We start from the raw sequence: 72,089 nt of genomic DNA, 5'->3' as shown, positions 1-72,089 counted from the left end.
CTGAGGCCTGAACGTTTATCAAACTTTTAATTGAGTTTTTTAATTTTTTTTATTTTAATTGAATTCTTGAACTTGTATTTATTTTTTAATTAGGTCCCTATATTAGGGATCAATTTTTTCATTAAAAAAAAAACAAATACAAGTTCAGGGATATAATTGAAAAAAAAAACAAAAAATCTAATTAAAAATGATCAAATGGTTCAAAAACTTACAAGTTAATTTAACCAATAAATTATCATTATTAATAGTCTTTTCAAATTAAATTTCCTCATTACTGCCATCTATTCCAGCCTTTATCCTTAGGGTTTTAAACTCAAATTCATTTCAGGATTCAGAATAACCATACAACGAATAGCATATTATTGTTTGGAAGCGTAATTCTTTTCCGACTATATAACATGTCTGTCCAACGTAAATCTTATTTTTCCAACTAAATAATTATATATTATGAATTGAAAAAGAGTTATTCGTGCAATTATCAAACAATAGTCCTCTTGTTCAAATCATTTAAATACTATATATGTATAAGAAAATTCACATTTTAATAGGAGCAAATCGCAGAAAGAATGTTCAGGGACATCCGATAAAATAGGCATAGGAATGAAAATATAACAAAGGAAAAAAATCAGAGTAGAATATGCACGCAGAAAGAGTGTTGTAGTTTCAGTCACACCAATATTGCAAATTTTAATATCAAACTTATCTTTCAATTGGAAAAAAAAAATAGTACGATAAGAATATATGAATCTATCATAAGCTGATAATATATGATGAAAAGGTTTGTGCTATAAAATAACATTTTTAAAATCAAGACAAATCATTCATATGCATAGATAAAATAATAACGTATTCAATAAGAGTAAATCAAATAAAATAAGAAACTAGAGTATGCATATGCACCTGATTAATCTTGAAACGCGAATATGTTACGTTAGAATCCATGTGTAATGGTGAACTTGGTGGGTTTCCTCTTTCATGAACTAGCTCTAGTTGCTTCTTCGTGTCTTTGGTTGCTGGTTGAGGCAGAGAAAAATAGAGAATGGAAGTAACGTGCTTCCACTGCCACTGAATAACTGCCACCATAATAATAGTTGACGAATTAACTTGTTTAATTTCACTCCTAATGACGTGTTAATGGGAAGACGTACAGAACATAAATCATTCTTTTAAATATTGATTGCTTTTAAATAATGGGTTGAAAAGAGTGATACAATTATTCTTATTTAATTTTGTTTTCCCTTTTCTCTATGGCAGTTGGTACTTGGAACATTTTATGTGCCATCTGACGCTGATTGATATTTTCTCTTTAACTCGACATCTAAAAATGTACTTCCTATATACGAATTTTAATGTCATATGATGATGCAATTAGTTAGGATATAATTTCTTAACAGGAAAAACGATTCAAGCTGTTGTTGAAGTTATCTAAATTTCTGATGTTGCACTACTAAAAAAAGTTCTTTTTACGACAGCAGTTTTACGACGGTCGTTTATAACCGATTTAGAAATATGACATTTTTGTAATTATTATGATTAAAAATATATTTTACGACGTACATTCTAAGACGGTTATTGAAAATCGTCTTAGAATGTTGTACGAATTAAATTTTACACCGGTTTATTGAACAACCGTCGTAATTTGAAAATAAAAAAATAAAAAATTATATAAAGATTAGGAGAAATCTAAAAAGACAAATTATGTTTTTATTTTGGAAAAGATAAAAAGGAGAAATCTGAAGAGACTCTTTCTCTCTCCACTCTCCATCATCTCTGCAATCTCTCGCCGCTTCCTACCGTCCCCACCGTCGTGACCACGACCATGACCACCGTGGTGACCACGACCACGACCACCACTGCGACCTGGTGGCTCGAAGAAGCTGATCATCGAGGAGAGGCCGTGCTTTATACAGTGTCGTGCAATTTTGATTTTGAAGCCGAGATTTTGCTTCATCTGAGGAAGGAAGAGAACCCACACAACAACAATATTGAGGTTTCTACACGTCAGTATGCCTTTTTCCTCACTTCAATGTTGGCACCGCAGAGGTTTCTCTACACTCTCTCACACGTTCTCCCCCTCTATTCCTCTCTCTCCACCTTCAAATCTAGAACCTTCATTTTCCTTCCCTAAGTCCACTCTTACCACACCCTAACACCCTCGGTCTTGCTCTCGCCAATGCCTCACTGGTTTTTATTCAATTGATTAGTCCCGATGCAAATTCCACTGCTACTCTTTCTTGTATTCTCGGAATTGTGTTTAACAACTACTGCATTACGATTCGAAATTCTTGTTAACCACTTTAGCTAGTGTAGTACCTCAGGCTGAAAGTCTAAAACAATTTATATTCTATGATTTTGTGCTTCTGTTGATTTTTTTTTTTTGTTCAAATGTTATCACTTAATTTACTGTGCCTAGAAAATTATTTTAATCCCCGTTTTAGATTTTGAGCTTGATTGTCTGATAGTTTTGGATTTTGGATAGGCCCATTCATGCAGCAGCAGCAGGATACCTACCAGTGCCAGATTTGCAAGTTTCGTTGCCACACAACAATCCTCTTCTAGTTTGGGTGGTTTATTTGGATGGCTCACTGGAGACCGATCCAATTCTTTACCATCTCTGGATTTCCCGCTTTTGGGCGTTATACTTCCCCCTTCATTGCCTAATTTTGTTGTGCCCGGAAAAACTATTATTACTACACTCCCAAATGGACTCAAAGTGGCCTCTGAAACATCACCGGTATGAATGAATTGTTTCTTATGTTTGCAAAAAGTTTAAAATTTAAATATTATTATAATGACCACATTTTTTTATTGTGTCAGGAACCCTCTTTTCCTTGATTGAGAGGTTAACGAGCAGCTTCTGAAAGTGAAGGCTGAGATTGATGAAGCTTCCAAAAATCCCCAAGACTTGCTTTTGGAAGCAATTCATTCTGCTGGTTTTTCTGGTGCCTTGGCAAATCCTCTTTTAGCTTCAGAATCAGCTCTAAATAGACTAAATGGTACAATTCTGGAGAAGTTTGTTACCGTAAGTCTTCAAAATTAATCTTTATATATTACTTAATTACTTAATACGTGTTCATTTGTCTCTCAAAATTTGAAGATTTTTTATAAGATGTTCTTTACCTTTCTTATAAGACTTGAACTTTTATGAAACATCAAGAGAACTATACAGCACCTCGGATAGTACTTGTAGCATCTGGTGTTGAACATAAGGAATTATTATTTGTTGCAGAACCTCTCTTGTCTGATCTACCCAGTGTTCCACTTCTAGAGGAGCCAAAATCAGTGTATACTGGTGGTGATTATAGATGTCAAAGTGAATCAGGGGTATGCAATAGAAAAATATAGCTTCTGTTCACACATCAGGTTTTTACTTTTTGGGATGAAATTTGTCAAGTCTAACATTCCTTGAATGACCAGAGGACCCATTTTGCTCTAGCAGTTGAACTTCCTGGTGGCTGGCATAAGTTGAAGGATGCTATGGTTTTGACTATTCTTCAGGTTTTGATAATGTCTTACATTTTCTTGCTTTTCTGCACTTGAAATCACCTTTCTTTCTGATACTAAGTTACATACAAGACTGCACTACATGACAACTACTATTTGTGATGGTCAATATTTTATGTATAATTGTTGTGCTTAATTTTCTCTATTGCATAATCTTTATTTTATGTGCTCCTCCCCCCCCCCCCCCCCCCCCACCAAACTGTATTCAATTGATTGTTCCTAAATTGTATCACCTTAACATTCTTGGTTTTATCACATGCAGATCTCAATGTTCTGAATGAATAGTTCTTACTATTTCAGGTAAGAGTCATATGCTTATCTTTATTGTAACATTATAGGTAGGGTTTATATGCTTACACGATTGACATACATTTAACTATTATGCAGTGTGAATCAATTTGACCGAATGAAGCCGATGAGCTTTCTATTTGAATGAATGCAGGAAAGAGCATTGCTCTGTGTATGCCTTTCACTCTTTTTAGTTTTATAATTTTATTTATTGGATAATATTATTCATTCCTAAGGAAAAAGAAATCCACTATTTATTAATACCCTTTTTGTATTTTATCTTTTTGTATCAACATAAACTTCTGCGCTTTGCTTTTTAGGTAGGTAGGGTAAACTTTTGTGCCTCTAGGTAATTATGTTTCACATGAATCTCGTTACCATAATATGAATTCTAGGTAATTATCTTTCACATGGAAATCAATGATAACTTGTTCTAAAGTGGACATATATATATATATATATATATATATATATATATATATATATATATATATATATATAATATTTTATCTACTTTAATTACTTAAGCTAGGGAGTAGACACTAGTTAGTTTAGACTAAATTATAATTTTGATTTTTTTATAATATGTGAGCTTGATTATTTTATTTTTATAATTTTGATTTTCTTATTTTAAAAATTTTATGTTCACTTGCAACACCTTTTCTCACTCCCTTTCAAATACTTGTTACAAGCTAGCCATTTATAGGTATCATTAGCAATTTTCAATTTTCATCAATTGCTTATTCTTTTGTAGCCAAGAGCTTGTAGCTACAGTGGAAGATGAGAAATGCATGAGATCAAGAAACATTGCTAATTCTCATGTCCCCCTTGGAATTATTCTTTTGTAGCCAAGAGCTTGTAGCTGCAGTGAAAGCCACATAATATTATTTAAGGGGAATTATCATAGTTTCATTCAATGATCAGAGTCAAATTATTTGCAGGATGATTCTTGCTCAGATGACTCTGCCAGGTATAAAAAGAATCATAGTTCTCATTCAAAGATTAATAAATTTATCATACATTAAAATTTATAATTAAATTATATTATAAAATTATTTTATTAATAACTTGTATTATAATTACTTTAAAAATACATTTAATATGATTTATAAATAGTTTATAAAATAAATTATTTTACATTATGTTCTTAAATGATTAGTACATATTTATAAATAGATTAGTACATTATGTTCTTAAATTAGTTTATAGTATAAATTATTTTACGTTATCACCAATGTATTCCAATTCCAAATGTATTGAACAAATTAAATTCGAGGATATTAATATTCTAAATACATATTTAGGCATATATGACGTGTACGTATCAGTTTGAGGCAAGCATGTGGTATTATATTTTAAACTAATATCTCGTTTTTTAAAATTTAGAATTAAATATAATTTTGGTTTTCTATTTTTTAAAATTTATAATTTTAGTCATCTTATTTTATAATAAAAATATTTAATATTCATATTTTTAGTCATCTTATTAAATTTGAGGATATTAATATTCATATTTTTTCTAAAAGGTTTCTCATTATAGTTTGCTTGCAGATACAATCAGAACAATTGAGGGTTACTCTAATATAATTGTGATGCGGCAACATCCAACTCAGGTATGTCTAAAATAGCCATCAATGCAGGGTTACTCTCATGAGAGAGTTTTATCAACAAAATAGTTATTTTTAGAGAGAATATCTAATTTTTTTTTCAGTTTTTCTTTATATTTTGAGTCATTCAATTTTGTTTTAGTCAACTAGAGGTAAACCATTATTATTTTAATTGCTCCATGAAATTAGTTCAAGGAAATATAATTAGTACTATAGGAGTATACTTACTCGGTTTACTTGATCTTTTATTTTTTTAGCTTAACTACTGTAGTAGTTAGTTAGTTTAAAGGTCAAAATAGATCTAAGCTGGCCAGTACATATTTTTAGAACAAACCTATAATACTAGAATTAGTTTGTAAAAGTGACTCAAACGGATCAATCAACCATGTAAAGTTAGTAGGATGTAAATAATTAGTTACAAAAATATGAAGGACAAATTAAGTATTATTATTAATTTTTAATTATTTTGCAGTTGGGTAACCCTGAAACATCTAATGCTGAGGACTGGATGGGTCTGGTTGATTATGCTTGGAGTCATGCTATGATATTTGATGAACACTTAAACACTTTAAGGTGACCTTCTAAATTGAGATATTAGGTGTTGATTGGTATTCTCTCTAGTCTCTACAAAAAATTATGATATATAAAAAATCCATAAATAAAGTTATAAAATTCTTAATTTTATCCCATTTTTTCCATTCTAATAAGTTATAAATATTAGCATTAATCAGATTAAAATTCTGATTTTTATTGTACATGTTGATGTGTTGTATAGTGTTTCAACCATTACTTATTATATACATGCCATGAACCTTAGAAATTGTACAATGGTCCTATGAGTATTATGTAATTAAATGATTTTATAATTGTTAAAATTGTGTGTTGTAATTAAAACAAGAGCTTTTAAAGCATAAAAGAACACATTGTAGAAAGCCAAACTCAAAATAGTCATTCCAAGACGATTATTGGAATATCTTAGTTTCTCAAACTTACTACGACGGTTCATATTTAACCGATTTAGAATGTTAGACTTTCTAAGACGGTTATTGAATAGCCGTCTTAGATTTTACATGTTGGGAATGACATTTTAAGACGGTTGTTGACATAACCGTCGTAAAAACTAATACTTACTAAGACGGGTGTCCTACAAAAATCACCTTTGAAAAGAGAACATTCTAAGACGGTTATTCAATAACCGTTTTAGAAAATACAATTATCTACGACGGTTTAACAACCGTCTTTATAAGCATAGTACCATATTACGACACTGCGTTCTAAGACGGTTCAAAACCGTCTTAAAATGTTGTCTAGAACTGACTTAAAAAAGACTTTGTAGTAGTGATGCACGCTAACAACATTGCGTAACCTATAAAGGTATATATATACCCTGCTATAACACATCATTCTATTTATTTATTTATTTTATGCAAAAAAATTTAAGTCATTGGAATTGCTCTAACCATATAGAGGGATAAGGTACATCGAAGATGTGAGGGTGAAGTAGAGCTCTCTAATTTTTCCTTTTGATTTCTGCTTTATAGGTTGAGATAACAAAGGGGGTGTAATTTGTTGAATTAACCTTGCAAAAAAATTAACAAAAACCAAGATATGTAATAAAAATGACAAGATAAGATACATGACTCGATTCATCACCTCTTCTTAACCCCTTAACTAACTCAGTAACTCAAAGGATTTTGAGGGCAAGATGGGTTGGGTTGATTCATCAATTGACATACTTAACCTATTTTCCTAATTAAAACACTATTTTTTTATGAAGCTAATCCACTAAGGCATGTCCAAATAAAGTTTGTTTTTATATTATTAAAAAATAATATATATATATATATATATATATATATATATATATATATATATATATATATATTATAAAAATAAATTAATTAATATTTATTAAAAAATATTTTTTGGCCATTTTACTTGTGTACTGATTAAGGCGAGTTGCAATTGGTTGAAACATACTAGTCCGACTTACCACTCTTAACTTTATAATCTCTCAAGGATGGATGAATATTAGAAACTCTTTGATATTGTGTTCAATTCTTACAAATAAAAAATACTTTCAAGTTTTAAAGTTGTTAATTTTGACTTCTCACCCTAGGTGTTCCTCAAATCTTAATTATTATTTTTTACTATTCACATTTCTCAACTATCATATTATAAGTCTCTAGTTTACGTATTGAATATCCAATTGCATTTAATATCGAACACGTAAATCAATTGGTGTATGATTGTTTTAACTTAATCGGTAGTCTCAAGTTTAAGTCCTAGATATGCAGTTACATTAAGCGCTCAAACAAAAAATTTGTTATCCATAGGAATCATATCCGAATCAATTATATTGTCTTTTATAAAAAATACACATGATCTTTTCTAAAAAGATACACCATGTGTGTGCTCTCTACAATTAAATGAGACAATATATGATTTTATTTCTTATCTCAAAGTTACTTATGGATACAAATTTTAGGGTCAACAAGATAAATTTCTTGATGAGTGATTTGTAAATAGTTTTTGTTAGTGGTTTTTAACCCTTAGAGAATCTCTAATGGATGCAATTTAAGCAATACATTTTGAGTTTTTTTTTTTATTTTATGTCAATTGATCCTTATAATTCTACATCATAGTTAAGCAACACATACACATGTTGCTTCAATGGTATAATTTTATGTAACTCTTAAATTATTCAACTTAAATCATTCTTAAAATAGTAAGAAAATATATTTTTTACTCATAAGCAACCGTTGTTTAGATAAACAACTTAACATATGATACGCGAATTACTTCTAATGGTAAAAAAAAATTGAAACAATAATATTTAAAAATAAACAACTCATTAAGCAACAAGCATTGAAGATGCTCTTAAAACATATTTTTATCCTAATCAGTTGTTGAGATCTAACTAACCTAATTTTTTGTTGACAAGAAAAGGAAAGCATTGTTTATTTTGTGCTGAAAAATAAAGCGTTGTTTTTTTATTCTTGAGTCTAAATTTTTTTTTTTTTTTAAGAAAAAAGGTCAAGTCACATACAGGCCCACGCTAGTACATCAACAATGTTTTGGGTTAATGGGTATATTATAGTTTATTAAACTCATTGGGCTGATTTATTGCTATTTGTACTTCTAAAGTCTGGCAAGACCGATGTTAGGACTAAGACCATTTGACTTTTAGTATGTCTATGTTTTTAGTACAACAATCACACGTATGTATAAACTTATAGTGTTTTTTTTAATTAAGAATCAAATATTTATCAGAATTAAAAAACCCCACAATTATATTTAAAACTAATCTAAAGTGAACGTATGTCAAATTGTAGAAATCAAAGATTGGACTGGATTAGTGAAGGTTCTTAAAATTATAGACAAGTACTAAAAAAATAAGATTTTTTTAATATTTTTATTCAATTACAAATTGTCAGATATGATAAGTTTATTGACTTTTATAATAATTTCTTTCAAAGTCATATTAATAATATTTTTTTAATAGTTTTACATTGAATGCCTATTAAAAGAAAAAGAAAAGGGAAATCAGTAAAATGGTAAGTTTATGAAAGAAAAAAAAGTTCACACTAGGAGAGACCACCAATCCAACTTTTATTGGCCACAAAGTCAGTCTTTCTCATCCTCTTTTATAAGTACAAAGTGAATTTTATCTTATCTTATAAGTTTCTAAAGGGTAAAGAATTCCCCCTAGTTATTTGAGGCATTGTTCCCTTTAGAAAGCAAGTTTTTTGAAATACATTATACACCCAACATTAATCACACAACTCTAGTGGCTAACCATGGCTTTCTAATCAAAGATCTAGTCACTTATTCGATTCTTAATGTGCCACAGTGGAAACATTGCAAGATCCCCGTGACCAATATGAGTGGGAAGCTAATGCTGTGAATGTAGCAAATGGGTCAACCAGATATCACTTAAAAAGGAATCAAACACTTTGTTCTGAAGATCTTAGCTGTAAAGGAGCATTGATCCGCACCTCAAAAGCACGGTGGATGTACATGTAGAAAAGATGTGACAATGTTCGACCAATGTGTCACAAATGGGGGTAAGAATCCACTTACATGTATTCATGATGCATTAGCACAAAAGGCTTCCATTTAACTAGCGAATAGTAAAAACAAAATATTGAGTCAATTAATAAAAAAATAAACTCATTTGATAAGGATGTGGACTCGATTCATCTTATTAATATGAAAATCTTATTACTAAATAATCTATAAACACTTTTATAAATACTAATTGAATCTTAAGATTTATTCTAATTTTCTGATAAATTATCTGAATCTAAATCATCTAAACTTTTAGGCGTATTAAATAAAAACACTAGCTAATAATAACTAGTAAGCAATTTATGGATCAAAGGCTATAAAAGGAAGGGTCCACAAATACTTTTTTACATAATTGGGAAAAAAATCAAGGAAATATCAAAACCATTAATGTGCTGTTTAGAATGCCTACGCAGATGAGCCCAACTTAGCTTTTGTGCTCTCAGTTATTTTGACCAATATTGAGAACCCAATTAATTGATATTGGATGTGTCCAGTCATCAATGAATGACACTCGTGTTAGGACCAAAACTAACTAGGCAATGCACACGTTGAAAGATGATTCGTGACTTGTATGAGCGTATATATAGCTTTAGCAGGATGGTAAAGGAAACTGTCCACTTTAAGCACCATAAAGAAGAGAGTACTATGTATAGTTTGGAGAGTCAATGCTAATTATTGAACAAACATTAGAGAAAATTAGATTTCATTTACAATCTCTTGTCAAGCTTAATACCATAATCATATGGTAACATAGCAATCTCTTGGAAACTATAGAATTGTAGAAAGGCCTTAGAAGAAGATCAAATTAGTTCATAATTTCATTTAATTTACACTAAATGATCAATATTTGTTTCAGGCTTTCAATTTGTATCTTACGGTCATTTTAGTCCCTAAAACTGATAAAAACTCAAATAAGTGTCTCAAAATTTTGAAGATTTCATAAGTTTTTATAATAGGACCAAAATAAGAAGAAAAAAAAAGTTATTTTCATAGACCTAAATGGAACTGTAAAAAAAATTGATAGACTTATTTAAGTTTTCTGTAGTTTTAAGAATTAAAGTGAAAATGAGATATTGTATAAATTTAGAAATGAAATTAACCATTTAGTGCATTTTTAGATTAAAGTTTACAAACATGAGTTTGAAATAAAAGTATGTTGATAACTTAGTTTGATAAAAAGAAATTACTATAATGTAATTATGTTTGGATATTTTTGGTTCAAAAGTATGTTGGTAGAATTAAATTTATTTGGATAAAATTAACTAAAAGTATTTTTATCTGATATTGCTATTGGATAAATATTTCAAACGAAAAATAAATTTTCAAAAGGAATCCCAAGTTGCTTCTAGATGAAACTCAGTTTGGAGTGAAATGTTGGTTATTAAATGGCTTTTGTAGGCAACCAAACATGAAGCATAATACATTTGAGGGTTCAAAAACACGTTTTAACCCAACAAACAACATACTCTTACTCTTTCATTTATTTACATTCCAAAGTAGTAATTTGATGTCCACTCTTCACATTGCCACAAACCCATTCTTAATTACTTTAATACAGTAGTAAATTTTAATTTGTCTTTTACAATGAGTTGAATTGACTATGATACAAATATCTATAATATAGAGCCTTAGCTTCTTATAAATGGTGATTACTATTCGGAATAAATATGTATGTCCAAGATCCAATTCATCATGTTATCAATTTTAATAAATAATTGTTCTTTATTTTATTATCATATTTATTGTTTTATTAAATTGTTAGTTTTGCAAGTCCTTGATTAAAATTATAGGTTTGTTATCGTGTTAGAGATTATGATAATAAAAAACAAGTTATTTATAATTTTAATCTAAATTATTATTGATCGTAGGATTATAGTGAATAGAACATCAATAATATGAATAGATCAATATATATATATATATATATAATAGTCTATATTAGATAAATATTAATAGATTTCGTTTATTAATTTACATATATAAATTATGTATACGTGGAAATTGACTCAAAGAAGAAATAAATCAAGTCATTATAAGTTAACTCAAAAGAGTTTGATAGTAATATCATCCTCTAGAGTTAACCCAGAGAGCTGTAAAAATGGAAAAAAATTATTATACTAATCTTCTAATGGTTGTTGAGAGTAAAACGCTACTTTATGTTATCAGGACTTTAAAGAATATTATTGTATGTCTATCTTGATTAATATATTAATTTGATTAATATAGTATTGAACCCATGGATCACATTCAAATGAGTGTTCTAATATTTGTTAAGGAATTTATTTTAATATTTGATGATCAATTAAATTAGAAAATTTAATATGATCAAATGAGTAATTAATTTTCTAAGTGAAATATTATTATAATTTTTGCTAATATTAAAAATATAAATAATTTGAAATATTTGGTGAAAGAAAATAAACAAACGGGAGGATTTTATGTTTGAACTTTGGTTTGAAAAGTTGTTACATATAAATTGGATTTGGTCAATTATTGTTTCTAATTTCAAATGATTAAATGGTTAACAATAGAAAATATTTTAAAATGACTTAAAAAAAGATAATTATTTCGGTTTTATTACAAATTTGTATATCTGTGGTGGAAATACACTTAAAATCTTCATACTATTGGATAAAAAAATTCATAATTCAAAAGCTCATTAATAAATACATATTTAATAATATCGTACATTTAAATATAATTTAAATGTAAAATAAATGTTTTAGTCCGCTGTATATTTTAAACACTTTTTTCCTTGGGCTACTTCATGCAAAAAACAAGGGACGGATATTTTAACTCTTTCTTTAATTTCTTCTGATTCGAAAGAGTCTGTGGAGTTGGCCGTTGGGCATTTCAATCGTTGTCGCTTTTCTCCTTTTATTATTCAGTTTGGCGTGCTGAGAGAAAAAATATATATTGTACGGCAATGTGATGGTGACCCCTTTTTATATGTGCGTGCATGATTTCCTTTTTCTGTTTCCATTTGGTCCAGTATTTATTTTTACTTTTAAGGATAAATAACCAAATCCGATTTTCAAAGAGTGAGTTATTTATCAAACATAAAAAATACCAATTTAGTTTTTAAATATATAAAATGTATAATAAATTAATTATATTGTTAAATATATCACAATATATTGTTATGTATGTTTAAAAATTAATTTAATAATAAGTTATACTTTCTATGATCAATATAATACTAAGTTATAAAATTAAGTAGTAATTTGACATTAAATTATCAAAGATTAATTTTTTATATATTTAAAAACTAAATTTAAATTTTTATATTTTAAAAATTAATTTATCAATATCTCATATTTATATGGATCAATTTGATTATTTACCTTATTTTTATTTTTATCTTCAATTCCTCAACGCATTTTAATTTGATAAAACAATTTTTTTTATTAAATTTTATTTATCTTTTAGTTAAATTTCAAATTAATTAGTTTTTTTAAAAAAAAAATAGGATCATCAATCTCGTAGATAGATCTCTCTGATTTTTATTTGTAGTGTACTGTGATGTGATATGTCCCAAATTTGGACGTGGTTGTGAAGCCAAGCTATAATAATAATTAATAGTAGTAGGGCATAAAAAAATTTTGTAACACATGGTGGGACTCCTGAAATTATGTCAGAGTCTGGGTATTTTGAGGGGTCTGATTCTGATGTGTCAGTCTCTACTTAGCACATGCTTCCGTTAATGCCCAACAACATATGTACCATTACCCATCTTATATTGCCTTTGACACTATTCCTACTCCTAGTTCTGCCACTTTCCAAACACCTAATTGGAACTATCCAAGCAATTAATGGATTCTACCTCCATAATGGAGGTAAGGCATCATCATGCCAAAAAGGGGGCCACTTAGAAAATGCTAAAATACACGAGCATTCAAGTCGGAAGATTATCACTCATTTAGAATTATATCCTTTTTTCTTTTTTCAAATGATGCATTTTCATTCATTCATATATGACAAATACTAATTAGTATTTTTAACACATTTGTTAAAAAAAAATAATAAAATGTACAAAAATTATAATGTCATGACTATTTTTATGTTCTCCTTTTATTTTTAAAGGAAATTTCTGTGCTCTCCTAATTAATATATTATAGATTAATAGATAAGAAATTGTTTAAACACATGTTTGAGTGTGCGTTCCATTGGTGCAAAATCGATTTATTTCCAAGTTTTAACGCAATTGTTTCTTCTTTTTTTTCACATTGAATACGTGTGTCTTTGAATGTTTGGACGCGAAATTAAATACCCTCTAAATTTAGTACGTGAATTTAAGTTTGAATTATGATATATAATTATATCAAATATTTAAATAAAAACTTTATTGTTTATAATAAAATTATTTATTTCAAATAAGATTGTCTAATAAATAATTCAATGAGATTTATTTTTTAGTATAGAATAATCGTAAATATGCATTCTACGAAAAATTCTCATCGTTAAGTCAATTTTAATAAGTTTTAATTCTTATGTGACAGTTAGAGTACGATCACCTTCAATAAAAAAAAAATACTCGTGATCTTGTAAAAGCAATCATATATACTAATGGTGAAGAATTTAAACATTTTATCTTATTGTAAATAATAAATCACTAAAATTACGAGTTAAGTATATTTTATTTAATTTAGTTGCTTGATTAGTTTAATCTTGACAAAACATGAATTCGCAAACTCTCATTATTTTTGTATTAAGATGTAGGGGAGAAAGTGAAGCATATACTTTTGAATGAGTGGTGTGACGAATTTCTGGTTATGTGAATAAATAATAATACTAATAGTGTCTTTTATGCCTTCTGCACAAACGTGGATTTTATTCCGAAAAAACATGAGGGTGGTGGTGGACTCAAGAAAAAGAATCAAAAGGCAATTGAACAGGAAAGTAGAAAAAAAAGATGAAAGGAAGAGGATATATGACACTCCAATCATTCCATTCCAATTGAGAACAGAAGTACAGCTTAAACCATGAACACCTTTCTTTTCTTTTGGCGACAGACAAGTCACCAGAGAAGATTATGTATTGGGAAAAGATAAAAGATAAAGTTAGCAAATACTACTGACAAAGAGGACTCTCTTTGGATCTCTGGTTTATCAATAAACATGTGGGTCACTCAACCCATGTTTGTTAAGCAATAATGCTAATAATAATATCAATCATAAATGTTTTGACAATTTAAAAAATGTATTGGGAAAGGTATCAGAATCAGACTAGCTATCAGTATCTTCACCCGAGGTCACCTTCAGTTTACTAAATTGAAGTGCCTGTGGGCTTTGGCATTTCAATTTTGTTGAATTTTATCAACACTCAAAGAAGAAAATATGAAATGGGTCATAAATAATTACAAATTGTTGATGTGAACAAAATACAGTATATTTTTCATCCTACGTAGTTTTTAGTTAATAATTTAATACTCTATATTAATAACTTCTGTCTATAACGTTGAATAAAATTAACATAATGTTGAAATTATTCATACTTCAAAGTTTAATTATGAAATTATGAAAGTAAATTAAGATGCGGATTAAAATATTACGAGAAAGTAAAATTATGAAATTGCAAATCAAATTTTAAGGTTTACAGTGATAGAAAATATTCTTAAGGACTTCTTTGTAAATTTATGATGAGCATAGAAATTTACGACACTCCGTAATGGTACCTTGTGGCTGAAATTTCGATCTATTGGGTTTTGACGAGTATTGCTGAATTTCTCAACTGCACCATACGTGGTGAACTATTTAGGAAATTATCTTCGTGGGTCTACGTAAATAAAGCAAGTCTCACGTGAGACTTGTGAACAAAGCTAAGAGGCAAGAATGAACAATGCTTCGTAGAGCAAGTAAATTTGACAATCAATGCCCCAACAAAAAAATTATGAAAAAAAAATATTAATGTTGATTTACACGTAGAAGTAACTAATATGGCATTAAATTTTTCAACTTATTTACTTTCGGTTTGTTTATTTACTATTTAATTCAATTAAAATAAGCAATAACTTTTATATTTAACTACTAGTGCTTTATATTTTTGAAGTGGGTGCCACCCTAATAACAATAATTATATATCTTATTTAATAAAAATGAACGTTCAAAAATATTATTTAAACATTATTAAAGTGATTAAAGATAAATGATTAATGTGAGATTGAATTTTTCAGAGTTTACCTTCGAAACTCTAAATTAATTAAGATTAAGAAGAAAAAAAATTTAAACATTCATTTTTATTAAATAAATATAAAGTAAACTTTAAAGAATTTTTGTAACATAAATTAAAGGATTATTTAAACAAATAAAAAAATTTGGTAAAAATAAATAAATGATTTTCTAGCAAAATTTTAATTTTAATTATTTATTAATAAATTCATTATTCTAATGACTGCAAAAGTTTATGCTTAACTTGATATGCTTATGCTTACTACCTTGACAAGCTCTTGTTCTATTGGATATTTGGATGTAAGAAAAAGGAGAATAAAGCTTAATATTATTGGGAAGGTGGTACAAGCAAGCAATACATGATGCTTTTGTGAGTGTGGGGAGAAAGAATTGTACTAGTACTAGCAAGAGGAAGGGATGAAGTAAAAGCACAGAAAAAACAAAACAAAACAAGGTAGTAACAAGAAAGAGGAGGTGGTAGTAACTAGGAAGCATCATCCACCTAATGGTGACACAAGAAACAAAATGATGATGCCCGGTTGGTTATTAGACATTGGAAACTTTATGTACCCGTGTTATGATGGCTTCTATTACTACTACTACATAATACAGAGTCTGCAGCAGCACCCAACAAACAACACTACATGCACAGCACTGGGACTTATCTTGGTTTTTCCTTTTCACTCTGTTTTTTGCTTTCACTTTATGGGGATATCTTAGGTCCGTTTCCAACTTTTTCTGACTTTTTCGTACTACCCCATTCAACCAACATAATGAAAGCAAACAAAAGAAAAAACACTTATCACCACATTCATAGCCGTTTCCAGAATTGATGCATGTGGTTGTGGCCATATACACACCCCCTACTCTGTGTTATGACCTATGACCTGTTTCCCTTGGCCTTTTCTGTTCACACACACTGCACATTTCATTTCATACCCATCACAAACAAAACAACTTTCCCAGTAGTGGGATTCCTCTAGTCTTTCTCCTCCAACAATTCATTCACTCAATAGTTGGGGACGCACACCTCTTGCTTCCTGCTTTTTTTCTCCCATTTAATTAAAATTTCCAAATACTAGTAGTTTTCAATAGAAAAAACAAAACCCCCCCACAAAAAATAATAATTTCTATGAACAACATTCACATTTGATAAAAAAATTATTTAAATTTTGTGAATGCCATTAATTTTTATTAATAAAATGAAACTTCCTTTCCATTTATCTCGCACCATGAATCAGTTTTTTCCTTACAAATAAACACCATTTTTTTATAACCAAAATGATAATATTCAAAATAAACAACGTTCACTTTGAATCAGAATATCAAAATTTCTTTGAATGCCATTAATTTTATCAATAAAACCTCCTTTCCAGTTATTCCAATAAAAAATCAATAGGTATCCTAATTTCCAACACCATCACCATGAATCATTTTTCCTTACACTGATTCAAGCAATAACAAATTCCAGCAACTCTAGATATCAAAACAAAAACAAAAAAATCCAGCAAGGCAGCAACTAAAGAATTACTATACATGAACAAAACCAGAGATCGAGAGAGAGAGAAAAAAAATCTGTATCAACAAAAGAATTCTACATTCTACTATTTCTTTGTCCTCCTTACACTGTCCTTCGGACAAAAAAGAAAGTAAACTGTAACTATTTTTTTCCGGTGGTGTAAAATGGAGTAGTAGTATATGGAAAACGTTAAGAAAAGAAAAGAAGAAGAAGAAAAAAACTCCTCCTAAGAGTAATTAACATGAACACTGGCATTAATGCCAGATTGACAAAGAGGGCAATTGTGTACGGTGGACCCACACATTGTGCACAAACACAGATGCCTACATGGCAACAACAGCACTATCGATTCTCTTACCCCACACTGATTGCACATCCTCTTCCCCAAAACGCCGTCGTTTCGCTCGTATCCGCCGCAAACCTCCTCCTCCTCGCGGTGGGGGTGGTTGTTGTTGTTGTTGCTCGCGCAACTCGATTCCGCCGCTTCGACGGCGTGGTGGTTGTGGTTATGGTGATCTTCGCTAACGTGCGCCAGAACTTGTTCTAGATTGTTCCGAAGATTATTCGCGGTGGCTTCGTTTGTTTGCGCTAGTTCTTTCCAAATCTGATTCTCCACGCAGATGCTCTTCACTCGTTCTTGCAGAACCCAATTCAGCTTCCCCACGCGCTGAATCTCTTCGTCTTTCTCCTTCAGTTTCTTCGCCACGGCTTCTTGAATCGCCGTTATCAACATTCTCGATTGCCTCACTCGCTGCTCCGCCATCTCCATTCTCACTTTCTCCGTCTAAAAAAATGAACAAAAATATTTTAATTTTAAATCACACGATTTTTTTTTATTTTTTTTTTTAGGTTTGGAACAAACTTACGTGTTGTACGATGAAGCGGTCGATCTCGGATTGCTGGTTCTGGAAATGGAAGAGAAGCTCTTGATCGAGAATGGACGGTGGTGGTGATGATGATGATGATGATGATAGTTTGTTCTTCTGCGGAAGTGGTAGAAGCGCGTTTGGTACAGTGGTGATGGAGTCTCTGGAGCGTTTTCTCGTCGGAGCGGTGGTGGTGACGTGGCAGGTGAGGCCACTATCGGATTGGTGGAGAAAAGGTAACGCCGTTGACTGAAGAAGAGGCGTAGCAGCAGCAGCAGCAGCTTCCGTTTGCTGTGCGGTGTAGAAGCCAAGATTCGGTTTCATCATTTCTCTGTTGAAACGGATTTTCAGATTAAACGGTTCGAGAAATGTTGAAAACTTAAAACGAAGAAAGAAAAAGGGAAAATGGTTTTTTGTTGATTGATTGTGTTACCTGGCGGTTAGTAACTGCGAGGGGAAGAGATTCATGTTGTGCGGAGGAGCCTCAACTGCCATGATGAGAGATTTGTTGTTTGTTTGGTTGTTACTCTCTTGTGAGTGTGTGTGAGTTTGTTGCGGTTTTCAGAGTTTTTCGTTTTCTCGCAATGCAAATGAATGAAAGCCAGAGTGTGAAGAGAAAGAGGGAGAGAAATATAGAGAATAACGAAGCATGCAAATGAGGTTGCCCGTTTATTTATTTGAGGCTTTGGCTCTTGTGCCATTCCTAGAGTGAGAGAGAGAGATAACGACAAAGTCAAACTCAAAAACCAATTTTCTAGTCTTCTCGACACACCAAAATCTAAGCATATTATTTAATTCAATTCAATTAATTAATTGCTTTTCACTTTTTCATTTATTGCAAAGACCATTTAATTGGATTTTAATATTAAATATAATTCTGCATAATAATAAAAGACACTCTAACGCATGTGGGGATGGGGAATCCTTTCTTGAGTTTTAACTTTCAACCTTTTCTTCTTTCTCTCTCGTCTTGGAATTTGTTTTGTTGTATATATTTGAATTTTAATTAACGCTAAAAGGTAACTTAAAAAGAATTATATAAAAAATATAAATAAAACTAAACATAATCTTATATTTAAAGACAAGAAGAATAATAATTTTAGGATAATGCTATGGCCTTGGTCACCCGAAGAGGCATATGTATGGCACAATTAAGTGGATTGAGGAATCGTATTATACAATCCACTTTTATGAAACCATATTATCTTGACTTTTAGCGGCAGTTAAAGTTATCTATCAATTGATGAATTTGATTTTGGATCTTTATTTCTATCTTTATTATTATTTCCTTGGGTTCAAGGTAAGTAATTTTGGCTGTTTTTTAGTGGTGCGAATGTGAATGACGTGGCGGTGTGAAGAACTCACCATGTGAATAAGCACGTACGAGTAGACATGTTTAAAATCAAAACACATTAAGTGTAAAATCAAAGAATAGTTCCAAAAAAAAAATATCGCATAAAAACTTGTGGTTATTGATTTGATTTTTTTATTCAAACTGCAGAGATTGATTTTCAGTCTGACACACGATTTGATTGTCAAGTTTCACACACAAGAATAGAACTAAATCAAATTGCATCGTGAATATTTTGTTGTTGGGTATTTACTTTTTCAATTTTCATGAAGAAAGTATTATGAATATTATTTTATTATTTTTTTAAGTTCGATAATTGCAACTTGAAATAAGTATTATGTGTTAATTTTATTTTTAAATTGAATGTTTGTTATTATAAAAGTTAAAAATAATTATCATTTTACTTTTAAGTTTAATGATTGAAACTTTTGTTTTCTATTTATACATTAATTTTATTATCCAAGTTCTGTTTAATTATTAACAAATTTTTTAAATATTTTTTAATATTTATTACCGGAGTTTTTAAATCATAACAAACTGAATCAAATAATAAAAAATTAATTTAATTTTTCATAAATAATTTAAGTTGAAACAAACTATGCTACACTTAATGTTTTTAATCTGATTTTGATTAAATTTAAATTAAAATCATAATAAACCACACTAGGACTACTCACATGGCCTTCCTTCTTCACTACCCCCAATCTATAATATCTATGTAGGAACAGATTTGTATGATCACCTGAGAGTGATAAACTGGGTACAATAATCTCAATTCGCATGCTAGCGGTCAACATTCAAACATCAATGCTTTTTGACCAATTTTCTTACTTTCTCACCTCATCCAACATAAAGAAAAGAAATAAATTAAAGACTTTTTTTAAGTTTATCGTGAAAATGAGTAGCAGCAAGATATTTGAATAGACCACCATATTATTGGTCAACATTGTTACCATCACTGATGTGTGTGGAGTAACAAACATTCTTATAAATTTATTAAACTTTTAATTAGTAAGTTTTGTATCATACAATAAAAAATTATTTAATATTTTTAAAAGGAAACTAGTCTTTATTAAGCAATGGTACAATACTTCATTGCAATATTAATTACATGAAAAAGATGTGCTATATTAAACAAGTCAATTCAGTATTTTTTTTATATTTGAAAAAAGGATTAGTATTCAACTACTATTAATTAGTAGCAAATATTTTTAATGCTATTTTTTGTAACTTGTATTTATTGTTATTTACAATCATATGAAAAATAGAATTTAATATTAATATTTTTTTACAAGTTTGTCTAATTATATTATTATATACGATAATTTTTTATAATAATTACTTATGAAATCACATTTAAATATAGGTTTTTTTAATTGAAATATGAAAACTAAAGACTAAATTGTAATTTTGGTTCTTCTAATTTTTTAAATTCATGATTTTGGTCCACTTGATTTTTAATTGTAACATTTGGTCTTCTAATTTTATAGATTGTTGATTTTGGTCTTCAGATAAATTAACCTAATAATTGTGATTATTAGAGACATTAAATGAATTATAAATTAAATAAGATTTATTAATCATTAAATTTTTAATAAAAGACTATTAAACCTAATGTAATAATATGGTGATGTGGTTGGTGGAGTTGTGGGTGTGCACAAGAGAGGTGGGCGAGATGTGTTTGTGGAAAAGAGAAGGAGCATGCTGTGAAAATTAGAATTATTAATCATTTTTTATTGTTTTTTAATAAATAATGATTTTAATTAATTTATAATTAACTTTTCAAACTGAATTAAATCATGTCCCATTCCGAACATCCCTATAAATTATTATTGTAATTAATATCTTATTGTTGGATATCTATTTTCTAAATTTTCATGATTGAAAGAAAGTATTTTGAATATTGTTTTACTATTTTTTTAGTTCAATAATTATACCTTGAAAGCCAGTATTATGTCTAATTTTTGCAAGTTGAATATTTATTATTATACAACTTGAAAACAATTATTATTTTACTTTAAGTTTAATTATTGAAACTTTTATTGTCAATTTATACCATTGATTTTATTATTCAAGTTCTATCTAATTAATAACACATTTTTTTAAGTATTTTTTAATTTTTATTACCAGAATTTTTAAATCGTAAAAATCAAACTAAATCAAAAATCTTAAAATGTTAACTTGATTTTCATAAATAATTTACGCCAAAACAAACTATGTTTTTTAATGTGATTTTCATTAATTTTAAGTTAAAGACATAATTAAAAGGCTCGGTTCTCGGCTTACATAAAGTCTGGCTTGGCCTAAGAGCCTGTTTAAAAGTTTGCTTAAAGACGTCTTTGATTAATTAATTATTTTAAAATTTAGTGAAATACTAACTAAAAAACGAAACTTATAAAATTTTGTATAAGTAATGCATAAATCTAAAAAAAATTGTTAAACAAAAATCATATTGAATTCAAGTCGTTAAAACACAAAGTATATCAAAAGAAAATGAAAAAAAAAACATAATATTAAAAAATGTATGGATTAGAGATGATTTATACTAATGAAGCCGAACAAAAATATTTAAATTGTCTGAAAATGTTTTTACAAAATATTATTTTGCTGGTAAGTTTTCATCTAACATACAACTTAGAAGTTTTCATCCTTATTTACCATATTTACCATCCATGTAAATATGATATTCATTCCATTGTAGTTCAAAAATTAAATCCAAATCAAATATTAATGGCTCTTTATTGTATTGAAATTTCAATTTCAAAATTAGAATTACCCACAGATTTTTTTTCTTCTTCTTCTTAAACATGTTCCTTGTAGGCATCCTATGTTGTGTGAAGACCGACTCATCCCTAAGTAAATTGACATGTTCAGGTGAGGAAATCTTCTTTTATTTTATATTTCTAAATTAAATTAATTAATTAAATATGTAAGTTATATATATATATATATATATATATAAAATATTATAAGCACAAGATCAAATGATTAGAAATAATAATTATGTTTGATAATATTAGTTGAAAAAAAAAATCATGATTTATTTAAAAAGGATAACTAATAATTTTGATAGATGTATTAAAGATAAAAGATGCTAGAACATATAACATATGCAACAAAAACTTGTTTACATGTGAGTTAAATAATATTTTTCATGGTAAAAAATAAAAAAAAAACAAATGAAATGATTTAACAAAAATAATTTATAATTTGAGTATTTCTTGTTTTATTTAATTTACTTTTTAAGCTTTAAACATTATTTAAAAAAAATCAACCACAAAAAACTAAATATTAAAAAACATCATCTAATTTCAGTTGAAATTGAAGGAAAAATATATTATATTAATGTTATTATTTAAATTGATACTTAAAAAATTGATTAATTTCATGTTAACTTAATTTCAAATATATTTGCATTATGATATCTTTTCCTTTCATTGGAATTATTTCTGAAAACATACAAAGTCATGTATTTTCATAAATTTTGTTTTTAGTTTTATTATGGTTAATTATATTTTAAATTAAAATAGTTCTAAAATAGTTTTTTCATTAAATGTTTTTTGTGAATAAATATCATAAGAAATTAAACTTTATTAAAATAAATAAATATTTTTTATGATTACATTTCAATCCAATATTCACAAAGAGATATATTTTTATCAATGAAAAAATCTTGCATAATTTTCATTTGCAAGGTCTAAATTTTTTTATGATACAAAAATGTTATTTAAATAATTTTGTATAATTATTTTTTTGTATGAGTATTGAAGAGATGCAATGCATAAATTTTTTTCTCTTTTCGTGTCTATAGATAAGTAGTACATAACTAAGAATTTATAAACTGATTCAAATCAATCATTATTTAATTTTCTAAATAATAATATATTTATTAGAATACTCAAATTAAAGTTGTTAAAAGCGCCAAGGGTGGTGTGAGCTTGTGTTGATGGGGAGAGGAGTGAGTAGGTAGCATTGTGATTTTTGTGGGATTGAAATGTTGGGTGTTGAAGTGCAAGGGAATTTCTTTCATATTATTCACTATGAAGCATAGTTTATATCTTTGTTTCATGCGTTTTCAATCGTAGGGTGTTGTTGCTTCTTTGTGTGTGCATGAAGGGTTAGGGAACAATGTGCATGATCATTTCGTGTTTTTTTATTTTTGTTTTACCATTTTGATTGTATTTTGTACTTTTGAATCCTATAGAGGTATATTTTGTGCTTTTCTAAGTTTTCTTTAATAAATTTTGATTGGCCGTTAAAAAAACATTGTTAAAAGTTTAAATAAACTAAAGACTAATATATGTAATAGTTATCATATATATATATATATATATATAACTTTTGAAGATAATAATATATTTTTTGATAAATTTTTATGGCTAATATATGTAATGATTGACTGATTATATTTTTTTTAAAAGTATTATAAACCTAAATCAACAATAATAAATATTTGTTTAAGGTATTTAACGCAATAGTATTAATATATATAATAAATATAATAAGTTATAGTCATCACAGGTATTATGAAATAATTAGGGTAACAGTATTATTTAATAATCCGTACCATAGGAGATTATGTGCAAAAATTAAGATAACAATATTAATTGATCATTTATATTTTATTTAAATATATTTTTAATCCTTTAAATTTGGGTAATTATTTTTCTTAGTCCTTTAAAAATTGTTTTTATTAGTTTCTCAAATTTTTGAAAAATTGCTTTTAGTCCCTCTCATTTTTGTATTCATGGTGTAATAATTTGTGGGACAGTTTTTCCCATCAGAAATATTTTTTTAATTTAATTTATTTAAAATAATTTGTAACATTTTAAAGTACTAGAATATGTAAATAAATCACAACAATTTCACATTCATATTTTTATTTTTATTTTTTAAAATACTAGAATATGTAAAAAAACGATCACCAAATCATACAAATATAATATTTTGATGATTTAAAATTGTTAGTAGTCATTTTTTTAAAAATAATTTTTTGTGGTTAAAGATGCCAAAAATTATGAAACAATGAAGAAAGATAAACTAAAAATATTTTTTCAAACAAATTAAGGGATAAATAATTTTTTTAAGAACAAAAAAAAGTTACCCAAATTTGAAGGATTAAAAAAATATTTAAACCTTTATATTTATCCATTATTTTTACATTAATAATTAATAACAATATTTAATATAATATAATAAATTATTGTCATGAATATCATTATAATAAATAAATTTTATAATTTATTAAATAATAAAATATAAAATGATGATAGTAAATATAAATCATGATCATAATTTATATTATTATTATTAGTTTGAAATGTTGAAATCATAAAAATCTTACGGATCATAGTATACTCGTAGTTTTAGTTTTGAATATCTTAATCATAAGAAAATGTCGGCTAAAAATTATTTTATAAATTAGTTTGAATTAAAATATAAATGCTTGTATGATTAGGTTGAATATTCAAATCATAATTTTTTTAATTCAGTCAATTTTTTAGACAATTCAGTAATTATTATGCATGATTTTGGTTTTAACAGAGGAGAATAAAATAATTAATTAATTGTATTTAATAAAGAAAAATGAAACAAATAAATATGAAATTGATTTATTTAGTTGAGAACAAGTTATATATATATATATATATATATATATATATATATATATATATATATATATATATATATATATATATATATATAGTCCATTGAGGCATAGACATATGCACTTTAAAAAATAAAGTTAAAATATATTAAATCTGTCAGTTGCCTTACAGGTAAACACAGAAACGAGCATTATCCTTAAGTGACTTGTTCATGCCCGCTTATAATCACTAAGAAGTTCTTTATATTAAATTAAATTGAAATACATAAATGTTATAGACTATAATATACTCTTACTCTTTTATGAGAAAATTATATAATTAGTTAAACTATAATGATTCGTTTAAGTTTAAAAAAATATAAGAAACTATATTAAATAATTTAAAGTGTACTTTAAGATTAAATAAAGATGTAAAGATCTTTTTACGAACTTTAATTTATTTTAGTAAATAATTGAGAAAATTTAAGTTCTAATGTCTATGAAAAGTTAAATAACAATAAACCTATTTTGTAACTATTGAACCAGTGACCAAATTTAAAAAGAGTAACAACGTCATGTGTTGAGATAAAAAAGATCAGACCGTTGGATAGTGATATGTAATTTAGCCTATAAAATAAATTAGACTAAATCTTTTATCAAAAATCTATTTAATTAGAAAGGTTAGGCCTTAGGCTGTTTAGAAAGCCTATTAGACCTAACAGACCAGTCTATTAAAAAAATATAAATTAAATATTTATTTGTATTAAATCACATTTATTTTACTTTTTAAATGTTACAAATAATCATCTATTTAAAGAGTGAAGCTATAACTTTATTGAAATATGCATTTATGTCTTATTTAAAAGTTTTAAATAAGTTTGATGAATATTATATTAAATCTTAAAAATATGTTAATATGATATAAACAAGTTAAATTTAATTCTTATCAAGCCTAATATATATTTTTTAATCTTTATTTTACTTTTGAATTATCACAAAGTAGATCGTAAGGGGTTGTTTGGCTTTGAGATGGGAAAAGAAGAGAATAGGTGAGAACAAAAATAAGTAAAAAATAAGGTGGAAATAAAAGTGATTTGGTTAAAGAGAAATAAATGAGGATAAAATAAATTTTTTTAAATTAAAGTTAGTTGGTAATTTTTTGATTTTTCCCCTCCAAAAGGTTAGGTTACTATCTTAGCAGAACTTTGGGGCTGGAGGTATGATAGTCAATGAATTATTTATTTTTAATCAAGGTTAGGTTTGGGCCTAAGAAAGTTAGTTTAGTCCATTTTAATCTGTCTTTAACCCTTATTGTGTGTGCCTGATTATCTAAAAAAATTCAGTTTATTAAAAAAATATTAACCATTTGATTATATTTTTTCATCTTTTAATTTGAGAAAAAAAGTTTACACAAATAGTTATGATTTATGTTCTATTTTATTTTTACGATTTTAATAATACTACATTTTGATCCTTTATTTTATTTTTGATTTAATTGCAAATTTTATCACATCAAACTTTCATTATTTTACTAATTTTATCACTTAAATTTTATTTTTATGAATTTTATCACTTAACTTTGATAATTTTGCGAATTTTACTATTTGATTTTCAATATTTCACAAATTTTACCATCTAAATTTTTTACTTTTGTGCATTTTACCATCATGGCACTACTGGCAAAATTGTATTTTTGGTTCTCCAGTAATTTAATTCACGAATTGATTCCTCTTATTTTGTAAAATCGTGCAATGTTGGTCCCCTAGTGTGGAAGCAATGCATTCTAAGATTATTTTGATGATGCCAAAGAATCAAGAGTCAAGCAAGTTTCAAGAATCAAGAGTCAAACAAGTTTCAAGAATCAAGATTTAAGAATAATCAAGATCAAGATTCAAGATTCAAGTAAAGAATCAAGACTCAAGATACAAGAATCAAGAGAAGACTCAATCAAGATAAGTACTAAAAAGTTTTTTCAAAAACATTGAATAGCACAAGAATTTTTCAAAAAAGAAAAATATTTTACCACAGAGTTTTACTCTTAGGTAATCGATTACCAGTAACCAACATTGTTTTCAAACTGATTTACAAAGCTGTAATCGATTACCATGAGCATGTAATCGATTACCAATGTTTTAAAACGTTAGATTTCAAATTTCAAGAGTTACAACTTGTGATAAAAAAATTTCAAATCATTTCAAACTTGTGTAATCGATTACACAATACTTATAATCGATTACCAAAGTTTCTAAACGTTTTGATTTTCAAATTTAAACATGAAGAGTCACATTTGTTGATGTGTAATAGATTACACTATGATGGTAATCGATTACCATATAGTGTAATCGATTACCGGTGACTGATTTTGAAAAATTACCAAAAGTCACAATTCTTAAAGTGATTTGTTTTTTAAAAGTTTTTCAAAAGTCACAGTCTTTAAGTGACTAGTTTTCAAAAAGAGTCATAACTTTTAAAGTGACTAGTTTTCAAAAGAGTCACAACTTTTAAAAAGTGGCTAGTTTTAAAGAAATTGTCAAAAATCACAAACTTTAACTTGAGTCATCAAATGATTATAAATATGTGACCATGGCACAAATTTAAAAGAGACTGATTCCTTTCATGCATAACACGATTTCTTTCATTCATTTCTCTTCATCTTTATAAAAATTTTTGTTCAATACTTTCTCTTTCAAGAAGAGTTCATTGACCAAAAATTTGTGCTATTCTTCTTCTTCATTCCTTCTCTCTTGCCAAAAGATTCAAAGGACTAACCGCCTAAGAATTCTTTTGTTTCTTCCCTTCTCCCTCTTGACAAAAGATTTCAAAGGACTAACCGCCTGAGATATTTTCTGTTTCTTACAAAAGATTTCAAAGGACTAACCGTCTGAGATATCTTTTCCCCTTTCCCTTTAAACAAAAGATTTCAAAGAACTAACCGCCTGAGATATCTTTTGTTTCTCCTTACAAAGATTTAAGGGACTAACCGCCTAAGAATTCTTTGTCTTAACACATTGGAACGTGCATCCTTTGTGGTACAAGTAGAGCGTACATCTACTTGAGTTGTTATACTGAGAACAAGAGAGGGTACATCTCTTGTGGATCAGTTCAAGTGGAGCGTACATCCACTTGGTTGTTCAAAGAGAACAAGGGATGGTACATCCCTTGTGGATCTTTGCTTGTAAAGGATTTTACAAGGTTATTGGAAATCTCAAGAACCGGTATTTGCTTGGGGGCTGGATGTAGGTACAGGTTGTAGCCGTACCAGTATAAATCTTGTGTGTGTCTTCTTCTTTCCTACACTCTTTAATTTCCACCTTGTACTTTTATTTCCGCTTTACTTTTTGTCTAAGTTATTGTTTCTGTTCTTTACTTTCTCATAACTTAGTAGTAAAGCCTAATTGAATCTAGTAATATTAAGAAGGATAATTTTTTAATTAGTCAAGACACGTTCATAATTAATTCAACCCCCCTTCTTAATTATTCCGAGGCCACTCGATCCAACACCCAGGCCACAATTGGACGTTGACCGTTAACAAGTGACGTTGTCTGTCACGTGTCACTTTCTTATTGGATCATACCTATCACATGTCATGTTCTGATTGGTCAATGAAAACAACAATGCATTTCATCTTTCATGGAGTTGACATCCAATCAGAACATGACACCTGACAGTCATCATTCAATAAGAAAATGACACATGACAGTCAACGTTACTTGCTAACGGTCAACGTCCAATTGTGGCTTGGGGGACCAACATTGCATGATTTTACAAAATAGGAGAACCTAATTCGTGAATTAAATTACTGGGGGACCAAATCCGAAACTGGAGATAAACTGGGGGACCAAAAATGTAATTTTGCCAAAATGATATAAAATGACAATTTCTACACGGGTGGCAATTACAACCGAGATCAAATGTTAAAATCATCCATTTTCTATCAATGATGGTACAATGCGCAAAAATTGAAAATTTAGATGGTAAAATTTACAATTAAGTTTTTATTTTTTAGGTTCAATTTAGTCTTTTTAATTTTTAAAAGGTTTAATTGGATCTTAATTTATTTATAAGGTTCATCCTTTTATTTTTAAAAACTTCAATTAAATTGTTTATTTTTTAAAATTGATTCAATTTGATCACATTTAAAATCAAATTTTACCTCTTTTTTAGAAAATGAAAGAAAACTGGAAATAAATTTAACTCATTTTAAGAAATGAAGGACTTAAATAAACCTTTAACAATAAAGGAATCAAATTAAACTTAATAAACAAATCAAAGGATTAAATTGAATTTTTAAAATAAAATTATCAAACTAAATCTAAAAATTAAATTAAAAAAACAAAATAACAATTAAACCTTTTAATATAGCATCAAAAGTTATGGTTTCTGTCGTCTATATATGAAAAGTAAAATTGCACTTAACCTATTTGATTGAACGAGTGATCATTAATTTTAAGAAGACAGAACCATATTCCCAATTAATTAATTGATACAACTTTTTCTTTCGAAATCCGTCCCAAAACATGTGCTGGGGTAATTGATGTCTAAAATAAGTAAAGTTAGTTCGTTAAATCGATACACATAAGTTTATGTAGTGGGTCAACCGTGTCTCATCCTGCTACTTTTGTGTAAATAACAAAAGTGGCGATCAATCACCTTGCTTAACTTGCTAAAATAATGGAGAAGCTGAATCTATTATATATAATCAGGTATATGTATACATGCAACCTCACATGCATATTCAGTTTACAGCATTTCCTCCATAATATGATGGATGTGCCCGACACATTGCTAATGATTTTCAATATGATAATGAGGGAGGGTGAACAAAACCTTTGAATCGTGCTCAATAAAGATCTGTCTCTTAGTTGTCCCAGTTATGCATGTCCGTACGCATTTTTACCCACTAATTCCCATCATAACACCTCAGTCATTAATACCTAATGAACAATTAAATAAGTAATTAAAAATATATATAGTTGATGGGTATATCTCAGTTGGTAACAAACTTTAAGTTTATTGAAAAAGATCTGAGTTTAACCCCCACAAGATATTCTCTTGGAGATGGATGAAGAGTCTAAGTGTGATTATATTCCGAATAAAATGATATCCGTTGCTGTTAAACAAAAATATTAAAAAATATAAATATACTTAACCTCATTGCCTGTGCAACATTTACGTTAATTAGTCTATGTGAGTTTATATATTTATTACTTTTAGCTAGATTTTCAACTTTAATATATAGCTCTTCATTAATCCAAGAAAGTTTGGCGCTTATTATTAAAAACTCTAGTGCATGATCCACTCCTACTTTTCCTTTTGCCTAAGGGAACAGGTTTTGTGATGTGCTACGATTTTTTTAAAGTGCAATTTATTGAGATGCCAATGTTTGTCTTTTTACATGAAAATGTGCTAGGCATAAACCTCCGTGCAATGGGGCAGAATCACTTTTGTGTAAATAAAAAGAAAAACGTAGAATAAATTCACGTTATAATGACTGTAATTTCAAACGAATTAAGTTTTATATTACATATAGTAATAGGCACTATAGTAGCATCTTGGATCCCAATCGCTTCCACTCAGCCCCACCTTTTTGTTTAGTAATTAATATGATAGGTTACATCAGTTACCTCTAAAAGCAGCTAATAATAAACTTAACGTCTTCATTACCAGTATGAGAACTTTAAAGGTTATAGGTTTTTACTGCAAAAGCGTGTGTAGGCGAATTAACAACTAAGTCCATAGCTATAGGCATCATTAGCATGCATTTGAACATGTATATTCAACCTAGCTAACTATGGGTTGGAAGAAATTAAAGCTTAAAATTTGAGAAACGTGTGATCTAGTTTACACATCTAGATGGTTGATATGAAAGTCGAATTTTAATTTTCATTTCTCAATGCTTAATCAAAGAAACAAAATGGTCTAAAAAATCAAATTAAAAAATTGACTAAAAGAGGGGAATGAGTGTTGGCTGACATTAGTTTTAAGCATTATTCTTGAAAAGGACATTTTAGTATAAAGGATTTGAAAATTTGAAGCTGGTATTTTCAAACACCTAACATGCATGTATTGTTCTAATTGCCTTCCTTCCCGGATCAACCAATCAATTTCCTTATGTACATAATGTAAATTATTTAAAATTTAAAACAATATATAAATTAAGGAGCTGAATGTCAAACCACTTGGTATTCGATCATACACTTTGAATCAGTATGAGAAATTATTCAGGGAAGTTGTCAATTAGACTTCTCATATATGTCGTGCTTCATGGGTGTACATCATTTTATAGTCCAATTGCTAAGTTGGTCAAATTTGCAACGTTTTAGGCGAGAATATATAGGTCAAGAACACACACACACGCACAAAACATAAATATTTAAATTATTATTATTAAATATTTTATTATATTACATATGAATAAATTAGAGATAAAAATTTCTAAAATTGAAGGAAAATTATACAATATATATATATAAGTCAAAAGACTCAAACGTCAAAAATAACTTTTGTCAAAATTTAAATTCAATTTATCTAAAAAAAGAAATGTATCTTCAAAATAATATATTGTATTAATATTTGCAATCAAAATTAAAAATTAAAATAATTTAAGTAATAATATTTGAAAATAACGAAACTTATAAATAAAAAGCTACAAGTTCAATAATGTAAAGGGAGTTATATCATATAATGAGGAAGAAAATAAATCTTATAAGGATATAAACCTTGATACGTTTCAATTTTACAAAGAAAAAATATTAAAATTTTCAGAAAAAATTTAAATATTTTTTATCGATAAATATTAATTATTAATAAAAGAGATTGAACTTATAATTTTTTTCATTTTTCTTATTTTCTTAATCATTTAATCAATCTTATATCTTTATATTTAAATTCAAATATTTTTAATTCGAAAAAAAAACAAAAAAATATTTTAATTTAGAAAGTGACATTTAGTTATTAGGCATAATCGACACAGTTTCTAGTATGCTCTCGTTAGGTCTATCAGATGTAACAAAAGTCTAAATATGTGATTTTTTTTTCTTGTACAGAATGCACCGGCCTTCTTAGAATATGAGTACGGTTAACCTAGATTTTCACGTAAGATATTTCGTAGAGAAAGGTATCCATTGGATTGTCACTTTCACGGAATCAAACAAAGAATACCTCTCCCATGCAAGGTCTTGCATCAAACCTTCAACTGATATGGAGCCTACATATCATATTCTTCACAGAAAATTTATTATTATTTTTTGTATGATATATTGCAAAATAATAGAAGTTTGATAAAGAATAATGATATTGACAGGTAGGTTGAATAAAAAGGAGCAGTCACCCCACCTTGTCCGTAGCAATCTATAACATTTTCCATTTTTAATTTCCCTCACAAACACGCATAATATGAAGAAGAAGAAAAGGTATATAAGATAAAAGCGAAAAATAAAAGTAGTGGCCAACAAAAAAGAAACATAAATATTGACAGATGGATTCCTACATCCACTTCTCCCAATAACTTTCTCTTTCTCTCTTTTCCATGTCCTTCTTTATTATTGCTTGCTTCCATGATCAAAATATATCATAGATTCCTTCAATACTATACTTATATCAACCTCTAATTACCTTGGAAGAAAACAAAGGTATCTTAAACAATGAAAGAACTTCTTTTCTGTTCATTTAATTTTAAAAAGAAATTAAAGTATAAAAAAAGCATAAAAAAGTTCATGTACTTATATAATTAGATAAGTAGTTATAAGACTGATTTGGGATGGATATTTTTTGTACACATACTTTTGTTGATAAAAAAAACCTATACAATTAAGTAAAATGTTATAAGATTAATTTGATAGTGAAAAAAAATGAAAAAAAATTGTGAATTTAATTTTTTCACTAAAAAACATAATAATTAACCGCTAACATAAGTACAGAAAAAAAAAACTTATACAATTAGGTATGATAGATTTACTTGTGCAAAATTAATGATAATTATGAAAACACTTTTTTTTATTTATTTTGCAATCTAACAGATGTTGTTAGATATTGTTACAACAGATGTACATATGCTTTTCAGCTTAGCCCAAGGTAAACCAAACTTGGTGTGCTGGACAAATAAAGATAAGAACAAATATTTAAATTATATGTATAAAAAAAGGAACAAATTACTAAAATTGATGTGGAAGTTTCAAATTGGGGGCTTGAAACGTGTGTCCATGGATTAGATGCGTTTTTAGTTGCTGAAGTAAACATTGTCCTTTATAATGAAAGGTTCAAAACCTAACTGTAGAGGCAATGTTTGGTTGCATATGTTTATATTACATGTGGGCTTGAAAACTCACATACATGGATACGACACAAAATGCCAAGTGTCTCTAAATTAATATAGATGTACTTTACTTTCGATGTCTATGTCATCCTTATCGAGGAAAGATCCATACAACTTTTCCAATTGGCCTTAAAATGTATAAAGGTTCTCCATAGTAGCCTCTAATAACAATTATTTCTATAAATAATGCAGTTTTTTCTTTGAAGAGCATCAACTGCCACGAATTAACCATCTGTGTTTCGCTTTATCTTCTCACAATTACACACAAATATATATGAAATGAAAACTTTTCTTATATATTATAAAAAAAATAGAAATATAAATACGTCCTTAAGTAATATTAGAATTCGTTAAAATTAAATGAAAAACAAAATATATATTTTTTTGTTGAAAAAAAATACACTACTTTTTAAGTACTTATTTAATCATTAATTATTTTTTAATTTTAACAATAAATTATATTTTCTCATTTGTATATATATATATATATATATATATATATATATATATATATATATATATATATATATATATATATATATATATTGATGATGATGAGAGGGGATGGAAACTGGCCAAAGAATGTTCATGTATTTGGTTATACTCAATTACTAATAAAGATTTTTCGTACTTTGTTATTTCTCTCCTCCCCCGTTCCTGTGAGTTTTCACTAATAAAAAAGTAAAGAAAATGATATCGTTGTCCAATAGGTTAAGTAAGGGATAATATTTAATTTAATAGATAACCCCTATTGTAATTATCACCGATAGTATAATGTGATCTTTATAGCCAGCACGGGGTGAAGAGGATCACTTTATTTGGTGCAATTTTGGAGTGGATTTGCGGTGGTAGCTAAATGATAGTTAAATGGAACCTAATGAAAAAGTGTCATCGCTTTTATAGCTAAAGAAGGAGAGCAGAGGGTCCCAAAACCCTCAAAGATATAGACTTTTGAATAATTAATTAATTAGTTTGAGTGATTATTGACCAAGTCTAAAAGGAAACTGATCTTGTTATTTTAATCGCAATGCTAATCAAGATTAACTAACTGATTTGACCCCATTGTGTCTTATTCATTGACACTGCCTCATACAGCATAGATATATAACTTTAATATAAATAAAGGCAATGCTATATTAGTGCAAATCGATGTTTTAGGTACCTAAATCTTCATTGCTTTCACATGATCGAACCTGGCCATGTTAACTTTTATGATACCATCGCAAGCAATTAAGCTGTTCACGATTGGATGTTGGTTTTAAAAACAAAAATCAGGAAAGTCCGGTGTATGTTCTTTTGCACCCAGAATAATAAAACAAAGCCAAGAATAGGTTAAGAATTTCATTAGAGAGAAGAGAAACACCAACATGTGTATTTTAATTTTTTTTATGTCATCGATAATTCGCTAGGTCTTTTGTTTTTGCCGTCTGCTTGCTTCAGAGAGAAGATCAGGTCTCATTAATAGCCTCCTTAATCAATTGATGCCTAGTCTTTTTCAAGAAATGGAAAAAAAGAAAGAAAAAAGAACATAAGTCCACATTACCAATAATAACATACTTTGTTAATAATTAGAAGAATGAATTAAATAATCTTTGAAAGATGATTAATTATTTAATAAAACAATTTTAACACTTATGAGAAATAAAACAAGTAATCATTTATTTAATTGAATAATTATGTTTTATGTCACATTTTCTTTTCAGGTAAAGAATTCTTAAGGATAAAAATCCCTATATATATATATATCATACATAATTAACATTGAACTCAAGTGCATAATAATTTTCACTATATAATATAAAATATGCAATATTTTTCACAATTTAAATAAATGATATTTGAACTTGTGTATCACTACAATTACATATTATAATATATTACATAGTTTATCATTTCACATTTCAAAATTACAAAAATATTATCATTAACATAATTTAATTTTTTAATTTCTCTAATACCCCCATGTGTATGTACAATTTATTTAAACATAATTAAGCATTTTATTTTCTTGAAGCATTTTCTAGATCGACAATGATGGAAACCATGATTATATAAAATCAATCAACATTTGATTTACTGGAGGCTTCTCAGAAATACGACCTTAATTATTTATCAAGCAATTCTATTCCAACTTAATTAGTCGCACCACAAGAACAAGAATGACTAGACATTTGAAAACCAATTTGTCGATTTGTTATCATCTTTGGATCCATCTTTTCAAGGCCAACCAATCAACATTTGTCCTTGACGCATGTACATAGGCATTATAGGCTTATAGCTACAATTTCAAAGTAGCCGCAATAAATAATTAAATAAATAGAAACTTCTTGTGAGTATTTAGGGATATAATTGCATTATAAATATATATACAAGGAACAGTATATCTGTATATGTCTATCATAACTGTCATCTATAAATGTGAAATGAATATATGTGCTGCGCGTAGGGTTGAAATTGCAAAGACAAAATGATGTATCATATCCTTAGCAGTTTCCATCGAAGAAAGTAAGAGAAAAATTCAAATATATATATCACAATTAAGTTGGCCAAGACAATATGGCAAATGAGAACAATAAATTCGAACCAAACTGATGGAGATTTGGTGCGTCACTTTCTTGGAATTTCTCTTTTGGAGGCAGCCGGATGAGCACGATAGCGAGGAATTTGTGCGTATTATAAAATAGTTTTGAAAGAAAATTATAATAATAATCTTAGTGTTGTCAAGAGTCACGTACATTAATGAAACTATTATATTCGACCCCACAAAGAGGGTGTGGACCAATCTCAACATCAATGTTGTTGTTGTTGTTGTAGTGACGTATAGATGGGATGATTGTTTTCTTTGTCTCCATTAGGAGTACTTGGTTGGTTTTTAGTGACGAAATTGATATGATTAAATATACGTTTTTGTTTTGTTTAACACAAGTGGAATAATGCACCCCACACCCTGATTTTTCCAAGAGTTGGCGGAATAGGACTACTATTAATATTATAAGTCTTTTTCATGCACTAATCACATGGGCTAAGGTAATTTTTTTAAAATAATGCATCATTTATTTGCTTAATTAATTTAATTTGTACCATTGTATCAACTTTTTGTTTATGGTATCTAATATCACTACTACTGTGTATGGGTAACGTGTCGAGGGCAAACATATGGCATATATTGGCATGCATGCGTCAGAAAGTTCATAAAATAATGAAAGTAGGACTAGGACATACTGAAATCATCACATGCGAGACATTTTCTTTTTACATATGTTAAAGTGCAAAGGGTCACGCCTCTTTAATATTTATAGGTGATCTTTCACTTGTCTAAGTTATACTGAGCAGAATGCGACTATTTATTTAATAAGATTGCGATTGTCATTAATTGGACAATGCACATAATGTATTCGTTCTTGATTACATTATCTGATGTTGAAAGTGACAGTAATAAAACATTTTTTAATCAACAGAAATAAAACATACTGAATATATATATATATAATCCAGAAGCTTCATCATTTTGCTAATGCTTTTTAATTTTAACTGTTTTTACTCCTATTATTCTGAAGTGTCACTTAAGAATTTTTGTTTGAAACAGACTTAGAATAATTTACAAGAATAGTAAAAATAATAATTATCTTATATAACTAAGAGGAAAAAGTGATTATAAGACTAACTTATCCTCTTTGTTAAAATAACATAATTGTTAATAATTCAACTCTATAAAGAAAAGAAATTAACTTATCTAGTTGCAAGCATTAGTAATTTAAAATTAAAAAAACTGTAAAATTGTAATACTCAAGACAATAAGTACGTACTAAGCATTGGTGTAATATATTTTTTTAATACCTATTAACATAATAGGTAAGAAGAATTGATGTAAAAGGAGATGGAAAAAATTGTAAAAATAGTAATAAATGTATTTTTATTATTATGGAATGATAAATAATATAAATGAAAATTGCAAAAAGTATGATTTTTTAATTAAGAATGTAGGAAGTATGTTCTAATATTCTATATATAGTATATAAATATGAATCCTCATTCTCATGAAAAAAATGATTCCTCATTGTTTAATAAAACGTTTTTTAGGATGAAAATACCGAGCTTGAAATATAAATATTTGTAACATAAGTAGGAAATTCTTTGCATGATATCATCAGTGACACGCAATGGTTTTATATAGAATATTAAATCATATTCCTTAAATCCTTGTATAGTTTCTTAAATTAAAATTAAGTATTTTTTTAATTTCAATCATTTTCGTATTAAATATTGACACGTACTACAACAAAACAAATCTCTATTTTAATTAAGAAATAATACCAAATTCGTACTAGAAAATAAATTCACAGTTTTTTGCCCCTTATTATATAAAATGCAGTGCAACTTTTCGTTAGCTTTAAAAAAAAAACTGTAACTTTTCATTGAGTAAAAAGGCTTTGTAAAATATATCTTGTTATTTTTTGATGGTGTCTTGTCCTCCACCAGAAAAAAAAAATTGAAATTAGTTTGGTTGTTTGTTGGATATTTATAACCGCGAAAGAAAAGTCAATTCTTATTTCTTTTATCAAAGTGTCTCATGATAATGTTTAAATAACCTAATTACAAACAGACAATAACCGATGACAAATGAAATTAAAATCAAACTAAGAATTTGAACACCGGAAATAATAAATGAAATTAAAATCAAAATAAGAATTTGAACACCGGAAATAATAAGTTTGAATATTTGATAATTTTATTATATATCATCATCAATCTGTGTCAGTCAACTTTGCTCCTCCAAACACCTTTAATTTTATCGAGCAATTGATTAGTTATGTGGCTTATTTGCGCAACACAAATTTCCATCTTAAGCCAAAGATAAATGTCATAACAAACAACATTGCTAATTAATGGACCAGTCATTTCGGGAAAACAATGACAAGCTAAACAGTTCCAATAAGGGCAAGACATATTGGCATGTAATTGTGTCATTTTCAACAAGTGTGCCTGTAATTATAAGCTGATTTAGACCATTTAGCAATGCCATCATTTATTCATATGGTAAATTTATATATTTTTAATTACTTTTTAAACTATATTATTAATATAAAATATATACTTATTTTATTGATGATTAATTTTTATGGAAGAATTTAATTAATCACTTTTAATTATGTTTCCACTCAATTGACCTTCAACCTTATTTAGTGGAACACCTTATTTAAAGGGCTTCTATTCAAATTAATGATTTATTAATTTTTGTTTTATTATTTCATTTCTTTTGTGTTTTATATATTTTTTTTCTGTAGGTACAATTTGTCTTCAATGTTCCTGACCTATCTCGCAAATCGTGATTATTATATATAATGTGGTTCTCATCTATAACACGTTCCATCTAACTTTAGATTCAAGGAATCAAGATAACAGTTTTTTGAAAGAGGAATCAAGATAACATTGGGATTAAAACCTTCGTTAGGTGAAACATCTACCGGTTAGACAATGACAAATAATTAATCGTCTCTCAGTCTAATCCATTGTGCCTTATAAAATGCCGCCTGAATTGATGCCCCTTTTTTCTACGTAATTGTTTGTTAATTAATTTGATAGTTATATTATTACTATTCATGGTCATCGAATAATTAATTGATAATTCTATTATTTGCTGTTACCACCCGTCAGCGACGATCCTTAATTTCCATTGTTTCCTTCTTGCCTGACTTGTCGCGATGCAACCTACGTGAACAAAACATATAGACTTCCTTAAAATTGTTTTAATTTATGGAATCATGATGTCATAATCAAAGTGTTAATTGTAAAAATTGCATCTATTCCTTGAAATAAAAATATTTTCAATATAGCAAAAGAATTTTCAATAAATAATTCTATTAACAAATAAATATTTAAAGATGAAATATAAAATTCATTTTTTAATTATAAGTTCTTTTTGTTAAACAAGTAAATTCATAGTTTTCAACTTATAAAAAAATTTCTAATATTTAATGCGAATTACAATTATAATTTCAATAAACATATTCATTTTTGTTACTATAGTATAATAACTCATAGGATTATTAATAAGGAAATTTTGATAAAAGTGTGTTCAATTTAATGATTGGTATTTAAATTATTTCGATAATAATAAAAAGTAAGGATTAGAAGCGTAAAGATTTGAGAAGAATTGAAGACCAGAAAGGATAAATGATTTAAAAATGTGTAGTAAAATAAACAAACATGAATTCATAAAAGATAATAATTGAATACATACACGATGATTCGCTGAACCTTTACCCAATTTTTTATGATAGATATTATTGGTGTCTAAGGAATTAAGTGATTGTGTTTCAATCTCCGAAAATTGACAGTCAATAGTTTTATTTATAGACCTCTAATACTAACGATCCACTTATACGATTTTGACACATGTATAAAGATATTCTTAAATACATTGATATAATACTAGTAATTATTTTCGCATAACTTCTCTGCACCCGTGCCAGCTGGTACTTCAATTTGTCGAAAAATACTTCATTCTCCAACACTTTTCAATCATACGTGCATGAATAAAATTATCAGAGTCAGCAGTCTCAATCGAAATTATTCACTTCGATTACATAGTCCTGTTTCTCGAACTTTAACCCATTTTTCAATTGCTTTTAAAGGAATTCTATTACTCATCTCAAGCCAAATATATCAAAATTTAATTTCCATGACTCAATCAAATTTTACATAGCAAAGGTAACACACATTATATTCTTTCCCCAATGTTTGGGTGGACACGTAGATATGGAGGTTCATATTTGAACGGGGAATTCCCCTTAATTAAAGGGTTGTCTTACTGTTTATGGTACAAGTTCATTTAAGTAACCAGACTTAAATTTTATTATGTTTCCATTGTTGATTTTAATTTCTAATCAAACACAAACAACTCATTAGCCTTCAAAGGAGAGACACAATTGATTGTTGGGCTGGACGAAGACATATAGGCATCGAAAAATAATACAAATAAGGTACTTACTATATACACCCCCATTTCTGATTAGTACATCCCCATGGCCCTTTTGTAATTTTAATTATCCATTATACCCTTTTTCCTTAAAGAGATACACCCCTTGAAACTCCTCTTTCTTTTGCAAAATAATATATACCTATTATGGAAATGCATTTCTAGAACTATGTATATCAGTTCCAGAAATACATTTTTGGAATAGGTATATCTTATTGCAGAAAGACACTTATGATATTAGAAAATGAATGCTTATCTTACACCCCCTATTTGTTAGTCTTATTTTGATCCAATCTTATTTTTCTTGTGTAAAAAAGTATGATGTACATTGTATAATAGATAAGTCAACCATGGATATACCTTGAAACACAATGTCACATGGGAAACACAATAGTATGTAAAGGAGGTTTAAAGAATAATGAAGATGAGCAAGTATGGGAATTCAAAATTAGGATTTAATAATAATAATAATAATAATAATAATAATAATAATAATAATAATAATAATAATAATAATAATAATAAAGATGAGATATACCTTTAAAAGCAGTGTCATGTGAAGAAAAATGCACAATGTTACATGTAATATACACATTATATAATGAATATGAGATAAAAAAAATTAGGGTATAAAGAACAATAAAAATATGATAAAATAAGAATTCGGACATGATTTAAAGATCACTAATGATAGAATGAAAATAACACTCACAAACATGTGGACGAAAGATAAACATTCATTTTCTAATACCGAAAATATCTTTCCAGAATAACATATACCTATTGTGAAAATGTATATCCGGAACTATGTATCATAGTTTCAGAAATACATTTTTAGAATAGGTATGTTATTCTGGAAAGACATTTCCTAAAAAATAAAAATGAGTTCCAAGGGGTGTATCTCTTTAAGGAAAAAAGATATAATATGCAATTAAAACATAAAAATGGGAAATAGGAATATGTTTAGCAAAAATAGGGGTGTAAATAGTAAGTGTCCATAATGGAAAAAAGGAGCTTGATACACAAATTGACTTTAGGCCCAATAAAGCCTTGGTTGGAAGGTCTTTTAGTGAAGAAAAAGGATGTGACCGAGACACGATAACTTTAAAGGAGTTGAGCATTACTATAAAAATCAAATTGGACTGGTCGGTCTGACCAAAACTTAGTGGCCTAACCGATTTGGTTCAACTATTGGATCAGTCAAGTAGTTAACCCAGATCAACTTGAATTAAATCGATCTGGTTTTGTTAAAATTGGTGGCCCTAGCGATTTCGGTAACCTAGATCAACTTGTGCAACTTTATTTATAAAAATAATCGAAACAACGTTGTTTCAATCAAAACATATGTTTTGTTTTTGGGAACCAATTAGTCTCAGCCCAAGTCTATAAATAGTTTAACGCTATTCTTCTCTTCACCAAAGTGACAAACCCTAATTCTCACTGCCTCTTTCTCAATCTCTTCGGTGATGACCACCACCTCTCTGAATCTCGCTTGCATATGACCACTGGGTTGGAACTTTGCGAACATCACTAGTGCATAATCTGATAATCTACAAAAATTGATGTTCATCGTTGTGTTTGTTTGACGAATCCTTTGGCGCCGTTCAATCTGTTTCTTTCTTATTCCCCCTTCCTTTGTTATTTTCCAAGTATGCCTCTACATTCATTCTCAATGAATTTATTTCCTTCGCTTTTCTCAAACTTATGTACATTTTGTTATTTGTAGCAATGTGATTTGGGTTTCATTTCATCTTTTCCTATTTTGGTTTTCATAATGTTAAGTTTCAGTTCATCTACTAACAGTTTGTGTATATAGCCTATTTTGGATTGAATGGAAAACATGTATATAGCCTTTGTTGTTTTGATTTTGTTTGCCTATTTTTGATCTAGTCCTTTGTGTAGTCATGTTGGATTGATTCTTGAAAATTGAATGGAAAATTAATACCTAATCTTTTTAGGTGAAACAAATTAGCCCACCAAATAGATCATTTATGCTTGATTCTATCTTCTATAACTTAGACATGTTGATTAATGGTTCATTAGTTAAATAATTTGGAGTAGAGTAGCAAAGAAATTTTAGTATTGGAATATTATTAATTAAATGTATCTATTTTGGAAGCATAGTGAATTGAAATTTAGGAATGTTATAAATTTAGTGTATCTATTTTGGAATGAACTTTATTTGCAATTTGGGAATTGGGATATTAGGTACTTTATCATGACAATATGATTTTAATTTGTAGGTGGGTGGGTGGGTGGGTGTGTGTGTGTTTGTAAAATTTTGAATATATATTAGGTCAATTAGTGATTCACCTGTTTGACCATATGCCCATTAACCCAACCTAGTGCCTCGACCAGGTCATTTTTCACAACATTGGAGTTGAGAGAACAAATTGAAATAAGTTAGAATAATTACGATGTCTATGTTGGAAGGATACACGAGGACATATTGGAAGTCAATTGGGCAAATAAATGTTGTGATTTTGAGACTGGAAATGAAGATTTAAATGAAGAAATCAACGAAGGGACAAAAAGAGAACTAGTGAAAAAAGGAGGATATAAGAAAGCTCATTACTGGAAGTTGCTTACATGGAAGCCAATTATCCATTCCGAGTGATAATTTTGCAACTTCATCCTACAAAGGAAATAGTGAAAAGAGAAGGATGAAAGATGTGAAAATAGCTTATCACACATCTAGTAATTTCTTGTCTAATAGTAACACTAGGAATTGCAAAAAGATCTCTTGGCTTAACAAGGAGGTAGTGGAGGTTAAGAATTTATGTGAATTAGGGAAAGCCCCAAGAGTATATTATGAGGGTAATGATGAAGAAATTATATAAAAAACCGATGCATTTGAAGGAGAAGGGTCAATGGGAAACAAGAAAGGTAAATGAAGTTAACCATGTGTGGATTAAATTCGTAAAAAAATGAAAATCATGTCATACAATGTAAAGGGCTTATGAGGGAAATAAAAAGGAAATTCAAAAGAAAACTAGTTGTAAAGGAACATGTACAATTACTTTGTATCCAAGAAAGAAAGAAGGGGGAGGTGACTAAGTTGTTTTGCCAGACAATGTAAGGTGATAGTGAAGTATAGTGGTTGATGTATGCAACAAGTACTCTTCTCTGTGGAAAAACATGGAATGAAATGGATATCCATAGTTAGGGACAATATGTTTTGAAGGAAAAAATGAAGGGGTTGAGGAAGTATACAAAATGGAATGAAGAGTAGTTTGGTCTAATACTATCTTTTAGTGAGTTAGGACCTTTCTGTTGGGATTTTCAAACCTACATATCCAAGCCATTTCAACATTTACTGGAAAAGAGGAAAGTCAGCATCTGGCTCTACACCCTTTCTTATGTATTCAATCTTTGTGCTACTGCTTTTGATAGAGTTAAAGGTTTTAGAAGCATAAACATATATTGTAATAAGTGATTCATTTTTCTTACTATAGAAGACATTATGGATAACTTCATGAGGACATACATTGAAAAAAACAAATCCTTTCCTTGATTTCTCTACTACATTTGCAACCAAACTAGACTAGTAAACAACGGAGACCACATTTTTGGCAGAGATGATTTCAACAATTTTAGCTTTTCTTTGCCTGATGAAGGAAAAAAAGGGAAGAATAAGCATCGGAGGGATCATATTTTTCATATTGGTGCATCAAGAAAATATTGCAGAATCTGTGAGAGGTAGTGGTAGAGGCAAAAAACATGATGAAGCTTCAAACAAATCTCATGGCTTTGAAGCATCTTGACGACACTATTTTTTTTGTTGATGCCATTGTATTTCCCTTATCTATTTTGATTGCCATTATGCGTTGAACATACCAACCTATGCACCTCATTAATTCCATTCTCACCATTCACCAAGAACATATATGTCTCTAATAGTTCTAATTCAGTTGTAGCATTTCGACTACAGTACATGTAACACACATAACAAGTTATCAGGATCTGATTATCTCTTACTGCAAGGCATATTTTGATGATCAAAGGATGGAAGACAACATTTCCTCCATTAATGTCAACAATATCTCGATCGATAAATGTGTGGCTAAAATTAGTGCAACAAGTAGTGACATCAAGAAGGATGAGTGTAGTAGCAGTTCTTATAGTTGCAACAAGCAAAGTCACTTATTCCAAATGAAGAGTTCATTTGTAGAGGCTTTGAAGAAAGTTACTGCCACTTTTATGATAAAGATAGAAATGAGATATATGTTGGTAACAAACACATGGTCTTGTTCATGCAGAGTCTAACTAATGAAAAAGAAACATGAAACTCTTGCCATTAGTTAGACCATACATGAACAAGACCGTGTATGTTACCAATATATATCTCATTTCTATCTTCATCATAAAAGATTGTAGCAACTTAACTCCTCATTAGGGATGAAGGAGTTTGCTTGTTGTAGGTGCAAGCTATGCTACTACACTTGTCATCCTTGATGCCGATACTTGTTGCATTAATTTTAGCCATGCATTTCTAGGTCAAGATATCACTAACATTAATGCAGCCAGTGTTTCCTTCCATCCATTGATCATCAGAATCTCCCATACAATCAGAGATAATGGGATCCTGATCACTTGTTATGTGTGTGTTATTCGTATTGCAATCTGAATGCCACAACTGAATTATTATTTTTGGTGAAATGGTGAGAATGAAAAGAAGGAGGTGTGTAGGTTGGTGTGTTCAACGTATAGTGACAAGAAAAATAGAAAGATGAAATGTAATGGTATCAGCGAAAAACATCAGTGTTGTCAAGATGCTTCAAAGCCACAAGATTTGTTTGAAGTTTCATTGTTCTTTTGCCTTTTTCACTACCTCTAAAAAATTTTGCAATATGCGTTTGACACACCAATATAACGAATACGATCCCTCCAATGTCTTTTCTTCCCTTTTTCCCTTTGTCATGTAAAGAAGAGCTAAACTTTTCGAAATCATCACTGCAAAAAACATAGTCTTCGTTGTTTACCAGTGTGGTTTGGCTACAAATTTTAGAAGATAAACCAATGATTGGATTTTCTTTTTGAATTCCCACCCTCATAAAGTCATCCACAAACACTTCTATAATATGAACAATGACCCATTAAAGTATGTATTTATGCTTTTAAGAACTTCAATTTTTTCAAATGCAGACCCACGAACATTGAGTACATAAAGAGGGGCAAGCAACATGTCAACTTTCCTTTTTTCCGGTATGAATGTTTAAAATGACCATGATATGTAGAGTCTGAAAATCCTAATGGAAAGGTCCTAACTTACTCACCAGAAGATAGTATTTACAAGGTCTTTGATCTTAAAGGGTACACCTTTCTATAATCAGTTTCAAATAAGCACATTCAAGAAATCAAGATTAGTCCTAGCATCATGTTATTAATTTTCAATAGAACCAATGGTCGCATTCCCCTGAAGATTATACCCATTGAAGATGACACATTTCTCAAAATATCCAACCACCTAATTTATTAGAATAAGAAGGTGGACTTAATAGAGCTATTTAATGAAAAGCTTCTAGTTCAACAAGATAATGAGAACCTTTAAATTCTTGATGTTCAAAATTTTGAGCTAATAGAGATAAGCATAATAGAGTTTATGAATCCATGAACTTTTAACTTTTTGTACGAGAATCTATTGTTCCATACTTTTAACTATCAAACATTATTTGTTTGGAACTTTCGTGAGGAGCTTGCCACTTCATTTAAGGATCACCAGTTATGGCACCTAGAATGCAATACAAATAACACACACATAACAAGAAATTAAAATCTCATTATCTTTTAATGCAAGGCAATTTTTTTAGGATCATACGATGAAACAAATGGTTGAATGTTTTTAGAACTATATCATCTTGAATGGATATAATCTTGAGGGAATATGGTAGTTGTAACATCCTATTTTTCATAAATAAATTAAAAAGGATTTTAATTTAAAAATACATAGAGTTTTAGAAAAAAGATGAGGTTTTTATAATTAAATAAATAAGGAGAAATAACTTTATTAAAATAATGGTTTGAAGGAAAAAGAAAGAAAGATATTTGATTAATTCATTTGATAGGAAATAAAAATAGAGTAAATAATAGGTTGTGAGTACCCTATCTATAAATAGAGACATCGTAGGTCAATTTTCAGACGAACGATACTCTCTACGCCTCCTATTCCTCTCAATCTCCTTCGCATCGTAGCTTTTTCTTTTCCTGCAGAAACCCAAAACTGAAGCAGTAAAACTACGATCTTGGAATCGTTAACCGTTGGATCATCGTGAAATTTGGTCAGCAGGTTTGAAATTCATTTTCTCATAGTTTCACCATTGAGATTTGCAAAATAATGTCTTTGGAGGTAGAAATAGTCATCGCACATAGACAGTAAAAAAATGGAGGCTTCAATCTCTTCTCTTTCTCTCTAACGCTTGAAAACTCTATTAGAATAATCAGAGGAAAAAGCTTGAGGAATCCCACAAAAAGTGTAAAGATGTCGTTATCACTATCATAATACACACGTGAGCCCACTTAGAGATAAGAAATGAGTTATTCACAACTGGGGAGTAGTGAGAACATGTGTAGGGATCCTTAGAGTATCAATTGGAATTAGTTTTTGGGGTGTTTCCACAAATTTTGATTCTATCCTTACAATTATAACTGTGAATTATATATGTTTGATGAACCAATTGATATCTCAATGAGAAATTGCTATGAAATTGATATGTTCTTGTGGACCACCGGTCTGTCAGCCCCAGCTGGTCTAGTCGCCAATTATCGTAGCCGTGTGGCTTTTCTTGTCCGCTTCAAAGTAGATGGCGATTGTGATGCTGCTTCTGTAGGAGGAGGAGGAGAGCTGAGTAGAGTAGCCATCTTCCTGCAAAGAAAAAAACATTACTTAAATAACATTATCAAAAAACTATAATCGGTTATGTAAATGAATGGACTCAAATCATTGCACGCATAATAAGAAAATTACATTAGACGATGTTAATTAATTCTCCTTCATCATGATCATTACGATTAGCATGAACGTCGTCAACTTCACCTTCTCCGACGACATTAGGCGACATTTTTGTGGACAAAGGACTAACATAAGTCTCAATGTATGAATCATCATCTTCTACATTAACACCAATTATTTTCCCGTGTAGAACCACTAACCACCTTTCATCACAAGGGTCTTGAACATAAAATACCTATTTTGATCTTTTCACCATGATGAAAGGGTCATTCTGGTAAGCAAGTTTCTTAAGATCTACCAACGTAAATCCCACATCATTGATCCGCATGTCAGTGTTGCTGTCAACCCATTTACATTTGAAAACACAAACAGTAAATTTGACATAGTTAAGCTCCCAAATTTCTTCAATGAACCCAAAGTAAGGGATGGAAGCTACACACGGATTGTCATCATGTACACTGACGAAGTGTTGAGATTCAGCCCTTAGGGTGACCCCATTGTTTTGCATTGTACTTTTCTCGTCTTGTGCTTTTGTATAAAAGGAAGACTTGTTTATGTCGTATCCTTGCCAAGTTATAACATTTCTTTTAGGTCCATCTGTTAGCATTCTTAACGTTTTAGAAGCATTTTCATCAGCAAAGATTGTATCTTTAAACCAATCAAAGAAAGTCTTGTTATGCTTTTTCAATACCCAGTTCTTCGACATTTTTGGATTACTTTCTTTGACTAAACCTTCATGCTGAAGTATGTATGGCAATACTTCATTACTGTTATTCAACACATACAAGTGAGCTTGCAACAAATGTTCTACACTTTGAGTGATAACATGCAGTCCTCTTGAACCCTTACCGCCCAATCTATCGTCATGCCAAGACTCAGGAAGCCCAACAAGTTTAGCCTTTTCAATGTACTCTGAACAAAATTCAATGACTTCTTCTGCAATGTATCTTTCAACAATACATGCTTTCGGATGATGTAAATTTTTCGTATACCCTTTTAAGATCTTCATGTATCACTCAATCGGGTACATCTACCGCAAAAAAATAGGACCACAACATTTGATTTCTCTAACTAGATGAACAATTAAGTGAAACATGATGTCAAAGAAAGAAAGAGGAAAATACATCTCCAACTGGCACAGTATAATGGAAACCTCGTTTTCCAGCTCATCTAACTTCACAGGATCAACGACCTTGCTACATATGGCATTGAAGAAAAAACATAGGTGAGTTATGGCTAACCTGACTTTGTTAGGCAAAATGTCTCGTATGGCCACTAGTAACAATTGTTGCACCAAGACGTGACAATCGTGAGACTTTAACCCTACCAACTTTAGATCCTTCAACTGTAGAAGACTCTTAATATTTGAAGAGTATCCTTGTGGGACTTTGACCCGGTGCAGACATTGACAGAAACTAATCTTCTCCTTTCTGGACAAAGTATGACAAGCTGGAGGCAAGTATATTTTTTTACCATCAGACCTTGGATGCAATTGTGATCGTATATCTATCTCAGTTAAATCTTGACAAGTATTCAAACCATCTTTCGTCTTACCTTGAATGTTAAGGAGCGTCCCAATGACACTATCACATACATTTTTCTCCACATGCATAACATCAGTACAATGTCTAATATGCAGATTAGACTAGTACAAAAGATCAAGGAAAATTGACTTCTTCTTCCATATGCAAGTCTTACATTTTTCCTTCTTTTAGGTCTTTCCAAATGTAGTATTCAGGTGTTTAACTCGTTGGAAGACCTTCTCACCAGTCAACGGTATTGGCGTAGTTTCATGCTCTTGACTTCTATTAAATGACTTTTTCAATCACCTGTAAGGGTGATGAGGTTTTAGAAAACGTCGATGCCTAGTGTAAATTGTTTTTCTACCATGTTTCAGTTGTATGTAACTTGTGTCTTCTTCATAGATGGGGCATGCATGATGACCCTTAACACTGTAACCGCTCAAATTCCCATATGTTGGAAAGTCATTAATGGTACAAAAAAGCATTGCACGTATTAGAAAAGTCTCATCATCCTTGACTTTGTACCACATTACCCCACACCTAGGGCATTTGGACATTTCTTCAAATTCATGTCTGTAAAGTATGCATGAATCTACCATAAAAATATCAATCTCCCCAAATCGTCCAAATGGACAATTCAAGATTGAATACAATGATTAATGCAAACTGTTCGTAAGAGTCATTGCATTCAGTCTCAAACGGGAAGCTAAGGTTCACTCATCATGAACATAATTTGTATAACATATATCAGTGGTCATTAATGGTAGTGAATAAGTAATAAAAACATTAATTGGTAACAAAAATTTGTACATGTGATGATGAGCAACACAATCTAAATAGTAAGGCAACTAACTCTTCCTAGAGCAGAGCATTTTTTAGGGTATCACATTGGGAATCCATACTTTTATTTTCATTAGGTAGTTAATTTGAACAAAATGTTAAGTGTTATCTACAACTTTGATACTAACTTGGAATACATACTTTAATTTTTTTTAATGAAAGAAAGATCAAGGTGGCTTTAAAGAGAAGAAAATAGATAGAAAAATGAGAAGGGAGGGTGACCGTGGGAGGGAGACAGGGCTGGGGGAAGGAGAAGGCAGAGTACTTTCAGTATTTTTTTAAAAAATGTGTCAGAAGTTACTTCAGTAGTTTATTTCATTGAATGTTGTTCTCACTTCTCACAGCTAAATTCCTAGTTCTTTCAGCAGAGGTTATAAATTAAGTTATATGACACTGTGTGTGACAAACAAACACTTGAAAGTTATTCTAGTGGGAGTGGGACAACCCAATACTCCAGCCCAAGACCAAATCATTGCTCACAACAAGAGGAAATTTCAGCACCAAGACAAAACATGCATCCTTAGCTTAATGGGTTAGCTATGGCTAAACAAAATGCAGAGAAAGTTGATTCAAACCTCCATGGTTCTAATCTACTCCTGGTATTGAGACACCAATTGCTTCAAATGCAGCCACTACTGCCTACTACAACCACTACTAGCTACGAATTACGATTAAATATAGTGTTTCAGGTATACAACTTACAAAGTTAATGGACATTGGATTATTCCACTTTAAGCTTTACTTATCCTAACTAATAATTGATGGACACCCATCACCAGCTATTAATCCTATCAATGGAACAAAGACTAATGAATTTCTACCCATTGCTTTTTACCATCATGCTACTCAAGGCCAGAATTGATTGAGGGGACAGTAAACAGTTGTGAAAAATCAAATCAATTTAAAAAGTTGACATTTATCTTTGCTTAAAATGATGTGAGTGCAGATTTCAAGTGAGCACAAAATAACATAACAAACATAAACTACAACCACTACTATCTAGGAATTACAATTAAAAACAATGTAACAATGTGCTTTACACATATACATGTATATATAAGCAATAGTAACAATGTGCTTTACCTGGAGTTGCTTTAATCAAATAGCTTCCATAACAAGGCCACTAAGCAGTAGTAAATGATAACCTAAAAATAAAAAGCATATGCCAATTAGCCATGGGCCATACTGCCACAACAAAGATATGTATCACATTTTGCAGAAAATAACCTTTGAGAACTAATGAGTAATGACATTAGAAAAACTCAGAGTCAAACCTAGTTCAACTACAACAAAGTAATTTAGCTTATGCTCAACCAAACTATGTAACATTACTAATGCTCATATGACTAGACTGCATGGACTAACAACTATGTAATAACTTAGCCTACAGAATTGTGGAGTTCATATAAACTTCTCATTATTTATTAAAGTACCATAGTTAAATGAAAGACAAAACTCTACAAAAGTGATCATGTTCTCATTATGTCTTTACTATCAAGTTCTCAACTCAAATTATGATATGTGGATAGCAATAATTCAATATGTGCATTTTCTCTAGTTTTTCAGGGCTTTATTTGGATTTTCTCTAGCTTTAGGGAGCCATACATGCTAGTTATCAATTATGATTCGGAGCATGATCACTTTTGTAATATCTGCATACTACCTTTAGTAATGTTGACAACTTGTCCTATGAGGCTTTCAGCATATGAGATCCTAAAGGAATGTGGACTTCGAAATTCTAATACGTACATACTACCTTTAATTAGAAACACTAAACTATGTGTTTTGTCCTTTTAATAAGAAAGAGTGAACTCTGGATTGGGTTTTAGATTCAATTTTAAAAAGCAACTCAGTCCAATCCAAATTAAACTTATATGTGCATATATACTTTTTCAGACAAATTTCATCTCCATTTTCTCTCTCTTGTATATCTTTCTAATCTGTTTTCTACAAAATCAAGTGAAAAACACTGTTATTCTTTCTATTTTCTATGGTATCCATGTACAATACTTGATTGTGTAGGGGTGCAAACATGTTTATATGCTGGCAAAATAGCATAGTTTTGCCACTATAGGACATGCAGTTCAGGTTATCCATATTCTACAAGGTAATGGCAATATGGAATGTTGAACCAAATGCCTCACATAACACAAAGTTTAGCCAACTACATATCGCAAGTACAAAACAAACCCATGCTATACTACCATAGGTTTAGTGAAATGTTATAGAACAAATAAATAATTTTACCTGCAATGTTCCTTCTGTGGATGAAAGAAATAGAAACTACAACCCCTAAACCTACAACAACAGAGCTTCATCAACAACAACACAAATAATAATCACTAAGAATAAAGGGGTAATTGTCAATAGGCTAACTCACCTCTGATATAGTGCAAATCAAAGGGCCTGAACCTAGTTTCAGGGTATCTGAACCTTCAAACAGTCAAAACAACAACTTTCCTAAATAGATCAAATGCAGGTTGCAACCAACTAAGGGAAGTTAAAAGCTCAGTTTAAGGGAACTTATAACTAAGGGAAGTTAACAGAATGGCAAAGATTGCGAGGGTGGGGTGAGCAAAACTTACCTTGTGATTTCGAGTACAAACACGATCAAAGACTGCTTTCGTGCCAATGGAATGCCTGCAAGAAAACCAATGAAGCTTGTTCAAACACAATGGTAGTGACTTGAGGGTGAGGTCAACGTGTTGAAACACCAAGCTTCTTCAAACACAAAGGTCGTTCAAGGAAACCAACAAAACTTACCAAAACACGAGGGTGGGGTGAGCGTCACGGCGATCACAACGGCCTGAGCGTGGCTATGCGAGACTCAGCATCGGGGTCAGGGACAATGCCAGTGACGACGGCGGCCTAAGGGTGCCTTTGCGAGAGTGAGAGTGGGAGGTCAGGGAGAAGCAAGAGTGTGATCTGATTAATAATCTAGTCTTAATTACAAGTATGCAACCGCGTTGGTGTTAGCATCGGTTTTGCCGAAAACCGATGTTAACCTATGTTAAATGTATAATTTTTAGTAGTGTTTATATCTTATCGATTAAGTGATCTGATATGATACATATATTCTGAAAATGTATTAAAAAAATATGTCAACACTGTTATGGACTCAGTAACCGGTTATCAAGAACTACTATGGGTTACTCAATCCGGAACAATTGTACCACCATTCCAGAACACTTGATCCAAATTCCATTAAATTGTAATCTTACAGAATAAAAAATCCATAAAAACTAATAAAATAAAATAAAAACCTGACCCAATGATTTCAAATAGGAACCTCGATGTCCACAAACAAAGGAGGAAGACAAAAGAAGGTTAATGTCACCTTCTACACTTCATACAAGTGTTTCCTGCTAAGGAAAATAGAGGGAAGACAGAAGGAGAACGAGCATTAGGAGATAACAAAAATGCAGTAAATGAAGGTTTACAGCTGCTAAAATATAGGAGACATGTTTTGAAGGAATCGTAGAATTTCGAGAAAGAAGGTGAGAGAGGAAGTTATTTAGAATCTATCTATTAATAATGAGAATTACTCTATTTTATTTACACATTTTAGTGGATAATTTTATCTTTAAATTACTTTTTAAATTTCAATTTTTTCTTCAAACTTACGTTGACTTTTCACCATTTTTATATTATTAGTTTTCTTTTATTTTATTATTTTTTATTATCTGTATTTAACTTTTATTTTTTTATTATTTAAAAAATTTAGAGAGGCCTGGTAATAAATAAAGATAATTCAAGGTTATTAAAAATTATGGGGTGCAGAAAGCAATTGCATGAGAGAAAATAATATTTTTCTTGGTTTTTGACAAAGAGGCATCTCCACACAAAAGAAAAGACAGGTAACAGACATTTCCGCACCAAAAATTAAAAACAAGGTAAAGACATTTATCTTATAATCAATCTTAAATTGTGATTCAATTTTTTTTCCCTGAGCTGCAATTTTTTTTCCATATTTTTTCAAGTTAATAATTTTTATTTTTCTAATTGTAACATTTAATTCCTTTAATTTTATAAATTAACTTGTTATCTTGATAGATTCAAAAATTAAAACATGTGACTTAAGATATCTATAAACAGGTTGGATTGAATTTGATTCAAATGTTCAACAATACAACTTAATTTGTTGTGTTGATTTGAGTGTCATTAGATTGGCATGTTTTCCGTACATATAAACACTTCTATCTTTAGACCAAAAACCTGATCGGAAATAATTTGCATATAACATTCATGATTATCGTATGAATATAATAATATAAAAATAAACTATACATGAAAATGGTAATTATAATATTTTTTTAATTTATATAATAACTTAAAATGTGAAAAAAGATGATTGATAGATAAATAATATAAAATCTTTTACTATTTATTAAACTCTAATGTTAAAATATAAAAAGAAAATCCTGCACCGTACATGAATTATGAATATACAAAGAAAATGAAAAAATCCGGTATATAAAAAATATCATTAAAAGTTAAGACACTATAAAAATTGATAAATATACATTAACACCAAAAAATGTTACTTTACAACATATAGATATACAATAAAGAGAAAAAAGCATAAAGATTGAAAAGAAGAAAAGTGTTCACCCTCCACCACAAAAGAGGGACCACTTTTTTTTTATTATATCACATATTATATTTATGATAATTTTTTACTTTTTTTTTCTTTTCTGTCTATAATAATAATAAATAATAAAAATTCATGTAAAAATAATAATAAAAATAAATAAATAATTGTTAATATGTCTTTTGACTTACTTTTTTTGAAACATAATTTCTTTAATTCATATTTTTATTCTTATTCATTTTTTTTCATTCTTTATACTTTCATCTCTTATTTCCTCCCACCAAATACTATGGAAATGACATTTCGCAATACGTTTCCTTACAAATCCAACTAGCACACCATAATTTGAAACCAAACATTCTGTATGTTGGAAGTTGGAACGATATGTTGAGTTTGAACCTTAATTTGGACCCATATATCAAATATATTAATTTTGAAATAATATAATTTATGTTTAAATATTTTTATTATAATTAAAGAATATATTTAAAACCAATTGTAAACTTAAAATTAATTGAGCGAGGTAAAACAAACACTAATTCCATACTTGAATGAAGTTGCAATGCATATTACTAACTTGTAGTAACTTCCTCACTAACGGCTCTTTCTCCCTAAGCCATGGCCGAAATCGAACCATGTCCCTTCCTTCTCCTCGCACTCTTCTCATGCACCCTCTTCAACGCTTCCTCCACCGCCAAAATTGGCGTCAACTACGGCACCGTCGCGGACAACCTCCCTCCGCCGTCAACCGTCGCAGCCTTCCTCATATCCCAAACCACCATCGACCGCGTCAAACTCTTCGACGCCAACCCCGCCATTCTCCGCGCCTTCGCCGGCACCGGAATCTCCGTCACCGTCACAGTCCCCAACGCCGACATCCCCTCCCTCTCCACACTCCCCGCCGCACAAGCCTGGCTCTCCGCCAACCTCCTCCCCTTCCTCCCGGCCACCTCCGACAAAACCCTAATTTCGCACATTCTCCCCACCATGAAATCGCTCCACGAAGCCCTAACAATCTCAAACCTCACCACAATCCAAGTCTCCACCCCTCACTCCCTCGGAATTCTCTCCACTTCAAATCCCCCCAGCGCCGCCGCGTTCCGCCGCGGCTACGATAGAGCCATCTTCGCGCCAATTTTAAACTTCCACCGCGAAACGAAATCCCCTTTCATGATAAACCCGTACCCGTTCTTCGGATTCTCCCCGACCCGAGACCCTCGCCTAAACCAAACGGCGGCGTTTTGGACCATCTCACGGGTTTTAACTACAGCAACATGTTCGATGCCCAGATGGACGCTGTTTTCTCTGCGATGAAGAGGCTCGGGTTTGCTGACGTGGAGCTTATCGTGGCAAAACGGGTTGGTCCTCTATGGGTGACCCGAATCAACCGGGTATGGATTTTGACAATGCTCATATAATGGGAATCTTATAAAGCAGTTAACTCTGGCAGAGTATGCCTAATTGAACATTCAAAACTTATGTCTTCTCTTTGTTTAATGGGAATCTCAAGCCTACTGTTTCTGAGCGGAATTCTGGGTTGTTTAAGCCTGATCTTACTCCGGTTTATCACGTTGCCGTCTACACTGCCAAACAGGTACTTGCATATTCCGTTTTTTTATGAATAAATATTAATTAATAAATTTGAACTCACAATTTCTTCTTTCTTCATCAATTCACCATCACTAACTACTTAGGTATTTCTTTTGCTTTCTCTTTATTTTTAAAATTTAAAATTATTAGAAAAATGAAAATGGATGCTTGCTTTTCGTTCAATGTGTAGCGTAGAAAGTTGATAAAAAAATAATATTTATCGATAATTTTTTTTTTTACCTTGGGTACTACTCCCTTGCAAAATAATGACTAACATATGTCTTTCCTGTTTGCATGTACAACACTGCCCCTATGTTGTTTAGCAAACTTTACATATCTAGCTTTAATTTCAAGTATTAGGGTTGGCTTCAGTCATTTATACTTCTTCCTAAATAATGCCCAATAATTTTTTTTTTCTTTTTGTTTTCTTGCAATTACAGCACTGCCCAGTCTGCCACTATGTGATTTAGGGTTTATCTGTGTTGTTTTTTTTATATGGCTGAACATTTTTAAAGAAGTTATATTATGCACAAATTTTATATATAACATCATATAACAAGGAGTGAAATAACAAGAATACAGAAAAATACTCTAAACTAATGATGATATACATTTTTATATTGAAATAATAAAACTAAAAAATATTTATAAAATGATGAATATTATTACAGTATTTTTATCTTTTATTTTCCATTTATCTATAAAAACAAGTTTATATCAACCATTTTCCAAATAAATAAATCACGTCCTTTCTGATTCCTAACCACGTGGTGATAGGTCAGAAAATGTCACCGTCCTTAACCTAAAATGCCAAAATGATCCTATTCAAATTGCCTTCTATGATTCATTTAATTATGGGAGCAATGCAACATACTATTATAATGCCTAACGAAAAATCTTAATTAATTTCTTATAAATATTAATCAAGAATTCCAAAATAAAGTATTATAAAAAATAGTAGGCATACATTTTTATTATAAAAATTGTTGATTTCTTAATCAGTGTCCGATGAATACTGATTAAGATTTATTTAGTTCATTTTATTTTTCTATCACATTCAAATGATTTATACAAAGTATTGCAATAATTTAGCATTACGCTACTACCCTTTATTTATTCTTGTTAATCCATGTCAAAATAATCAATAAATTAATTAAAAAATTGATGTTTGGTTAACAGTTTAAAAAGTATTTTTGAGTGTTAGAATATACTTTTTAGAGAATAATTTCAATTCCGTAACATGTTTGATAGTTACTCTCAAGAGTATACTTGCGCATTAAAATTTTGTCTTAAAATTTAATTTGTAGAAGTATGACTTTGAGTGACTTTAACTTGGAGGATTACAGTGTGAGCCAATAAGGAGGGTCATGGAATGAAAGCTATGTGATACGGTGTAAGCAAATTTATCCATGCAAGAAAAATAAAGAATTAAAAAGAAAGAATCAAGTGTAAGGAGGGAAGTCTATGTCTCATTTATCAATAATTCCTACTTTTTATTATTAATTGTTTTTACGTTAATAAGTTGAACATTACGAGTTACGATTGGTTTAATGTTGTGTAGTGTAATAATGTAAATGCAGGCGCTGGGTCCCACATCTAGACCCATGGCATTAACACCTTCAGAGTCACCTGCATCATCTTCATCTTCTTCAAAGAAAACGAATGCTAGTGAAGCAGTGTTGCAGGCAAACATTGACTTTGTTTGCAGACGCAGTGGAATAGATTCCGGGCCCATAAAGGACGGTGGGCCATGCTTCAAGCCCAACACAGTTAGGCCCCACGCGGCCTACGCCATGAACGCATATTACCAAGCATCTGGTCGTCACGATTTTGACTGTAATTTCGGCCACACTGGACTCGTCATATACACCGATCCTGGTAAGTAAATGATCAATTTAGATTGTGTTTGATTTTTTGTTTTGTATGTTTTAAATTCAATTTGAAGAATAAATTTATTTTGGTTACATGTTTAGCTATCTTTAAAAGTTTGCATGTGAAAATTGTCTAGGTTTTATAAAATTATAAAATTAGATTTGAGTTGTTTTTACAAAATCAGTTTACAAACTTAAGTTTAATTCAAATTTAAGTATATGAACTTTAATTTAAACAAGCATTCGGTCTTTGAATTTGTATCACTTATTTTAGTCTTCGAAACTAAAAAATTCAAATAAGTCTCTAATTTTTTTTCAATTTTTCATTTAAATTCCTAAAATTAACCTATTTTTGGTAGTAACATGTTTTTCTTATTTTGGTTCCTATTCTTATGTTATTAGTATCAATTAAATCTTTAGAGTACGGATAAAAATAGTAAAAAGAGATTAAATTTAAGGAACTCTAAGAAAATTTATTAGATTTTCTTATAAAAAAATATATTAAAATCACAAGATACAGATTGAAAGACTAACTTTATTTGCTCAAATATATAGTATTCAACATGGGAGACTTTGTTTTAGTAACTTTGGTTCAATATTTTAATTGCTCCTAATTAAAAGAAGCATATGATTCCTCTTTTTTTCTCATTAAAATTGATGCATTTATTAAACTATTAATAAAATAAAATAAGACACATTTATTGGTTGAATAATATTTATATCTCAAATAATTAAACATCATGGTTAGTTTTAGAATAAAATTAAAACTTATTAAAAACTAATTACTTTTATTAGGTAATTGTTTCTTATATTCTATGTGTTCTTAATTATAAGATATTTTTTAGAAATATTTTTTTATAAGAATATTTTTTAATTTATAGATGCGTTAATTATTTTTTTTATATGTCCTGACTTAATTGTTCTCTATTCAAAAATTAATAAGAAACAATTAAATAAATAGAAAGATAAAATAAAAATAATAATATAAATAATTGATAAATTTAATTTGATTAATTAAATTAACTAATTTTCTTTAAGAGTATAAATCAATTAAAAATATCTTATTATTAAGAATGAAAAGAATAATATATAAGACCAGGTTAGTAGTATTTTGTTGGAAAGAGAATAAGTGAAGTGATGGAATAGTATGGGTGGGCGATTTGTGGGAGGTTATGAGTCATGTACGTATCCAAATGACGCTACTGGGACTGGGGATGGGCTGAATACAGCCACTTACAACTCTGGATCATATATCTTCTTATTTATCATTCAAATTTTAATTTCTTTCTGTTTTTTCTAATTTTATTGCCTGTGTTTCTATTAATGTTATGAATGCAACGTACAAAAATGATGATAACGGGAGGGTACTGAGTAGTATTATTAGTATTGTTTTCTTATTCTTTTAGGTCCTACTGACTCGGCTGGGTAGTAGTACTTCGATCTGGGTTGGTATATATACAGATATTTTCCTTTTCATTTTTTGTTGAGCTGCACAAGCATTAGGCATTAGCTAAATCACGATGGATTCTTGGCAAATTAGTAAGAATGTATATTAACTGGTGCATACAATTCATGATTTTTTTAATCGGTAATTTTTTTTTTTGAAAAATTGACCAATGTTAATTTGTTAATTGTTAGAAATATTAATTAGAGAGATTTGAACTCACAATTTTTTTTTCGTTCACTTTTTTTTAATCATTGGGTCAATCTTATATCTTCCTGTTTTTTTTTTTATTATTGATTACTGTGATATTGAAAAATAAATTATTTTAAAATTGAGTTATTTTATAAGTTGAAAAAAATACTTGAAATGATAAATTTTGGGGTTAATGTAAGAAAAATAGACTGCATTTCCTACGCGTGCAGTTTTTACCTGATGCTTTTAAATTTTTGTGGCTATTGGTTTACTCAATCTATTTTTTTATTCTAATTACTTTAAAAATCATACCAATAATGATTTTTTTTATTGATTTTTTTTATTAATTAATAGTTTAAAAAAATTTACGCTGATAATATAAAACCATTAAACAATTTGGTTTAAGTGGTACTCAAAACCTTATTTTGAATCAAGAAATATACCAAATATAATAATGAAATCATCAAAACTTATTTTTAACCAAGGTATTATAATGATAATAACTTGAGACTAAATATGTATTATAATGATCGTCAGTATTTACGGGACCAAAACTAAAACTTCGAGGGCGTTGTTTATAGATATAGACATACAGCCCATGAGTAAACGGGGATCCAAAATATTAAAAATATAGCTTAATAGTTTTTTTTTTTCTATATTATTTCCACAAATAGTTTGAAATTTTATCTTGTTTTATGTCTTTTTTATCCAAATAAATGTAATAATTAGAAAAATCTCTTGGTTATTTTTTTTTGTTACATTCATAAATTCATGTTAAATAAAATTTTAGCTATAAAAGCTTCGTAATGGACCTCCTATGTTCCCCATTGTCTTACTGTAAAATAAAAATGTTCCTCATTGTCTTTCTTCACTGTTTTGGAACTTTAGATCAAAACACATAACATGAAACACTCTTTATATTTCGTGGTGGCTAATTGCTCGAATTCCCTATCATGGTATTCAATAAATTCGTAGTATTTATACACTAGTCCAAACGGATTTTATGAAATACGAAATCTGGTTGAAAAATAGTCGAGCTTTGCACTGAAATGCTACAGAACGTAATTGCGAGAGAATGATGATAAGATGAATGAACGAAAATCGAACTACAATAGACAAACAAAAAAAATACTTCCAAAAGCATTCTTATATCATACTGTGAAACCTTTAAAATGAACAGTATAAGCGATCTGATACTTTTACTACATACAAAATCATGCATTCATTCGATATCTTTTCCTCATATAATAATCACAAGGTAAAATGACTCCTCGTCGGAAAACGATGCCTTATTTTCCACAATTGAACCCACGGCAGACAGAAAGGACTATTATGAGGATCAGGGCTATCAAAATCGCCAACACAATCAGCTTTATCTTCATGTTTTGCAGCCACATTTTTCTACGAATTTTGGTCCCAGAATTCCTGAAGTCTTGTGCCTGCCTCAAAAATTAGTGAAAAGTAAACAAAAAAGCAAAGACAGTTACCAATAATTTGTTACCTCCACCGTTTTTTTGAGGTGGAGAGGAGTGGGTAGATCTTACCAAGAGAGACACTACAGGATCAAATCAAATAGAGAAAGAATAATCCGGAGGATGAGAAAATATTTACTAATGATCTTGAAGCATGAAAGAATAATCCTCCTAAGTTCAAGACCTTTGAAACCCTAAGCAGTAACAGGCAGATGCACATATAATGATGAACTGACCTGGTGATGAAGATTTTCAGTTTTGTCAACCAGAAGCTCTATCTTTTCCCCCCGGTCCAGAACCTACATTAAATTACGAGCATGTCAATATAATCTGAATAGATGCCAACATAATCCGATCAAAGGTATTGGAATGCAAAAACATATTGTGTATCATTATGTATGACTGGTTTAATCTCTGCTTTTCTTTAGTGTGCATAATGTATATCATTATGGCATAGAGAAGACATAGAAACACACTCCATTATGTGTCATTGAAATGCACAAAATTTTAGCTGTCAATAATAATGCAGAGGAATAGCAATTGGTAATTGAAGGATTAACTGTTACACAAATTCACAACTAAGTCTTGGCTTATTTATAATTATTTGACTTAGAAAACAATTGAACTTGAAAAGTTATTCACAAAACACAGCAGCCCAACCCAAGTGCAACTGGAGTACCATTAATTATTTAAGGAGAAAACAATTTCTGGGATTTGGATCCTTTCCTGCTATTTAGTAGAATGATATGATTATGTTGGAATGAGAAAGACATTTATTATCAAATATAATACGTGAGTCCTATAACTAATCATGGCGGATTCTTATTTGATAAAAAATATGCCTTTCCCCTCCATGATCACATCCTGTTTCTCAACAACAGAGGATCCATTCAGTTAATTCCTTCCTCTCCCTCCAAACAGATGTCTTCAAGCGCAATTCCCTTCCTGTCCCCTCATTTCCTGCCTCTCTGGTAAAAACAAATATTGGGGCCCATGGTTTAGGGGCCTATAAAAAAAGTCTACCTTTCAGTGAAACTACTTTTGGCTAGATTTGCTTTCAGAAAGAATTAGGCTAATAGCCTAAAGAACTTGGGATAGAAAAAAAATGCACACATCAAAAACCTCCTTCAAAAAGGATAATAGTATCATCAGTAAACTGGAGGTGGGAGACCATTGCCATGGTCCATATCAAAGGCTCTTGGACAAACAGGTAGAGGGTCCCTTCACCGAACTTCTTGATGTCCACAAATGAAAGCCCATTGTTCACTATTCACAATCACAAGAAAGATCGCCAGAGACATCTGGATTCACTTTCTCAATCTAGAATTGAAATTACTTCCCTGTCATGAAACCTCATCTACAAAAGGAACTGATCATACGCCTTCTCAAAACCCAACTTCACACTAGGCTACATATTTTTTCCTTCCATAACATCATAGTTATCTATCCTGGATAGTGGTGCAGAGCAGCAAACTGCAAAACTACTATCAGAGAATAGTGGATAGCGAGATGACTGCTATACTGAAGATTTTAAATACAAATTAAATGATTTATATTACACACTAAATAATTTATACTACACATAGAAAAGCTCAAAAGTAGAACATAGCATACAATAACAGCAATGAATCATCACAATTTCTGGCACATAAATATGGCTCACATGTTTCAATAATCACTTCGGATCAAAAATTGTAATGAAGAAGAATATCTGGCTGAAATTATACTAGATCCCCATCTGACATGCCTAAACTTGACATGTAGAAATATCAATACTTTAGAAGTTTAAAACCAAACCACAAATCAATTTTTTTAATCGTGAATATCAATTGTAGGATTAAAAGACACATTGAAAAACAGATTGAAATATATCATATTAAATTAAATGGTGAAAAGTGCTCAATGCTATAATTTGAAACTACGACTTAACAAACCACTTAACCATAAATCTCAATAAAATCATTAGTCATTAACTAAGTTTCACTATCAATCTATAGAGAAGCTAATAAATAGAAAAGTCAAAACAAAACATAAGCTAGCAATCAACTGAATTCATAAGTCATAATTCTTTAGTGTCCCACCTAAATGGTAGTTCATCCTAAGCAAACTACCCCATATTCAATGTGGACATTGAACGTTAGTTACATTTGATGTGTGATCTATTTATAAATAATCTTTCATCAGGTAACATCCTTCTGTTTCTTTGCCTTTGGAACCACATAAAGTGATGCCTGAAGCCTTACTTTAATAAGGCATGTATAGAGTGAGCAATTGGCTGTGCATCTGTGAAGCCTCTGTTTCAAAAGAATAAAAACAGAACAATAGAACAGCCAAATCGGATGCAGAAAGTTAACGACTGCAAGAAGTATGAGTGCTCATAAACTGATCCAATTCACTCAGCGTAAACAGCAACAACGAACCAAAAAACAAAAGCCAAAAAAGAGCAATTTTTTTATTGGATTGGATTTCAGATCCAATTTCAAAGATTAATATAATCCAATCCAACCCAAACTAATATAAATATGCTTGAGTTTATTAATGAACTTATCTTATCACCTATATTTATAAAAATATGCATTGATGATATTACTAGTTTTATCAATCTATGACCTTATCCTCTAAATTACATCTTATCTTATTATTTAAAAATATATTTATAAATTAATTAGTTTTGAATGAATTTATTTCTAGTGTCTCATTTTTATCAAATCATTTTTGTATTTTTTATATAAAAATGATTTTGAAAAAAAGGAGTAAAGCAGATAAAATATGACTTATATTTTGTCCTAACCAAAATAATAATAATCTAATTCAAAACATTTTAGATTGGATCCTATCAGATCTCATTTTAGAATAAAATCAATTGAATGGTAAAATTATAAAATAACAAATTATGAGATTGGATCAAATAGTTTTTCTCCTTAGATCTGATATATTCCTGGAACACCTGTGTGTGAAGCCCCTACTTCATAACAATGAAAACAAAGCAATGGAATAATAAAATAAAGATCCATTTAGTAGTATTCCTTTAACTTCTTTTAATTTGAGAGTTTAATCTTATCTTCTAATTTTTTTTATGAAATTTGATGAAAGAAATGCAAAAAAGAAATAAAAATAACAAACTGCCGAAATGTGGGAATCACCCTGGTCCATGCACACATATCACAGTCCAAAGTCAATTTGTATTGAATCACTTCACTCTAAACGTGCCATGTGCAACACTAACAACTATAACAGACTCTAGTATCAATACCACATGAGCACAATGCTGTAATTCAACAAAATGCTGGCCAGACTATTTAAACAGTTTCATATGAGGTTGAAGCATTCACACATTTAGATTTTCTTAAAGATCCACTCCTACATTCCCCTTGTCTTTGTTTTTATAAAAAATTTCAAACAACCACAAGTATACTTCCCTCTATAAAACACAACTCTTGCCATTTATGATAACAATGCAACTCGATCAACTTAATTTATGCTTGATCTATTCAATTTACACAATACCATCCAAGTAAGCAATATAAATCGTTACCTTTTCAATGTTCTCCATCATGACATCTTTAACTTCAGAAACCTGAGCTTTCACCTTAGCAAGCTTGCTTATCTCTTCAGGATGCTCAACACAGTACTGCATGTGCTCCTTCAACTTAGACCTACAACAAGCAAATAGACAAGAGCATATAAATCTTCTCACAAATCACAACAAATTCAGCATTAGCAAGTTCACATGTCACAAATTCAATACCCGAATTCCTTGTTCAGGCTGTTCGCAGCCACGGTTGCTGCCTTTCCGCCGCCGTATTTGGCCACAAAGTCATCCTTCACACGCTCCAGAAAAGCCACAGGCACCTGTCTCCCAATCGATTCATCCGCAACAACACAATAAGCTACAAAAAACAAGTGTGTGAGTCAGACATTCATTTCCAAAAACACAGCACCGAACTTCAAATAAGCCTATAAACAAATAATAACAACACGAATTTCATTTCAGTTCATTTTCAAACACATCACCGAACTTCAAAATAGCCTCTAAACAAATCAGAACAACACGAAATTCATTTCATTTCCAAACACAACACCGAACTTCAAACTAGCCTCTAAACAAATCATAGCAACACGAATTTCATTTCACTAAACCGCGTTTGGATGTTCGAATTGAAAAATTCCACCAGATCGGTGCGAGGAAACACTCACTGAATCCGTTGTCGACGAGGTAGTTGAAGGTGTGGCCGTCACAGTTGTAGGTGAACTTGTTGTTGGAGGCAGGGAGCTTCTGGAGGCACTGGAACGCGATTGTGTTGAAGTTGCCACTGAATTCAGTGTACTCGGCGAGAATCACCGTGCCGCGAGACACGAACGCGTAGATCAGCGATCTCTGGTTCTGATCCTGTCCCATCTTCTTCTTCTTCTTCTTCTCTTCTCCCAGATCTGTGCGTTTGAACCTGATTTTGGTAACTGTGTAGTGTGTGCTTCTGTTTACCTACACTCTCTTCTTTTTCTTTTCTTTTCTTTCCTTTTCTTTCCTTTGAGAGAGAAAGAACAGAGAGAACGATGAGTGAGAAAAAAGAACAGAGTTTATTGCGCTTATAAAGCAGGTGATGTCTCCGATGTGGCGTTTAATCCGTGGAAAGTAAACAAGGTTTTTAATTATTACTTAATTAACGGGTTTAATTATTGTCAATTTGTATTGGGTTTTAAAATGACGAATAAATCTTGATATAATCTTCCACTGATGATGAATCATGTATCTTTTTTCTTCTTCCTTTTTTTTTTTCTTTTTTGTTGAAGGATGCATCATGTATGATGTATCTACAAATACTAGCCGTAAGGTTAAAAAAAAAAAAAAAGCAACGGAAAATTGAAATTTTAAAATTTGAACTAAAAAATGGAAAGTTAAATGTTGTATTTTAGAAGTTGATTTTTTTCCCCAACTTTTTCTTTAATTGAATAAAAGAAAATGCAACATTATTTATATTTTTTTTTGCTTTATCCAAGCATAGTAAAAGTCAATGTTTTAGATAGTTTATGTTGACATTAGTCCTTAAAATTTTAATTTATTATTAAATTAATTCTATAAAATTGAAATTAAAAGAGTAAAGTAATAAATAAATTTAAAAATATTAATGAATAGAAAAATAAATTATTTAAAATTTAGTTAATGATAAAATCTTTAAAGGATTAAAATAATAATAATAACAAAAAAATGTAATAGTTTTCAATAAAAAATATTTAAAGAATTAAACTAATGTAGTCATCTGATTTTGTTTAAAGTTCATTAGCTAAGTTTTTCAAAGAAAATTAATTATTAAAAAAATAGTGATATTTCACATTAATATTATAGTGACCAAAACAAATCAGATCTTTTTAGAAGTTTTATACTATAATGATTAATGCATGTAATTTTAAATAATTAAATTGAAGGTTTTATTTAAAGAAAAACAGAGGAAATGGAGTGGTGGCATTGGCGTTACGATAGCATGGAACAATGGTAGAACCGTGCGGCCTCAGATAATAACTACGGAAAATGAAAGAAATAATAATTTAATTTAAATTTAAATTATTTACATTCGTCCTTTTTGTTTGAAACATCCAACTTACCCTCCTGACTGCGCCCGCTAATCCAACAACAACGACATCTCAATTATCTGACATTCATTAAAATAATAAGATTTAAATTTAGGTTAAACGTACTTCTAATCCTAATAAACACTATTTTCAAAACAAACAAAAAAACCCTAATAAACACTTTATTTGATTTCCTCAATTTATTATTAATCGTAAGAATGTGAAGATTTGTTATCCCCCTTCCAAAATCGTGTTGTGATTGTGGTCCCAAAATCGAACTAGGCATTGACATTATTTGTTAAGGTAATAAAAGTATCTTTTTTACATAGTAATATTCGTTCTTAAATAAAAGTAATTTTAACAATGTCTTTTTCATTGAATTACGTATTTTTTTATATTAGGTATTTGGATTAATTTTATATTTAAGTGGAGAATTCGTATTTAATTTTTGTCATGTGTAAAATTCTATTTGACAAATAACAATCAAGCATTATGAGCATAATTAATCTATAATAAAAGTAATCTAGGTATTATGTTTAAATTATATTTGAATATTTATATTTACTGGATATAACTTTTAAATGGTCGGACTTTTTCCAATATGCATATGAAGATTAAAAAATGTATGCTTCTTGTTTGTCTTTGAATTGATTATCCAGTAAAAAAAACATTTAACTTGATTACCAAGACTTTGCAATTGTTTTGCTTTCAAATAAAAACCTTTAAAATTTTATGTCTATATTAGGATAGCACTAGCGCTACACTTCTTATTTCCTTTATTAAAGATAACTTTGTAAACAGACGGATTTAGGGGGCAAGAAGGGTTGTGTCCCCTCCCTCTTCCCTCAAGATTCTTCGTGTATATGTATGAGAAAAAAAAGAAAATAGAAAAAATAGAATATTAAATTAATATTTATTTAATTTTCTTCTAATAATGGATTCTATTTTTAATTTTACACATAAAGTTAATTATAAATATTTTTATAAAACTCATTATTTATTAAAAATTAAGTATTTAAACTATTGTGAAAAAAAACAATTGGCCCCTTTAATACATTTCTAAATCTGCCCATGCATGTAAATATTCAAATTCGATAGTTTCTAAAAAAATGGACTTAGCAGTAAGTAGATTGATGTTAGTTTTACATGGTAGAGACATTTTCTTTTGTTTCTTTTTTAAATAAAAAATTTATCAAAAATCAACTGTTATAATTGTAAGATATGTATTATAATTCATAAATGGTAATGTTATTTTGTTATAGTGTACAAGAATACCCTTTGGAGATTTTAACATCGGCCATTAAGAACTTTTAAAAGTATCAAAGTTGAAAGTAATATTGTTAACAACGATTTTCAAAAATCGATGTTAACATAAAAATGAAAATATTGGTACTTTAAAAAACCAATGTTATATAATAAGAATTATAAAAAAAAGAGTCAAATATCTACAAATCAACACCAATTTTTACCAAAATCGATGTTAACTTGTACATACAACATCAGTTTTTAGAATATACATAAAACATTTAACTTGATTACCAAGACTTTGCAATTGTTTTGCTTTCAAATAAAAACCTTTAAAATTTTATGTCTATATTAGGATAGCTGTTAGGTGCTGGGTTTGTTGTTGCTGGTTTCGAGGGTCCAACACCTCTAGAAGAAGAAGAAGAGAAGAAGAAGATAAACTCAAGGTAAAGAGGACTCATATCCTGCTTGTTTATTTACATGGCTATATATAAAGAAATTCAAATAGCAGATTTGTGTCAATTCTTATCCAAAAGGAATATTCTAATAACAAATTTTGTTATGCATGTCTGCCTATGAGGGAGCAAACACCACAAGCAGGATTTGGTGTTGATTCTACTAATTCGTTCTTCCAATTCTGCCTCTTATTCGTAATCATCAAGGTACGTTGGCTTCACCACTCTTCTCTTGGTCCCTTCTTCTCTTTGCACCTTTGTTGCTGGTGCTTCCTCTGTTTTTGGGATTATAAGCTTACTCGTATCATTCCACGACCCTTGGAAATTCACCTTGTCCTCAAGGTGATATGCTTCAAACCATGGCTACCAAAGTAATGTCGGGATCCCAAGGTCTATTTCAACAAATTGCACTCGGTTTAGCAGTTGAGCATAATGCAAAGGCAATTGATTGGAGCTTGTATGTGGCCATGATAGTCCCATAAAGAGGGACAATGCTGAAGAACTTGTTGAAGGAAATGGTGGTGCATTCCAAATTCTGGTCGTTGCCAACCATGACCCGCAATGGTGATGTCGCTCGACAAGGGAGCCCCAACTGAGCTACGAGCTGGTGCTGGGCGAAGTTATGGGTGCTTCCTCCGTCAAGGAGGAGCACCACACTATGGTCAATGATGAGTCCCACTAAGCGCAAAGCTTCAGGTGCCAAGTGGCCCGTTAGAGAATTCAAACTTATTTGTGCCGGGTGCGGGTCAGGTGGTTTAGGTGGGTCAGTACTCGAGTCAGCTGATTCTATATTAGGGCCTGAGGTATCTTCGTCCTCCGTGATGAAAAGGAAAACCCTGGAGGCATAATGGTGACCTCTATGGTACCTCTCATCACAATTGAGGCACAAATCGTGCTCATGATGCGAGGCGATCTCGTCTGAGGTGAGGCGCTTGATCACCAGAGGTGGCTAACGAGAGGGGGCCGGGAGCAGTGGTGGAAGTGACGCGGCGCAGGACTGAGGCTCCGTACTTGGCGTACTGGACGTCACGCGAAGAGGAGGTGGAATGGGTGGCGGTGCTCACACGCGCGGTGGTTGACGAGCGACAAAGAGCTTCTCCTCTTGTAATTTCGCGAGCCCGACTGCTTGGACTAAGGTGAGGGGCTGGTGCGCCTGCACCTCACTGCGAATCTCCGGGGCCAAAACGGAGATGAAGCAGCTTAAGAGGAACGGCGGCGGTAGCCCAATAATCCAGTTGGCCAAGTCTTCGAATTCTCCAGGTATTGTGCTACTGAACTTTTCTGAGTAAGCTTGAACAGGGCACCCGTTGGGTCTTCGTATTGTGACGAAGCAAAACGGGTTTGTAGAGGTGGAGTCGACATGAGCAGGGGAGGTGTCAGTGGTGACTGTACGGAGGAAGAAGGATAGTGGAAGGTGGAAGCTTCATACGGCGGTTGCTGAAATGAAGGAAGAGTTCCCTCGGTATCGAACAAGCTTAGCAATCGTTTGCGAGTACTCTCAAAATCAATCCCAAGGGATTGAGCTGAATGTACAAAAGGATAAGGGGTGTGCAGCAACGAAGGTGTGTGGAAATGGGTATGGCGGCCATGGAAGGCGGCCATGACTCTCAATGAAAGCACCAAATGTTAGGTGCTGGGTTTGTTGTTAATGGTTTCGAGGGTCCAACACCTCCAGAAGAAGAAGAGAAGAAGAAGATAAACTCAAGGTAAGGAGGAAATTCTATTTCTCATATCCTATTTGTTTATTTACATGGCTATATATAAAGGAATTCAAATAACAGATTTGCGTCAATTCTTATCCAAAAGGAATATTCTAATAACAGATTTTGTTATGCATGTCTGCCTATGAGGAAGCAAACACCACAAGCAGGATTTGGTGTTGATTCTACTAATTCGTTCTTCCAATTCTGCCCCTTAGACGTAATCATCAAGGTACGCTGACTTCACTACTCTTCTTTTGGTCCCTTCTTCTCTTTGCACCTTTGTTGCTGGTGCTTCCTCTATTTTTGGGATTATAAGCTTACTCGTATCAATAGCACTAGCGTTACACTTCTTATTTCCTTTATTAAAGATAACTTTGTAAACAGACGGATTTAGGGGCCAAGAAGGGTCATGTCCCCTCCCTCTTCCCTCAAGACTCTTCGTGTATATGTATGAGAAAAAAAAGAAAAAAGAAAAAATATAATATTAAATTAATATTTATTTAATTTTCTTCTAATAATGGATTCTATTTTTATTTTACACATAAAATTAATTATAAATATTTTTATAAAACTCATTATTTATTAAAAATTAAGTATTTAAACTATTGTGAAAAACAACAATTGGCCCCTTTAATACATTTCTAAATCTGCCCATGCATGTAAATATTCAAACTCGATAGTTTCTAAAAAATTGGATAATGTACTTAGTAGTAAGTAGATTGATGTTAGTTTTACATGGTAGAGACATTTTCTTTTGTTTCTTTTTTAAATGAAAAATTTATCAAAAATCAAGTGTTATAATTGTAAGATATGTATTATAATTCATAAATGGTAATGTTATTTTGTTATAGTGTACCAAAAATACTATTTTCTTTTTATCTTTTGGGTTTAACCTACCCTATTTAAATGAGTGAAAAAAATTGTGATAGTCTAGAATATCCTGTGGAGATTTTAACATCGATTATTAAAGACTTTTAAAAGTATGAACATTGAAAGTGATATTGTTAACATCGATTTTCAAAAATCGATGTTAATATAAAAATGACAACATCGATATTTTAAAAAACCAATGTTATATAGTAAGAATTATAAAAAAAGTCAAATATCTACAAATCAACATCGATTTTTACCAAAATCGATGTTAACTTATACATACAACATCAGTTTTTAAAATATACTGATGTTGTTGTTTGACAACCAATATCGGTTTTTACAAAAAACTGATATTGATGTTCAACAACAACATCAATTTTTAAAAAACTGATGTTGTGAGTCCAGCTTAACATAGGTTTTTGCAAAAATCAATGTTATTTGTAAATATCAACATCGATTTTTACTAAAAACTGATATTTTTTGTATTTTTTTAATATGTTGTCTATTTTTTTAATTACCTCAAATTAATCTGCAAATTTAAAAGTAGAACTATAATGGATAATTTTTAGTTTATTTTCAGATAGTTTTTAGCAAAAATTTCATAAAAATTGAATATTTACTATGAATTAAAAGAATATTTAATGTGCATACATTACATGAATTGTAAAAAATGTAAATTAACTAAACTACAATTCCAAAATTACTAAATACTAATTGTTTCATTTTTAACTTTCAAATAGTAGCTTGCCCACTGGATACGAAGCGCCTTCAATCTCTCTAGTTTCAATGGTTTAGCATCATTGAAATACTGCATGATATAATAAAATATAAGTTAATAATATATAATATCAATTATAACAAAATGAAATATGTTTGAATTAAACAATTATCGTTTTCCAATTATTCTTGAAACTTTCTAAGATTATAGTTGACATCCAGTGCATGACGTTATATCCGCACTCAGTACTTCCTTTTTGTCTATTACACTAAATACATTATGAAATTTAGATATTCAATGTTAAGTATAAATTCGTCTACACAGTAATAAAATATAATTAGAAGCATTGTTTAAATGATTTACTCTAACAGCAATCCACCTAGCAGCAACCTTGGATTTACTTTGTGGAGTATCATCAAATTCTTTCAAAGCACTGTTCAATACAAACATGGATGCATATTGTACAATTAAAATATTGATGTTCCCGGCTAATGCTAATGTAAATGTATTGAAAAATATAACTGATTTGTTAATAATTCCTTTCAGGTAGTTGTCTGGCCTATTGTGTAACGAACAAAACCAGATGACAACATTTTTCTTAGGCAAAATGACGATCATTTGTCAATGTGCACTAAAGTGGAGAACAATATAAGTTATTATACTATTATACATTAAATTCATTTGTTCAGATTAACTTACCCATTCAAGTAGGCTCCTAGGTACACACCCCTCTTTGAATTCTGCATCCAGTTCTTAATATAACTTTCTGATTCAAATTGTGATTGCACAGATCTCTGTATG

The 72,089-nt window shown here is 30.0% G+C and overlaps 2 protein-coding genes and 2 pseudogenes across 3 annotated transcripts; 2 read left to right on the top strand and 2 right to left on the bottom strand.

The window, feature by feature from the left end:
* Positions 1-17,196: 17,196 nt before the first annotated feature.
* Positions 17,197-18,681, bottom strand: LOC114401235 (BOI-related E3 ubiquitin-protein ligase 1-like). The gene is made up of 3 exons (XM_028363700.1): positions 18,456-18,681; positions 18,023-18,353; positions 17,197-17,940 (listed from the first exon to the last, which is right to left on the bottom strand). The coding sequence occupies exons 1-3, from the start codon at positions 18,515-18,517 to the stop codon at positions 17,383-17,385; spliced, it is 951 nt and encodes a 316-aa protein (XP_028219501.1). The 5' UTR covers positions 18,518-18,681; the 3' UTR covers positions 17,197-17,382.
* A 26,423-nt stretch (positions 18,682-45,104) lies between these two features.
* Positions 45,105-46,090, top strand: LOC114403564 (annotated as a pseudogene).
* Positions 46,091-54,687: 8,597 nt separating this feature from the next.
* Positions 54,688-57,711, top strand: LOC114402866 (annotated as a pseudogene).
* A 2,634-nt stretch (positions 57,712-60,345) lies between these two features.
* Positions 60,346-65,302, bottom strand: LOC114403054 (vesicle-associated membrane protein 722-like). Of its 2 annotated transcripts, XM_028365771.1 has the most exons (5): positions 64,924-65,300; positions 64,475-64,616; positions 64,262-64,382; positions 60,963-61,025; positions 60,346-60,693 (listed from the first exon to the last, which is right to left on the bottom strand). In XM_028365771.1, exons 1-5 carry the CDS (start codon positions 65,123-65,125, stop codon positions 60,544-60,546), a joined length of 678 nt encoding a protein of 225 aa, XP_028221572.1. In that variant the 5' UTR covers positions 65,126-65,300; the 3' UTR covers positions 60,346-60,543. The 2 variants fall into 2 exon arrangements, with proteins under 2 accessions (XP_028221572.1, XP_028221573.1); XM_028365772.1 differs by lacking the exons at positions 60,346-60,693; positions 60,963-61,025 and adding an exon at positions 62,646-63,020 and having other exon boundaries at positions 64,924-65,302.
* Positions 65,303-72,089: the final 6,787 nt, after the last annotated feature.

This window comes from Glycine soja, chromosome 20, assembly GCF_004193775.1.
Source record: "Glycine soja cultivar W05 chromosome 20, ASM419377v2, whole genome shotgun sequence".
Taxonomy (NCBI): domain Eukaryota; kingdom Viridiplantae; phylum Streptophyta; class Magnoliopsida; order Fabales; family Fabaceae; genus Glycine; species Glycine soja.
The sequence above is the reverse complement of the archived record's forward strand: the minus strand, read 5'-3'. Positions and strand labels throughout refer to the sequence as shown.

Coding starts and splice junctions, on each gene's coding strand:
- LOC114401235 (XM_028363700.1), bottom strand. CDS start 18,517: ATGGCAGTTGAGGCTCCTCCGCACAACATGAATCTCTTCCCCTCGCAG. Junction 18,354..18,455: donor TCGCAGTTACTAACCGCCAG/GTAACACAATCA, acceptor CCGTTTCAACAG/AGAAATGATGAAACCGAATC. Junction 17,941..18,022: donor ACCGCTTCATCGTACAACAC/GTAAGTTTGTTC, acceptor TCATTTTTTTAG/ACGGAGAAAGTGAGAATGGA.
- LOC114403054 (XM_028365771.1), bottom strand. CDS start 65,125: ATGGGACAGGATCAGAACCAGAGATCGCTGATCTACGCGTTCGTGTCT. Junction 61,026..64,261: donor TGATGGAGAACATTGAAAAG/GTAACGATTTAT, acceptor AATTTAATGTAG/GTTCTGGACCGGGGGGAAAA. Junction 60,694..60,962: donor CTGAAAATCTTCATCACCAG/GTCAGTTCATCA, acceptor TTTTTGAGGCAG/GCACAAGACTTCAGGAATTC.